Below are 72,089 nucleotides of genomic sequence, written 5' to 3' on the forward strand. Positions count from 1 at the left end.
AAGAAGACTCCTTTAATTACACAGCCAACAAAGATGGTGCTGTTGAGCTGTGCTGCATAGGGAGTGGAATGGAAACAGAGGGAGGGATGGGAGCAAAGAGAATCATCCTACATGTAACTGGGACAGGACTGAAGAAGAGAACAGACGGTGGGAGAATACACAGGAGCAGGAGGGAGGAAGAAAAAAGAGGCCACAGACACTTTGTGAAGATAGAGACTGTACAAAGATGTTTAGAAACATGTTTTGGGGCAGACTTCATGGCTCAGTGGATAAAAGCACTAGTTGTCAAACCTGTCAACCTGGGTTCGAGCCTCTGGACTCACGTGGCGAGAGAAGCAACTTCCATTTGATGCCCTCTGCCCCCCCCCCCCACACACACAGACACACAAGCGCATGTCAAATAAATAAATAAATGAACGAACAAACAAAAGTAACAAAATCTCTTATAAAAAAAATTCTGTGGCCTACCTTGGTGATATAATTCTAGCTTCCCCACCCCCTCAGAAGTTATTTTGTGAAAGCCATTGTTAATTGTTCAAGTTCTTTGGAGTTGTGTCTATTTATTTTAGCTGTGTTGACTCTCTAGGCTGAACTTTGAAGCGGAATAGCCGTTCCCATTACGTGGATTGAATGTGCTGTTTAAGTAGGACAGGGAGACACAGCTGTTGGTCACCCTGGCATCTGAAGCTCACCTAGCCTCTACATGGGTGCAGCTCAGAATTACTGGGGCTGGAAACGATCTGATACAAAGGGGTCTGTAGATTTTTTTCTCATTCGGAAACATGATTACAATGGTGTAGCTCAAACGTATTCCAGCTTCTAGTTTTCCCCCTCTGTTGTATTTCCCCAGGAAATGGGGTAAATGCTTGAATTTTATTAACCTTGTTATGCCTTACCATTAAAACCCACCACTATTAAAGTTATCCATTCAGGGAACTAAAATGGAGTAAATATTTGAGAAGACAGAGGCGTTTGGCCTGATTTAAATGTGACACAATGTTCATATGCATCCCAGACATCACATGGCATCTCCTAAAATGTACACATTTGTGGTTTTATGTGCCCATTAAAAACTAATTTGGCTGAACATGATGGTGTACTCTTCTAATCCCAGCACTCAAGGCAAAGGCCAGTGGATCTCTGTGAGTTTGAGACCAAGACATGTTAAACTAAAATAACCCAGGATATAATGCCATGAAATAAAATAAGCCGAGCTTGTTTTGAACTTTTGAGTCAGGGTCTCAGGTACCCAAGTCTGCCTCCAACTTGCTACATAACCTCAAAGATGACCTTAAATTCCTGATCCTCTGGCCTCCTCCTTAGGAGTGTTAAGGTTACATGCATGTGCCACCACGCCCAGCTTTATGCAGTTCTGAGTATTTAACCCAGGGACCCGGGTGTGCTGGGTGAGCACTCTCCCAACACAGCTACATCCTCCATCCAAAGTCAAGCTTTTAAATGGAACATGATCAATATTCAGGCAAATGTGGAGAACATGGGCAGTAGCCATGGATAGCCATGCAGCTTTGTCAGACTTCAGCACGTTGTAACAAACCCTGTCTCTCCCTTCAAGCCCACAGGGAACTGCATTGCTGAATTTACTGCTTGTTATGAACTGTTCTGTTCAGATTCAGGCGTTAAGGCCAAAATCCCCACAAGGAGAAGGTGATTAAAGATGGTGCTTGGTGGGTAATGGAGGCAGGAGGATGGAGCTCTGATCAATGTGGTTAATGAATTACAAGATGGTGAATGGCCAGAGCAGACTCCCACTATAACGTACATCTATATTGAAAAGATGTTCTCTGAGGACCAAGAACAGTCTTCACACGTCTCCAGATCTGCCAGCACCTTCATCTTGGACTCGTGAGAAATCCCCACTGATGAAGCCACCCAGTCAGTGATCGATTTGTTAAACTCACCCAAACAGTTAAGACAACAGTTATCATTCTTGTCCACACATTTTTTAAATAATTTCACTACATATGTATTCATGTATTAATATCAAGAATTACTTTTTTGATTTTAAAACGTATTTAAACCGTTAAATCCTATTTCACTCATACACACATCATAAGCCTTTATACCGTCGTGCAACCCAAGGATATATCAATATCAAAAATGAGGATGTTTCTCTGTCCTAAGGGCTGTTTCCCAGTGTATGGCCATATCACACTTATTAACTTATCCTTCTGTAGATGAATATTTACTTTTTAATTTTACTTCTTTGCTAGGATAAGCCAGACAACATAAAAACATTTTCTTTCCAGTGAAACATTTGCAGCCTTTTAAAAAATCCCTTTTGGCTTTGACCTATAGCTATCTGATTACGATAACTGTACTAGTTTTATTCTGTTATTGTGATTTTTTTTTTTTTTTTTTACCAAAAGCAACTTAAGGGTGAAAAGGACGATTTGGCTTACACTTGCAGGTCGCACAGTATATAACTGAGAAATTCAGGGTAGGAATTCCAGGCAGGAACCTGGGGCACAGACTCTGGAGAAGCAGTGCTTGCTGTCTTGCTGTCTAATTCACGTTTAGGAGAACTAACGATCAGAGATTACCTCTCACTTGTTTATACAGCCCAGTGCCACCTGCCTAGGGAATGGTGCCGCCCACAGTGGGCTGAGCCTTTTTACATCAATTAACAACGAAGACAATTCCTCACACACATGGCCACAGGCCAACCTTATAAAGACGATTTCTCAACTGAAACTCTTTTCAAGTGATTCTGGGCTCTGTCAAGTTGACAACACTAACTGGGAAAATGACCAATAAAGTTGACTTCATTCTTTAAATGTGTGTCTGTTGTTTTTAAACATGTGAATTTCTATGACTATCAGGATATAGAGCAGTTCCATCACCCAGTTACCTAACACCAATCCTTTACAGTCCAACCTTTGTCACCCGGTTGCCTGGCAACCAATGATATACTCTAATAATGACGATGCCATAGTTTTTGTTTGTTTGTTTGTTTGTTTGTTTCATTTCTTTGATGTCATGTAACTGTAGCCTAAAACAGCATACACCCTTTTGAGACTGGACTCTCTAACTCAGCACAATGCCTTTCAGACCTACCCTGCCACTGTGTGTCTCAATGTGATGTCCCTTCATTTTACTAAGTTATATTCTATCACATGGGTTCTCCTTGTAGATTCCACGCTGCCCTCCTGCCTTTGCCTTTAGAGTGCTGGGATTGTAGGCACATATGCCATGCACAGAAATACTGATTCTTGGGGTTGTGTGTTGGTGTTTGTTTGAGTATTCATGTATACAGGCAGGCATGCATATGCATGCATGTACACATGTGGAAACCAGAGGACAGCCTCCCATGTCACCTCTAGGAATGTAGACCATCTGTCTCCTTTGAGACAGGTTATCTCATTGGCCTGGAGTCACGTGCCAGCAGATTTCAAAGACTGTTCTTCCTGCCTCTGTCCCCGACACTAGATTACAAGAGACACTGACACCTGACCTTGTTTTTAGATTTATTTTAATTAATTTACTTACTTAAGCAATCCCCCCACAGACATACCCACAATCCAAGCCAGTATAGACAACCCCTCATGAAGACCCTCCTCCCAGATGATTCCTGGTTGTATCAAGTTGGCAATTAAAGCCAACCACTGTGCCACGGGTCTTAAAAGAGCATAAGGAAAGAATTACCTATCGGCTTCAACCAGATATTTGCCATTTCTCTGCTCGTCCTCCATCCCTGATGATCCAGGCTTCCTTCTGGAAACATTTATCTTCTGAAAATTTCCTTTAACATTTGCAAGAGCTAAATTCTCTTCACTGTTTTTTTTTTTCAACTGAGAATGGTCTCATTTCATCTTCAGTCCTGAAAAAAATTAATACTGGAGGGGAACTTGGAGATTGTCTAGCTCAAAATGCTCATTTGCATGGGAAGCAGAACCCAGAGGCATTAAATATCGAAACCCATGCCATCATGAGAGTTAACGGCTGAGCCAGGACCACAGGCTAACTCCCTCACTCCCAAGCCTGTACTCTTCCCCTCTGCATAATGTCCTGACTTGTTATTTCAATTATTTGGCTAGTACTGGGAATAAACTTATGCAAAATCGACTCTTACTTATTTATTAGGAAAAATGTAAAATTATTATTATTATTATTTTTAGAACTGAAGAGGGCTTTAGAGATCATGAGCTTCGACGCCCCGTGATTTTAAATGTGGAAAATGGAACCCAGAGAAGGTAGTGCAGTTCCCCTAAAGAAATTGTACTAATGAGAGCCATGACTTTCTATAGCAAAATCACACTACTTGCCCGGCCATTTGCAAAAGAGCAGGCTAAAGCTGTTTTGTCATTTGCGTTCCCAAGCAGTAGTAATGGCTTGTGCTGAGCCAACACACTTTCTTAGGACCCTTAGGACGTCCTAATTACAATTGCAATGAGCGGTATTAGACTGTGCAGCCTAGCTGGACATCTGGGATCCAACCTATGCCTCTGCTGCCGTTAGCACTGTCCTCCTAGCCAGTGATTCCCAGACCACATTGTGTGTCTGATTCTTACAAGCTGTTATAGGCTGGGCCTAAGGGCTGGAGAGACGGCACAGTGTTTAAAAGCACCGGCTGTTCTTCCAAAGGACTCAAGGTTGATTCTCAGTGCTCACAGCATGGCTCATAACTCCAGTTCCAGGGGATGTAACTTCTTCTTCTGGTCTCTGAGAGCACATGGTCCACAGACAGACATGCAGACAAAACACCCATACACATACCAATAAATAAATCTTTAAAAGTGAAAATAGACTCATTGACAATACACATTCCCAGTCCCAGCTCCTCCTTCTTCCAAACATTCTGTACATGTGTGTGCCCACCCTCTTTCTCACTGTCTCTTCTCTCTCTCTCTCTCTCTCTCTCTCTCTCTCTCTCTCTCTCTCTCTCTCTCTGTGTGTGTGTGTGTGTGTGTGTGTATGTGTGTGCTCACGCGCATGCATGCACATGTTTGTGGGATGCAGGCATGCATGTGGCAGGCATGCATGTTCCATGACATGCATGTGGAGTTCAAAGGGTAGCCTCAGATGTCGGTCCTCACCTCGCACCTTGAGACGGAGTTCCGCATTGCTCCTGATGCATAACCCGGTCTAGCTGGGGTGTGAGCTTCTAGAGAGCCTCTAGTCTCCATTTCCCTCAAGTGCTTTCTCCACTCAGCCCGTCCCACCCACTTCCAAACATTCTAAACCACTCAATCCAGGACACAGCCTGGAATTCTCATTTTTATAAACATACCAGGTAATTCTGACACAGTCTGCACTGAAGACAGACATTTGTTCTATATTGAGGTACTATGCTTCAGTTCTGGGTAGAAAATTCTAGAGTTTCAAACCCAAAATAAAAAAGATTGGCCAGGTGGTGCAAGTTTATAGTCCTAAGTACTACGCAGACTGAGGTAAGAGGTTACCGGGCCACAGAATGAGTTCTGGTCCAGCCTGGGCAACTTAGAGGGTACTTGTCTGATAATAAAAAAATTAAAATGTTGCTAGTAACATAAGTCAAGTTTATCATGCTTGCTTAGCACATGTGAGGACCTACGTTCACTCCTGGACAGCACACAAAAAAGACAGAGAAGGGAATTCTAGGCTATCTGGATCTGGTAAACACCAGATCAGACTCACTTCAATCTGGATCTACCATTCAAGGCCATTTCAAATGCCCATCTTCTCTTGCTGATGGCTGAGAGGGCTGGCCAGGTAACACCACACTGCCCTTACATGCATCCATTCCTCAATAAAGCCTCGGGGACAGGAATGCTTGCTTCCCTATTACACCTTAGGTACCTCCAGTCAGATTATACTAGGTCTCTATTTCAATATAGTGTTTTAAATCTGGGACTGGGTTTTATAGCTACATGTTGCTTGTTTATGATGAACAATATTAGCATATTTATTGGGTTTTGTTTACCATATTAACAAATAATCGTCATCTTCTACTCTTACAGAAAAACCCATTCTTGAATAATTTTAAAACCCTATGACCAATTTAGTATGTCTTCCAAATTTATTTCTGAATCTTAGAGTTTAAGATCTATTTATTTTTTGTTAAGTGTTTTGCCTGCATGTATGTATTTGTACTGCATGAATGAATACCCAGGGACACCAGAAGAGGGCGCCAGATTTCCTGGCATTGGAGTTACAGGCACTGTGTCACTGATATGGGTGCTGGAAACCAAACACCCAGGTCCTCTAAAGAGCAACCACTACTCTTAGCTGCTCAGCCATCTCTCCAGACCCCCAAGTTTTTACTTTAAATAAAATTCCAAGTCACTCCCTACCCACGTCCACATGTTAGTACACATAGACACATAGACAGTCACACTCTCACACACACTCACACACACACACACACACACACACACCATTTATGCTACAAAATCAGTCTTAGTTTCCATTCATAGGCCTTACTAGAGATGATATTCTGTGAAGGCCTGAAAGGGGTGGCGGAAAACACATGTCCTCATGAAATTGTGGCTTAGCGTAAAAAACCAACTACAACTACACAAATAAATAGCAAGTTAACGTTTTAAGCACTATGTGAATCGCGTGTGTGGTAAAAAATAGAATACAAGCTTCACAGATGAAGAGCTCTGTGGCCTTCATGAGTGAACTCCTGGAAAGAGCGAGCTTGTTATTTCACAAGACTGACGGGGGAGAAGAGGTGCCCTTCGCACTTGCCATCGGCAAGGTATTCAGGGGCACAGATTCCCTAATCAGCTTCATGGCTCACCTCCTTCATTTTCTTAATTGGCTTGCAGGCACAGATAGATCCGTCTCTCTAATGATCATAAAAGATGCTTGAAGTAACTGTGTCAGATATTTCTTCTGTGTCTCCTACAGGTTTCCAAATTATGTCATTTTGTCACCACCAATAGTTAAGCTCCCACTGAGTACTGGGCCCTGTAATGGCAGAGATTTCCAGTGTGCCTGTACCTCACTCAGCAAGCGTTCCCTCAAATGGAAGGCTGTTAGGGACCTGCGTCTGTTAATAAGTAGTGTGCTTTCTCTGTGCTCAGAGGGAGTGCTCCGCGAGGGGGAACATGCATACCGTATTAGCCTGCAAGAGTGGCTATAACAGGGTATTACAAAGCAGGTAGCTCAAACAACAGAAATGTATTAGCTCACAGTTCTAGGGGCTGAACCTCTAAGCTCCAGAGGCGAGCAGGGTTGTTCTCGTCTGAGGTTTTTGCTCTATGCCTCTTGCCTAGTTTTTGAGGTTTGCGGGCATTGTTCATCATGTTTTGTCTTGTATTCGAGTTGTCCCGATTTCCGTCTTCACCTACCTAGTGCTGCCAAGATGTGCACGACTCTGCATCCAAACTTCCCCTCAAGGACCCTCTCTCCTCCAGGTTGTCCCCGTTGTACCTGCAACGACCTCGTTTCCAAATGTGTTCACACTCTGCGATGTTGGAAGAAGCTAAGGTTTTGGCATGCAAGTTTGAGAAGGGGGGCACATTTCAACACTGAACGCACACAAACTATGAATGCTGAAGCATGGAGCTACATGAGAAGCGGGGGAATGGGGTGGCATGTGAAAGCTAATAGCACTGAGTTAAATGGGCCTGAGGACATGCATCAAGTTGGGGGGGGCGGAGGAAACATGACCAATGCTTCAGAAGAAAACGGATAGAAGGAAGTGGGTAAAAGAGCAAGAAAGAGTATTTGGATGAAGAGAGTCTCTAGAAACATGAAGCACTTAAAGAACTGCAGAAGCCATCGTGGAGTAAAGACTGGGGAGGAGAGAGATCTAGAAATGAGGCTGGAAAGGAAGTTAGAAGCCAGACTATGAAGAGCTGTGGCACAGCAAGTGGCCTAATCTCCGTGCATGAAAAGCTAAGGTGCGAGATGTCCTGGTTGTATCTGCATGCTAGAATCCCATTCCGGTGAGCGTGAGTGAGCTCTGAGATGGAGCTGTTGTAATGAAAGCCAAGAGGCAAGTCCGGAGCGTGTCAGCAAGTCTACAGATGTATGAAGCTCTGGGTGCATCCAAGAGGAGAGGAGATACACAGGGGGAGCTGGGTTTCCAGTGAAAAGCTGAAGCCAATGGCAGGTCATGGGAAACCACTTGGAATAGCTTCAGCATTCATTGAAAATATATAGCTAAGGCTAGTTAAGGAAACCTGCAGTCCCAGACATAGATACGCAGGGAAGGAGAGCTCGTGTCTGAAACAGAAAGAGAATACCTTGAAAACAGCAGCTGAGTGGCCAGCTGTTCTCTCTTCCCCTGACTTTGCATTCACTTCATATCTGACATCCGTACCCTTGACCTTTACAGGGTGTGTATGTTTAGATAACCTTCAAGCAAGTTAGGAAGAGCATTTGTTACACTGGAGCCAGTTGAAAATGTCTGCCGAGGTGACATGAGCCCATTGGCTGGAGATAATCAGAGTCAGAAGGCTTACGGCATCTTTTATCAGTCTAGAAACATGCAAAAGGCTTCTTATCGTAGATACAGCACCATCGTTCATTACCTGGCTTTTTTTTTTTTTAGTCTAGTGGCCATGATGCCTAATTAGACAAAGGAAAAGTTGCAAAGTCTCTCAGAAACTGACCACCTGATAAAATGTAATTCTGGATTAAAAAAAAAAAAATGTCAAAGTCCCGCAGGTCTCTTAAAGGCTATGACCACATCCAGCTCCCGTGAATTGGCTGAGAATGTCAGGTCTTGAGGTTTCTGAGTTGGACTTGGTCTTAAGGATCTAGTCCTTTTTTCTGGTGGTTTGTATTTCCAGTTTTTTCTGTGGTTTGTTGTTGTTTGTTTGTTTGCTTGTTTCAAATCATAAAGAGTCTCCAACCTAACCTAGCGCTTTACAAGAAACCAGAAGTAATCATTATAGCCAAAACATGTCTCATAGTTATCTGGCAGGGGTTAGGGATATTCTGAGCAATATGTGTATATTTTAACTCATTTTAAGCCTCAGGATGAGCTCATGGAGTAAATTTCTATTACAGGATGCTTAGGCAATAACTCAATTAGTAAACTCCTTGCTGTGCAAACACAAGACTAATCTCCAGCACCCACATAAAAACCCAAGCTAGTGTGGTAGTAGACGTTTATCATCCCAGCCGCGGGGAAGCAGAGACTGGACGGTCTCTAGGCTTCACTGACCAGCTAATCTGGTCCCAGAGGAAGCACCCTGCCTTAAAAGCATCAGAGTGGATCAGTGGTTCCTGAAGAATAACACTCAGGGTTGATCTCTGGCCTCCCTATGCACACGCGCGCGCGCGCGCAAATACACACACACACACACTTTTATCTAAAGATGAGAGGACGGCAGATGCCACAAGAAATGTTTGACCAACCACAGGGGAAACTCCAATGTTAACCCACAAGCTACAGTGTCTCGAATGGAGACTCTAGCAAGAGCCTGGAGATCCTTAGGCAATAAAATTAGCATACATAGGCACTTAGCTGCCCAAGCACGCAACAGCTGGGAAAAAAAAAAGAAAAGAAAAGAAAAGAAAAAAAAAGTCTTTTCCTGAACATTCTCCAGGGTGGGGCCACCTCTCCAGGCAGATTATAAAACAGAGAAAGCCAAGATTCCAGGGCTGCCCTCCCCTGCTCCTCAGAAGGAAGGAACACGGGGTGGAGAAGTGTAAATGACCTCACAGGATATCGGGAGAAAGTCTAAGTAAGCAAGCGGGTCCTCCAGTGATTCATTTGGGTGGACTACTTTCACACCAAGCTACATCCAAGAGTTCGGAGTGGGGTCACTGGGGGCCCCTCCCTGCTATTTCCTCTTTTCAAAGTATTGGCAGATTTGGAGTCAAACTCCATCCAAACAGGAAATCACCCAGGTTCTAGGTTGGGGGAGGGGGGTGGTCCTTATTTTGAAAGGGCAAGCTATTTTTGCGCACCTCGTGGGTGTCTTTCGAGCAAATGCCTACTACGTGCTGGGAGCATGGTTGTTATGAATCCAGTTTATGCCCTGCAGGGAGTATGCAGAGAACAGAAACCCAAACCCCCATACGTACATCTGGCAAAGCTTGCAGAAGAAAGGCTTTTAAGGGTTTGCATTGTCTTTTTTTTTTCCTAAAAAGTAAAAATGGAAATAAAAGCCTCGAGCCCACCTTGCTTGGGCTTACCAGGATGAGTATGAAGAGCCCTGAGCAGGGAAAGTAAGAGGCCCCGGGCAAGGAGGAGGGGACGGGAGGAGAGGATTGATGACAAGGTGGAAGGGCAGAGCCGGCAGCAGAGGGATTGGGAGTTTGGCTGGCAAGCTACGCCAGAGGCAGGTGCCAGCTCAGAGTGGGCGGAGGTGCAGGCGCCAGGCCAATCGAGGCAGCGGGGAGGCTCGGCGTTACCTCTGCCTCTAGGAGTCTAGGCGCAAAGACAAGCTCGCCCGAGGAGCCCCTGCTTTGTCAACTCTCCATTCCCTCCGCTCCTGCCAGCCCCGGGCACAGGAGTCCCTGCCGCCTGCAGGAGGAGCCGCTGGAGCTGTCTCAGCAGCTGCGGAGGGACAGCATCCTTGGAAAAGACGCCCGGGGCTACGCAGTCTCTCCAGCCTCCTCCTAGGGGGCGAGAGCTCCTTTGCGCTCCTTCCAGTGATCGCCCCTACCAGGCCACCAGAGCCAACACTCGTGCCACGGGGACCTCTCCATCTGAGCGGTCCCTGGCGGAGGAGTCACGAGGCAAAGAGACTCAAATAACAACCGGGTAGCCAGGGAACCCCAACCCCGCATCTCTACTGGGCGAGAAAAGACGACGCTGTCAACACTGTGTGAGCTTCCTGCACGAGGTCCCCAAGTTCAGAGAAGACACCCTTCCAGGAGGAGCTAATCCCCTGTGTGAGCATTCCAGACCCATCCGGACTCCAGGAGCTTCTTCTGTCTGCACCCCAAGTGTTTCCCGGGTGTCCGCTTGGGCCATGCCCGGGCTGCGCAGGGACCGCCTGCTGGCCCTGCTGCTCCTGGGTGCGCTCTTCTCCGCCGACCTCTACTTCCACCTCTGGCCCCAAGTGCAGCGCCAGCTCCTGCCCGGCGAGCGCCCCGCCGGCTGCCCGTGCTCTGGCCGCGCCCCCTCCGCGTCTCTACACTCAACCGCAGCCTCCCGAGACCCTGGCACCGCCGCGCACAACTTTTCGGGAGCCCTGCCCCGGATTGAGCATCCCAGCCGCGGCCACCCTGCCCCGCGGTCTAAGCTGAAGGCCCTCTTCGCCCACTCGCTCTACCAAGTCCTGGAGGATCCGCCTCTCCTGGGACCCGAAGACTGGCTCCTGGCCAGTCAGGAGGCGCTGCGGTATTACCGGAGGAAGGTGGCCCGCTGGAACAGGTGAGGACCCTGCCAAGGGACCCCAGGTGCCGGGACTCCCTAGCATGACCCTCCAGGCCCTGGCTGGCTACCCAAGTCCACTCCCACCCTGGGCTGTGGGAACTTCACTCTGCAGTCACAGCCTGGCACTAGGCTTCCATCCCCATCTGGACCCCCACCAGCTGTAGCTGACCTCAGACCTTAGAAAGAGAAACAATTTCTGAGCAACAGCAAAGAAATGCTCCCAGCCACTCCCCTTGAGTTCCCGGGCTCTCTAGCCAGTCACTTTCCCGGTCTCAATGCTTTCCTAGACCCCTTTCTCTCTGTCCTGTTGTGGGCAGCTGCTGTGGGACTGTTGTTTTCCAGAATGATCTTTGCAAACAGAGAGCAGGACTGGCTGGAATTCACCACTGACCTCTGCTCTTTGGTCAGACCTCACTGCCATATCCCCAAAGACCCAGTTTTTTGTCCCTGTCCTTGTCCCTCTGTTCAGGGTTGGAGACCAAAGAGGTCAAGTGGAGCAACAGTTAAACTCTCGGCCCTCTGATATGGCCAATCCCTGTTGCTCATTAAACAGGGCCTGTCAGGTTTTTGGCCAATGTTCTGAACTGAAGGCAGTTTATTATCTTTTATTATGGTGATGCTTTGGGCTGAGGCTTCTGGAGGGAGTTGGGGGTGAGGATAGAGGCCTAGGAATTTGGTAAACTGAAAGCAAAATTTGGAGATAAATATTAAAGTATTTAGGGTAAATCTAAGGAGTGTTTTTTTTTTTTTTTTACAAGAGTATGTTGGATAAAGTATCTAGGATAAATTTAAGTGGTTTTTACAAGGGTGTGTTGGAGACAGCCTGGTTGCTGGAAGGTCCCCCAGCTGAAAGCAGGCAGAAAGCCTTCACATAAGTTAAGGAGTCTTTCAAAGTCCAGAGCTTGTCTGTCACTTGAATCCAGGGGTTCCCTGTTCATGCCACAGCCATCTGTTAACAAAGAGATTTCAGAAGGAGGTGTCAAGGGTGGTTTTATAGTCCCTCAGGAAGATGAGAAAGCCATAAATCTCAGTTGAAACTCTGTTGCTAGCCCAATTTAACTGTTTTCTCATTAACTGGTGGGACTAAAACTGGGGGGGGGGGGGCGGGAATGACTTCCGAAAATGAAGAGAAAGAAGTTGAAACTTATTGGCTGAAATCTACAGTGAATTTCATTTGCAACCTCTATGGCTGGTGATTTTATATTAGAAAGTGGTCCTCAATTCTCCTGCTAATTGCATGCAATAAAAAGGCAGCTTAAGATTGCTTCTCAAGTGCTGTCACTTTCAATATTACCTTAATTTCATCAATAATGGACCATTATGGATCAGTGAGCTAGGAAATTTGCCCTTAGAAAAATTATCCACAGAATTACAGGCTATGGGCAAAGTTGCTTGCTCTTGTAAATGTAGACGTGTGTCTGCCTAGTCCCATTTCTGTCTCCTTAAATTCCCCTATGTTACTTGGGCCCTGGAGGAAATTCCAGGGAAATATTTGGGGAGAAAAGCAAAAATCTTTCTCATCAAGCTGAGTAGCTGACTTTAAGTTTGCTTCTAACAATGTATAGGCACACACACCCACACACGCAGAGTTTACTGCCCAGAAATTTTGGTCTTTTAACAGGGGATCAGTGGGGGCTGGGGACCTTTCTATTTGTCATTAGGAGATCACTAAAAGTAGCAGTTTCCCAGGCAAAGTCTGTGGGTGACATGAAAGTTGAAACTGTATATAATAGCGCCAAACCTTGACCTTTGAGACAGAAAACACATTCCTTCCACCTGAAGAGTCCCGGAAACATCAACAGAGAAAGAAAATGGGTTACAGTTAACACCAATGTTTTAAAAATGCAGCCCCTGGACGTATAGCTCAGTTGGTAGAGTGCTTGCCTGACATTCATGAAGCCCTGGTTCAGTTGGCAGAATCCCATAAACCAGATGCACATCCGTAATCCTGACCTTCAGGAGGTAGAAGGTGACCTTCAGGAGGTAGAAGGAGGACGAGCAGAAACCCAAGATCATCCTCATCTACTTGCTGAGTTTTCGAGCAGGGCTACGTGAAAGCCTGTCTCCAAAGATAGGGAACCCAAAAGACTTACTGTCTGGCATGGATGGACTCTTATGAAAATTTCTACTGTAATCACACCATCCCTTACTGAAGCGCGTATCCGGTGACTATGAGAATGTATGGATGTGTTCATGGACTCTGAGACTCTTGGCACATACAGGAGCACGGAAGCATTCAAATCCCCCAAGCAGATATTTAGAATGGGCAGCAAGGGGAGAAATAATGAATGGCCTAGGCCGTTGTTTGTGTCTTGCACAGACAAGTCCTTGCTCATAGCCACGACCCTGTTAGAATTTAAAAGCTAGTGATATTTAAGTGGTGCTTCCCTGCCAATAATTACCTAACATTAATTGCTATCCAAAAACAAACCTATCAGCAAACCCTCCACCACATTAGGAGAGACAGAGGTAATAACATAGCCGAAACGGCACTCTTCATCCCTTGCCTGGAAGGGAACGTTATTATAAGTCCGAGTGATTTTGATTTTTTTTTCCTACCACACTAAGAAATGACTACTGGAGCTAACTTCCAATAGGGGGGCATGTAGTGGCTCCTTCCACTCCCCACCCCTGAACATTCCTTTGGCATTTCACACAGTACCAGATGGAGTCTATGCCCTGTCCTGAATGTTTCTATTCTCATCAGACATCAGTTCTTTGGATGTCAGTATTTTAGTTAGGGTGAAATGTGGAACTGATACTGTGTGTCAAGTGGGCTGGCTGTGTCCTCTGATCCCGACTGAGCAAACCTCCTTATCCGGAAGTCCTTCCTTGACTTACTGCTTCTCTCTCTCTCTCTCTCTCTGTCTCTGTCTCTCTCTCTCTCTCTCTCTCTCTCTCTCTCTCTCTCTCTCTCTCTCTCTCATTCGAAATGCAACCAAGTGTAGTGCAGTCCAAGTTTAACATGTAATCAGGGAAAATGTCACTGTCAGACTGTCAGCTGCTGATCACAGCGAGCAAGCCAGTGCCAGGCTCCATCAACCTTGATGACACCTCTGGCACCTGTCTGGAATATCAAAAAGGCAGGGGGACAGGGAAATGTCAACATCACTCTTTCAGGCCATAAACTAACAAGGCAGAACTGTGCAGCTTTTGTTGTCAGTCCTTAACCAGCATTGGTGGCACTGAGGCTTACCTGGGTCCTACTTAACCATTCACATTTGTAGCTATGCTGGCACTCTGATCTTGGAAATTCTGTGGTCCACAGCTGTCCCAGCCAGACATCTGTTCTTGGACAGACATGTCAAAACTGGAAAGCTTGTCCTGGCTTTTTGCCCACATATCTTTGGTCAGTTCTTCTATAATCCTCTGGTCTTGGTGGTCAAGGTCAAATAGGGTCATGCCTCTTTTGTGTAAGAACTCAGCAGCAGGGATGCAAGCATGAGTTCTCTGCTCTCTGCTTTTCTTCCTGCCTTCCTCCCATGTCAGGACCGTGGTACGGGCCAGCAATCACAGATTCAGCGTCTCTCAGAAATGTGTGCAGATGTGTGTCATCTCTGCATCTTGAGCTTTCTACCATCCTCCTCTCCTACCTCCTTGTTGTCACGGAAAGGAGCCCTAGCCCAAAGTCTCTCTTTAGAAGTCATAGCAAAGAGACCGGGCAGCTTTTCAAAAATGACAGTTGTTCAAGAGGAGTAAGTTGGCTGAAGTTTTTCTGGGGGAAGCTCTGAGAAGATCCAGAAACAAGGCAGATAAGAGGGAAATAGGGAGAAAAGGCCAGGAGAGGAGAGAAAGAGTTCTGCTGGCAATAAGAACTGTCTAGCCTAGGAATCTCAAGAGATTAGCTCTCTCCTCCCACGATGCTGTGCGATGAGTGAGCAATGACCCCTTTGTTCTGCTTTCCTCCTCAGTGTCTTTGTAGGTCTTTCTGTCTTACCTCGTGACTACTCCAGACCATTTGCAACATCCATTTCTCAAGAGCAGTTCAGCCTTCAGAGTGGACAGAAGTCCAGACACACAGTCACAGACAGTCACAGACAGTGGCCTTCCTCCCAGAGTGAGCAGGACCTTAGCGTTTGTCTGAGTATTCTTCCAACAATGCTAGGCTGAAGGAGAAATGGCTGCCCAGAATGTGGGGATGCTCCCCCAGCCACAGCCTATGCATGGTGAGCAACCAGAGTTGGGATTCATTTCCATCCGGCTTAATTAGAGCCTGGCTGGGCTGGTTTGGGAAAAGCTATTATCTTGGTGGTTTCTGAGACCTGGGGCTGCTCTATTCTGCTCAGGATCAGAAGCCACAAGCAGATGATTTTTGGGTGAGTTAGTCCAGGAAGCCAGTTCAGGCTCCTCTCTCGTTGTACCCTGACTCACTGCCTCAACAAAGAGCTAAATCAGGAGAAGTATCCGTGGTGGTCATCCAAGGAGGGTGGCACATCCTGCTTCTAAACAGATCGAAATGAAGACCCTTGGTCAAGAGCAAGAAGTCAAACCATTGTTTCCAGTCCCCAGCTGTTTTCTATCACCTCAACCATTTTCTCAACCATCCTGGAAACTCAAGTAGCTGTTTTTTCATGTGTAAATCCTCCTACCCGAAACATGCTGGCTTTAAGCCAGATACTTCACAGACACTTGATTACTCCGGCCCCAAGGTTCTGTAGAAGTAGGTACATGTGGTCAGTAGAATTCCCAGATGGCTTCTCAAGATTTCCAGCACACACACACACACACACACACACGCACACACGCACACACGCATACACACAGATATGCACACACACATACATGCACATACATGCACATACATGCACACACATACATACATGCATGCACACAAATATGCACGCACGCACACACCTATTCCAGTAACTCAGTCCAATTCCCTTGTGTATCTGCTGTAAACATATTTTGCAGATGTCCCAGGACAGGGGAACTCTCTGGCGGGGCTGATCTGAGCACATACATCCCTAACTCAAGATCCCTTGAGTTTATGGACAAGGAGGAAACCAAAGAGTTTGACTAATACTACTGACTTGAAGAGGACGAGGGATCATTTGGCAGGGAATATAAATAACCTTTAAGAGTCCAGGTTGGCTCCTGCTGACACACGGCAAGAAGATAGAAATTTAGGTGCTACAGCACCAGGAAATGAATTCTGCTCTCAATTGGAATGGGCCTGGCAACAGAGGTTATACCCCACTCCACACTCCCCAGAGCCTCCCCTAGCTGGAAGACGAAGTAGGGAGGGGAGGTGTTTAAGCTATTGGGTTTGTGATGGTGCCTCAGACAGTAATATGAAGTAAGCACGGTGCTACTGTTTGGTCTAGTGAGTGGAGGAAACAGGATGAGAGTATTATACAAAGCTGCCCAGAGTCAGGCACATAGCTAACCATACCAGGCTTTGTCCTCAGAGTTGGCTCCGAATCATGTCTGTAATTACCAGTTCCCTGGCCCCACCCCTGTCTGGTGCTCTTGGATGTCCAGAGGCCATTGCCTGGACTCTTCGGGAATGTCTTCTCTGACAACACACCCACCGATTCTTCAGTGGCTGTGTCCCTTCTGCCCATGCATGCCACAAGGTTCTGCATGATCGTCTGCTATGCCCAACTGTCACTTCATGGAGCTTGGAGTGAGACGTGAAGATGAATGGCCATGTGCCCTAGGCATTGAAAGCCGGAGCAATCACACACACCCCCACCCCCATACATCTGTTTCAAGGTTTGCTATGGGGTAGATCCCAAGTAAACATCTGTGGAATGTGTAATTGTGAACAGATGACACCAGGACTTAAGGCTATCAGTAGCTAATCATCCCCTACAGAAAAGGCCTTGGATTAAATAGATCCCAACTGTGAAGTCACCCCGGCCTATGACTTGCTGACTCCTATAAAAGTTTAAAGAAAAACCACCCCGATGAGCCAATGTGAGGTTTGAATCTGGGTTCACTTCCTATGGTTGGAGCCTGAGGAAAATCAAGTTCAGACCTGAGACGGAGGCAAGAAGGAAAGTTGAGAAGGTGTCATTTGCTAAGATGAAGGAATTTCTTTAGCATCTTATGCTTTCTTAGGAAGAGCAGCCAAGAAGCCTTGCATGAAATAAAAATGGGAAACACAGGGACTTTGACTTTGCCAAAGCGGTCCCTGCCCTGCCCTGCCCTTTGGCAGGTGCCCACCTATATTTTTCTTGTGATTATTCATTAAGCTGGAAGCTGATGAGAAGCTGTGAATTCTGCTGAAGTATGCTTGTGTATGGCTTAAAGCCCAGTGGGGATACCATTCTAAACAGCTGCGGCTTCAGTGGGGCAGAAGTTACTGGGCACAAATTACTACCTGTAATTGTGGGCAGGCACTCATGTATGTGCCTAATGAAAACCACAGTATGGAAAAAACACTTCGCTCTGTTTGTGCCGTTGCTTGGCACAATGTCCCATGGCTGAAAGTGGGAAATCGGGCCAGAACTGAGTTTGAGGGCTTCGGGGCGAGGCCAGTGTCCAAGACTTTCCACCCGTAGAGCCTGGCTTTAGGGGCCAGGCCCTGGGGGCAGCCAGGAGAATTTGGCTGGAGCAACAAGAGACCAAGCGGAGTCCCAGCAAGGGGCTGTTTTATTGGATTCACTAGTAATAAGCCAGATTATAAATGTGTGGAGCCACGGGAAACAGAGCAGTGAGGAACTGTGGCTCCCAAGAAGCCCTGTACCTGTAACAAACCCAGCAAAATACAGAAATGATGGCAAAGGGTCTGGGGAGATGCCTAGGTGGGGAAAGAGTCTTCTGCACAAGCTCCGTCGTCGGGCTCAGTGGTGCACGCCTGTAATTTTAACTCTGGGGAGGAAGAGACTGCCCTGTTCCAGGGGGTTCTCAGTTTCAGCAGTTGAGATGGGCATAGGTAGCTTTCTGGTCCTTTTTTCTTTAACACCAGAAAAGTCCCAGGTCCTGTCGGTTCTCACAACTCAGATCGTGCTCTTTCTTACCCTGAGAGGAATTATTCATCGCCAGTGATGCTTATTTCTCCATCCTGTGCTCCCCTGAGCACTCAGGAAAGAGTCAGACTGAGTGACCCCAATTCTGTAATCAAATCTAGCCTCTTATATTAACCGAAGTTTCATTGCAGGGGATTTTTTTAACGGAGGTCACTGTATCCCGCCGAGTTCAGGTAGGATCCACATTTCCCTTAAATTATGCAAATTTGCATTCTGAGCATATGCTCGCCCTCTTAGGAAATAGTTCATTAGACTTGCAAAGTACTCCTTGCATTCCTCAGGATACATTGGCTTCAGGAGAGTCGGAAATACAATTCAAGGTAGCTCAAGCAGGACTAAGAAACAAAAGTAGAGACTCAAGAAGCCAAACCTCTGAGGAGAGAGTTAGCTACTCTCTGAGGAGAGAGTTAGCAACCTCTGGCCTGACTCTGTTCTTGCTCACCACAGCACCCCTGCCTGTCTCTGTTCTTACTCTCCAGAGCTTGCCTGCATTCATCCTTTCCACAGACCAATAAGAACCAGAGGTCTCTTGCTTCTCTTCTTAGAACCTCCTCAGCCTCCCTGCCTCCTAAATGAGATAGCCTCAATCCTTCCATGAGGTAAAAATAGCTCCTCTCCCCTTACTCCCTTAATCTGTTTATGTGGGTAGACTGAAAGTCTTGCTTCCTCTAGACGCCACTCCTTTGACGTCAGAAGCTCAATGGCTCTTTGTGTTTCTCTTATTTTAATCCTAATCCTCGGGGTTGGAGCTCTGGCTCAGTATTTAAGCACACTGGTTGCTTTCCCAGAGGACCAGGATTCAACTCCCAGCACCTACTTGGTGGTTTACAACCATCTGTAACCCCAGTTCCAGGGAATCCCCCCAAGGATACCAGACACTCACCTGGTGCACATACATACACATAGGAAAACGTTCATACACATAAAAAATAAATCTAAAATAATAACAATGCCCAAGCCTAACAGACGCTGTAGTTGAATGGGTTATACATGCTACTTCCTCTCTTAATAACAAATGTAATATTTAGAAACAATGGGGAGAGGGGGGACAGGGAGGAAAGGGGAGGAAGATGCAATTGGGATGTAAAGTAAATAAAAACAAACTATTAATTTGGAAAAAAGGAAACAATAACAAAGATGTTTCTCCTTGTGAGGTTTATTAAGAGTTTGTGTTCTATAACAGAATTTCCAAAATCCATTGTCTTCCCATCTCTCTACTGGACATTGGTGACTTGGGCTGAGAATGCCTAACTAATTCCAAATGCTCAAGGCTGAAACATTTTGGGTTTCAGACATTTGAGGAGAGGGGAATTTCATATACACGTAATGGGAAATGTAGGGGGTGGGTACATGTCTATACACAATAGGTGGCTTTGTCACACCTGTGTCCTGTACACACAGCACGAAGGTAATTATACACCATATGATTAGAGCTCCTGGTTTGACCTTGCCCTGCTATGTGACATCAGCTACAGAAGAAGTCTTTGCCCTACTGTCATAGCAACACTCCTAAAATTTCCAGATTTGGGGAGCATTTTGAGTTTCAGGTCTTTCAGTTCGAGATATCCAACCTATAATAATTGTCAGCATTAAAACCATGAACATGTAAAGCCATGTATGTAATCAGTTCCCTACAGAACAGACTGTTTCTGAAGCTGAACATGGGACACATGCATGTAGCCTATGTACTCAGGAGTCTGAGGCAGGAGGATCACAAGTTCAAGGACAACCTGAGCTATATAGCAGAGAGACAGAGAGAGACAGAGAGAGAGAGAGAGAGAGAGAGAGAGAGAGAGAGAGAGAGAGAGAAAGGAAGGTCTGTCTTAAACAAGCAAACAAAGCATTAGTTTATACAGCCAGTAAGACTGGCCTGAACAGCCCTTCTAAAACGATCAGCCAATTCACAGGTTCTTATGGGTAGTTGTGCCACTGACCTAGGTTGCCCCTACAGCTTCTGTTGTCCCTGCATAGGGCCTGTGGTGGTTAGAATAAAAATGGCCCCTGTAGGTCCATAGGGAGTGGCACTATTAGGATGTGTGGCCTTGTTAGAGTAGGTTTGGTCTTGCTAGGGGCATCACTAGCAGGTGAGCTGTGAGGTCTCAGAGGCTCCAACCAGACCCCATGACTCACATTCTCTCCCTGTTGCCCGCCAATCCGGAAGTAGAAGTCTTGGCTCCTTCTCTTACATTATTCCCCTGGAACCCCCCAGCCCACGGAATGCTGTCACCCACATTGAAGTTGTGTCTTCCCACCTCAGACTAACTTAATCTAAAAACCAACTCACTGACTTGCCCAGAGGTTCTTTTCTTGGGTGAGTCTAGGTCCTATTTTTATTAACCACTGTACCATTAAATAAATAAATAAATAAATAAATAGCCTCAGTGCACCTCCAAGACAACAAAGCAAATTCTATGATTGCAATTATAATCACAATGTTACTTTAATGTATAATAATGTTTAAGGCTGTAGTGAGAAACAATGAATGGGTCTCCTAGTGCAGTTTGCTATCAGAAAACAAAAATATCTGAGGTGGATTTCCTACTACAAACGGTTCTGCCTCCCTAGCCTGGAGCCCTCTATGGAGAATCTTCATGACCTACCCAGTCCCAGCTGGATGCCTGAGATGTCACACTTCTAGCCAGTTGGAAGTCATGGGATCACCCTGCAATTCCCAAGCACAGGGAAATCAGGCATTGTATTTGTTACAGAGGCTGCCATAACATGCTACATCATCTGTGCCATCAATGGTGCCTTTAAACAGCACCCCTTTGCCACCCTGCAGCTCTGGATCAATGCAGCCTGGGAACCAGCCAGAAGCCTCCCTCCAGTGGCTCCAGAGAGGCTTGAATCTTGCCTCTTCCAACTTCTAGGAGCCAATGGTATCACATGCACTCTGGCCATCACCTTATAATGGGCTTCATGGCCACATCTCTTCTATCCCTATGTGTACCTGTCTCCTCTCCTGTCTCCTGTGTGGACATGTCTCTTCTATCTTTCTCTTTCAAGACACTTGTCATTAAATTCATGACTCATCTATATAATCTAAGATTATCTCTTCTCGAGAACCTTAATTTATTTTCCTCCACAAAGAATCTTTTTCCAAATGAAGACTTGTTTACAAGTTCAGGGCGAGTAGGCCAGAAATGTATTTGAGAAACCACCACTCAGCCTGGGACATGTTTCATTACAAATACAAACTCTATGTAGTTGCCAATTTAAATGGTTTTCGAAACCTTTTAGATAAAACAGAATCAAATATTATCCATTAGATAAGCTTTCAGATCTGTCATAAAATAATCATGATTGTTGCAATATAAAATATAAAAAAGAGTTGGGAATTAGGTCAAAGAGAAAATGAGATTCAAGATCAGTGAATCTGGGTATAAAGAGTTTCTATTAGTCTTTGCCAAAAACAAACCTGACCAAGTCAGCTCTGCTTGGAAACCACCAGCCATGTCTATAAGACAGAGGCTCATGAAAGCACAGATTCCTCGAGGTGACTCAGCAAAAGGATGTCATCCCCAAGCCCTCCTGTCTTCACCCAACCCCATCACTATCATCACCACTGCCACCACAAGTCATAGTGTTGCATAAGGACTGGCATCCTCCTCCACATCCTTAGGGGATCCTCCCCCAAGATGGTCCTTGGCATAAGTCTTGTGGAATTATGTTCACCCAGACCCACAGCTGGATCCTGGTACTCAGGCCTTTGTCTTACGGATGGAAAGAAGGCAAAGTCTTGAGGCTCTGAGGCAGTGGGCACCAGACATCCTTTGGTCTGTCCTCTGAAAGCCTTATCTTTTCAATAGAGCTGCTGATCGACAGTTGAGTGACAGCTGAATTAAAGATAAATCTCCAACAGCGCCTGGACTTCAGCTTCTCAAGGTTGTTGTTCAGTGCAAAGAAACAGAATTGGTAATCAGCTGAAGTGGGACGGAGGAACAGACCGTTCTGTGTCTGGGTAGTGGAGTTAAACAGGCAAGAAAGGGAACTCAAAGCCTCTGTCCAAAGAGAAACCGAAGGTCCCCAGGCCAGCTAGATTCTTCCCAGACCATACTTTCATGTCTGCTGTAATGAGCCAATGGGTAATTAATCAATCAATATACCATGGAGGTGGCTGCAAATTTATGGTCTGGGAAAAATTTAAATCGATTATAATCAAATGAAAACCATCAATAACACAATCATTGACTGCCTAATGTATCAGTGGCCTCTCCAGGTTAAACTCATTACAAAGCGAAACAATCAGATACCCCCATCGGGTAACATTCTGTACTGTTATTAGCTATAAACCCATTAAACAATAAGAGGACCAGCCAAAAACTACAAGCTTGGATTTATGCATTTATGTACTATATCTACATGAGCCACAACCCCCTTTCTTTGGCAGCCATAGTGTCCATGATCTATTAAGACAATCTAAACTTTGTGATAGTAAAGCCACTTCATCTACATACATAAGAAGTATGTCTTCCCCAATCTCCTGGTAAGGAGCACTGTGCTCTCTCACTGAAAGTATTACCTACTGACAAGGTTATAATTTAATGAGCAGGTACACCAGAAAGGCTCAACTCTGCTGGAGACAGCCAGCTGGCTCTTCCTCTTCTCTAGGCCATCTTTTCAAAGGGAAATGTTCTCCACTGCCAACCAAAGGGGACCCTGGCTGCTTCTTTTCCCCAAGGCCCATTTTACTTTCCAACACAACTTGTTACAGACTTGTTTATTGATTTTGTTTAGTAATAACCTCACCAGATCCTAAGTTTCTTAAAGATTGCTTGGGTTGAGTAAGGGCTCCACATTGTAATCCCTGGGTCCTGGAACTAGCATCTCTCTCTGGGGTGGGGGGTAGTCATTTAAGTAATTAAGTCAAGAATAACTTTTGATTGATTTGGTTAAGTTGAACTGAAATCTCCTTGTAGACTATCAAGATGGCCCCTAAATCTAGTGCCATGCATCCTTGTAAGAGGAAGATTAGACACAAACAGAGGAGGTGTCTGTGCAGACAGAGACTAAAATGAGGCATCCAAGATGACAATCGTAGTCACCAGAAGCTAGAGAAACAAAAACTGGACACTCACCCAGAACCCCAAAAGGAGTTTAGCATTAAAGACATGTCTTTCAGATGCTTAGATTCAAGCTGTGAAAGAATGTTATTTTAAGCTACCAAATCTATGATGACTAGATGCAGCAGCCCGAGGACATTCATAGAAGAGTGAAGGGGTGTTTGTTCAAAATCTAAAATACCTCTTGTACAGTATATGTGTTCATAAACTATCAGGTACATGGATGGGTGGATGGATGGATGGATGATGGATGGATGGATAAATGGATGGATGATGGATGGATGGATAGATAAGTGAGTAAACAATACAGTTTAAGGAGTTCAATAGGCGACTCTTGAGTTCCTTCATGGCTGCCTCATATGTTCTGTGAAACCTGAGGCTTATTTCCTGGAGCCTGAGTTTCCTGGTCTGTGGAGAGAGATGTAATATGAATCCAAAAAGGGGATCTGGGAGGCTGCCTGGTTCCTTCAACACTGAGTCACCAGTAGTGAAAGGCCACTAGTTGGTTTTCCACTAGTATTCCATGAGAGTTATTTGGTTCCCAACAATATCCAGCCCTCTCCATTTGTGTCTGGTGGCTGGGTTAATAGCGAAGAAACAATGTCTGTGGTCTCCCATGCCGGGCAAAAATCACCCACACTTGCAGGCTGGTGATTGCCCTTTTTTGACTTAGCCAGAGCTGATTCTTCTACAAAGAAAACACGGAATGATCTCTCCCTCAGCATTGTGATGTCAAATACCTGGAGCTTGGAAGTGAATAGAGAAGATAGAGTAATCTCTAACTGCAGTTTCAGAAACATTTCCTCCATCCATCCATTCATCCATCTATATCTACCTATCTAGATCTATCTATACCTGTCTGTCATTTATCATCTATCTGTCTATCTCTATCTCCCTCTCTTTCTGTAGACTTTAGAAACCTCCCTCTCTTTGCTTGACAAAGCTTGAATCAAACAAGCTGACCTGGGCTTCTGGGAGACCTTCTCCCTTAAGTCATACCTCTAAGGACCTTGCCACACAGTCAGCTGACATATGCCAGCACTTTGTGCTTAGGACAGTGTTAAAATATTGTATCACTTAACCCTTAGAACTCCGTGTTCGGGTACACTTGTTATCTACATATTCAGACCAAGGATGGGCTCCTTCAGGCTAAGTTACCCAAAATAGCTAGATTTCCATGTCTGGAAGATGCTTCTAGACTTTCATGTCTGAGAGTTGTTTCAGGCACAGGGACCCAGGTCCTTGTATTGTTGTTGACAAGAACCTGAGTTCATCCCCAGAATCTGCATAAAATGAAAGTGGGGATTGGGTGGAATATACTGATCTTGGCACTGGGGAGGTGGGAACAGGCAGATTCCTGGGCTTTTAGAACCCAGGCTCAGGTCAGTGAGGGACCCTGTCTCAAGAGCAAACAAGGTGGATAATGCCTGAGGAACCATAGGTTGTCCTCTGGCTTCATGCACACACACATGCTCCTGCACACACACACACATACACACACACACACACAGAGAGAGAGAGAGAGAGAGAGAGAGAGAGAGAGAGACAGAGACAGAGACAGAGAGACAGAGAGACAGAGAGACAGAGAGACAGAGAGACAGAGAGACAGAGACAGAGAGAAAGAGATAGAGAAGAAGAGTCAGACAGAGAGAGACAGACACATAGAAAGACAGACACAGAGAGCAGAGAACCAGCCAGAGAGAGAGAGACAGAGACAGAGACACAGAAAAACAGAGACAGAGAAAGACAGGGAGACAGTCATACATGCAGAGAGAGAGAGGGGGGAGTGAGAGAGAAAGAAAGAGAGAGAGAGACTGGGTTTCAGGTCAGGCATTTTTAACTATAGAACTTTAGTTTAACACTGAGTTTAACTCCATCTCATGCTTTCAGCCAGGTCTTAGAACCAAGGATGACATGAACACAGGTTCAGAGTGTGCTGCCCAGTGGTCTTGGGGCATCAATTCCTCATCAAAGCTCAGATAGTAGAGAGGCAGATTTACTTCCATGGAAGTGTGAACTGTGGTAGTCCGTGTTGATAGTGGGTCAGTACTGGTGGGCTCTCTGGGCCAAATTCTGTTGTCTTGCTTGGAGTTTGTCATAAAGCCAGTTGCTGGCAGTACCACAGCCATTGGCACCAGTTCCTGGCTCCCACATCTTTACAATGGAGAGAATAATAACCATGCAGCTACCATAGTAAGCTCCTGTGAGGTTTGAATGGGTTAAAATGCAATGTGATTTAATCTGTGTGAGAAATAAAATCAGGGCTGTGTCAAGATTAACCATCAACCCATTTGGGGTCCCTGGTTGCTCTGAAATATGATTTGTCTATTAGAGAAGTCTCTGTGGTCTCCAGGCCAAGGGTAATCTACGATATGCACATTCTCATGTGGGTCTCTCTCCAGAAGCCACACCACCCTCTGGATAGATATTACACAATGGCTGAGCCAGGGCTGTGGACATACAGGGTCAGAGCAAGGTCAGCACCAGGCAGTGAAGAGGCCCTGTTGCAACACATCAGATTCCAGCTCTTGGAGAGAGGAAGCAACGTGTCCTTATCACCGAGGGAGGAGTATGTGTCAGGGAACAGGGACTTTTGGTAAACGTCTTACTGAATGTTGGTACCATCCTTGCTTTTTGAACAGCAAACAGATGACAAACTCCTATGTTTTCCCAACACCACAGTCACAGTTTGTAGGGAAGTGGCATCAAAAAGTCAAATTAGCTTCCTTATTAATGTTTTAGAGTACAAAAATATTGGGTTTCATTATGTTCTTTTCATACGGGTTTATCATTGCATGATGCTCAGAATCACCATTAACTTCTTCTGTCCCTTCCACATGTAATATATAATCCTTAATTCCACATAGGAGAGGGAACATACAATGTGTCCTTTTCCCCTTCTGTCACTCTTCCTCATTTCCTCCTCCACCAACAGTTCGGACGCCTTCTACTTTCATGTCACTTTCTGAATCTAGACTCTACACATGAAGGTATGGTTTATTTATCATAGCATGATGCAGTCCACTTCCAGCCAATATTCTTGCAAATGACCTAAGTTAATTTTTCTTTAAACCCATTGTAGGTGCTTGTGTATATCTGCACCCCATTTTCTTCACCCATCTGTTGATAAGCATCAGGACTGGTTTCCTATCTTGGGACTAAACAGAGCAGTGTGCAAGTGTCTCTGTTCTGAGTTGGATATATGCCCAAGTGGTATAGCTGGGTCGAGTGGTAGATCTATTTTTAGTTTCCTGAGAAATCGCCGTACTGACTTCCGTGGTGGCTGTGCTAATTTGCATCCCCATCAAATTAAATTCCTAACAAGGCATCAGTTTCTCTCAAGCTACCGGGGAAGAACAGAAAGGCTGCTTCAAACTCTGTTCCACTTAACTGTTATTCTACTTGAGACCTTACTCCTCTTCACTTTCAGGGATGAAGGGTATTAGAGTAAGGTGATATATCCAAATGACCCAAAGTCCTGCCTTCAATTAATGCTACACGAATGTGCAATATTGGTGGTGTTGAGTTAAAAGAAATCCTACTGTACAGACATTATTACACACAGCAGTAATGTGTGTGTGCCAGATCCCTGGCCATTAGGTGGGTCATGTGACCGCTCTAGCTAATGGCATGGAGTCACCTCAGTTGCCAATGACACTACTTGACAAAGTCCTGGGAAGCCAGTGCTGAACCCCATGGTTCCAACTCCTTGCCTCGAGGACCCTGAAGTCCATGTCCTCACGATCCTTTGTGGCCATCAAACTGGCTGCAAGTCATTCTACGGAGCAGAATCCCTAATGACTTTGGTTAGTCATGCAGCGTCACTGAGAAATGTCTTGGTGGTAGTAAGTCACTGAGGCTTGAAGACTAAAGTGTTGCTGTATCAGAACCAAACGGAGTCTGACTAACACGGGAGATAAAGGAGTAGGTGGATCGTGCTCCACCAACTCAATTGTAAAAGAAGTAAAGCACTGGCTTATTTTTCAGAGAATCAAGTCAAAGCCCCCTTTCTATTAAGATGAATGCACTCTGCATCTCAGTCATCCCAGAGATCCTTGCAGCAGACCCCCTTATGGTCAGTGTCCGTAGGGTCCACGAATTGTGACATCCGCAGAGAGTACATCCCTGCTCATGCATATGGTCAGGACTGTCGCCTCTTGGTTGGGCTCCAACACAAGACTATGGTTTGAGACTGGATTCCTGGTGCCTAAAATGAGTGTCCCTTGGTACCAGCCAGGTACTCTTCAACAGACCCCACAGCCAATTTCCCTCCCCTCACATGAGGAAAGCTTCGTGCCTCTCCCGACTTCCATCCACTTTCTCCTCACTGTCAATCTGCACTGCATAGTCCTTCACCCAATCTAGACTTTCAAAAAAATAAAACAGGAAGGAATAAAGAAAGCCAGTCCACTGTTTTAGCTTCCAGCTGGTTCTGAATCATAATTGCCCTTTAGACAAGGAAATATGAAGGCCCAGTTACCTTCTTATAACAGAAGTGTAGAAAATTCCAGAAGACAAAAAAAAAAGCATTGCATTTCTCAGTAAATTTTCCAACCACATGGTTGACCGCTCATGTCAAGGAGGGAAAGAGGCCAAATCCACAATTACTATCCATTTGTAAATCAAATGGAAAATAATACCATGCAAATTAGCACTGGTTCATAGGCCAACGACTGGAAAAAAATTTAATCTGGGTGGATCACAAGGAAATTTGCCTATTCACCACAAAAAAACAAAACATAAAAGCACGCCTGCCTGTGGCAAGCCCCTCCATTCAGATACCATGATCTATCAATATGCATGTGAAACAGGCAGCAAGGCACAGTTCTTTGTTGAAAACAGATATATCATTAACTCTTGATTGTTGGGGATTCCAGGGTGTATATATTTAAACTGCCTGAGTCTTCTTGGCCTGCTCAGAGTATTGTCTTTAAAGCATGTTTCTGCTTTCTGTGCCCAGAAAAATTGCAGAGGAAAGAGAGGACTCACATCCATCCACATCAATGTTATTTACTAAAAATGGTGTGTGTGTTTATATGTTGTGTGTATATATGTATTAGGTGTATGTATTAAATGTGTGTATGTGTATATGTACGCATATATGTGTGTATGTGTATGTTTACATGTCATGTGTATATGTATGTATATGTGAATGCATGTATATGTATGCATGTGTATATGTGTATGTTTACATGTCATGAGTATATGTATGTATATGTATATGTGAATGTGTGTATATGTATGCATGTGTATATGTGTATGTTTACATGTCATGTGTATATGCATATGTATGTATATGTGAATGTGTGTATATGTATGCATGTGTATATGTGTATGTTTACATGTCATGTGTATATGCATATGTATATATATGCATATGTGACTGTGTATATTTGTATGCATATGTGTGTTTATGTGCATATGCATGCTTGCGTGCATATGTGTATGAATATATGCATGTGTATATGAGTGTGTGTCTGTGTGTATATCTAAGTGTATGTGTGCATGGGTGTGCAACATATAGTTACTTATTTTGGGATGGCACAGTTAAAGGGTAAAATACAAGTTGCCATTTAGAGACATCAACACTGCATCCAGTGAGTTTCAGTGTCTTGTCAATGTTTCTGTTAGGCTGGGGTAAGTCTGACAACTAAATGTTCTCTGACACAGATTTACATTTAAAAAGCAATTAAGTACCATTTCAAATTTCTGCTGTACAGAAGATATACGAGGAAGACGTTCATGCTGTCTATGGAAAATATTAAATTAAATATAAAATCCATCACAGCAGCTCTCGGGCTGTCATCAGAGGATTAAGTGCTTTATTTCCTCATGATGCCGTGGCTCTAGTCCAGGGTTTCTAACCCCAGTATTACTGACCTCTGGGGCCAGATAATCTCCTGTGGTGGGACTTTGTTAATTGCATCATGGGGCTGCTCCCACTGTCTCTCAGCACTCTGCCCAGTGGTTATGACCATCACTGGGGCCTCCAGACATTGCCAACTGTTCCTTGAGGGGTGAAATAACTCCTTGCTGAGAACCCAAGGTCTGGTCAGAGGAAGCAACCGTTGTGTGAAAAGCAGCAGTCTGCGGCTGTGAAGCCCTGCTCTGTGAAACACCACATCACAGGGAAGCTGAGAAGCTCGCTGGGCTGGTATTCACAGTTCACATTTCTGGATGTACATTGTATACAGCCATTCCTGGGACTCTGGAAAGAAGTGTTCTCGAAGCAGGAGACCTAGTTTCAGGACTTCTCTGAACTTTGACTTGTCTTCTGTGTACTAAAACTCACCCACAAGGTCAAAGTTCAGCTTTTCTTTGCATAAGCATTTGCCTCGGACCAGTGATGTTTATTAACCATTTCAGTCCTTAGCTCCACACCCAGGACTAGAATCTAGGAAACCAGGCTGGCTAGAAAGGATCTGCAGTCCCCTTTTGTGACTCTGGAAATCCCGTAGACCAGTGGGTCCTTTCTATGTTTTCCTCCAGGGTGTATAGATACCCACATCTCTGGTGATCAGTCTAAATGCTGCAGTAGAGGAAAATCTTGAACAGCAGCTACTGAGATGTTTCTTCTAGCTTGCTGTGGTCATCTCCTTCAATCTAGGAGTCATCTAGACTCAAATCTACGAGGCCATCCAAAAGCAGCAGTCAGTGTCTGGGCAAAATTAGTGAGTCCTGCCACACTGATAAACCATGAGAAAAAGTCACACCCGGACTCCCAGGGACCTAGCATTTCTGACTGTCTCTAAGATTTCTGTTTCATCAGTTAAGTCCCTTTGTTCTTGGTTCCTGACTGGCATCTTCTCTGATAATCTCAAACAGATGCAAGGTTTAATTGAAGGCTAAGTGCTGTACTCGCTGCAATGCATGTATGGTTTTCCTTATAGCAGAATGCATTTGGAAATTCAACACATGTCTAAGCGAAGCCTTGGGATCTCTTTACAGAAATGGAATCCCATTCCTCACGAGATTCTTTTCCCCGCAGTTTGGAACTGAGTAGAAACTCATCTGCACAGCTAATGACTAGTAACTTGTAAGGAAATTTGCTGTGTGCGTAGCAAGTTACCGAGTGCTGAAGAGGACACAAGGCAGAGTCAGTCACGTCCTCAAGAACTTTAGAACTTAGATGAGAAGGTGACACATGGCACTGTTTTTTCTTTCTGATGCTATTGCCTTGTGACTGATAACACTGAGCTTAGAACAAAAAGAATTTTGCCTGGGTGGCTCACTTCCTGTTTAGGACCCAATGACTAAGGTTCTTCCACAAATCTTAGCCCTGATGATAGGAAACGGGGGTGCCCATTTAATCCCTCCACCAGCCAATGGCACCTCTTGGAATTGCTCAAGGATACATGCATGTCTCTAGGACATGAGCTGTGGTCCAAATAATTAGAACATAATTAAGGTATTTCACCCAATCCTCCCCAGGGAATCTCAGGGTAAGTCTGCTGTACTAACAGTTTGGTAAACAGTGACTTTAGCAAAGCATTGCAGTCCTGGCATGCAATTTAAAGAGTTACGCTTGAGCAGATTTTGCATCGTTGCTCCTGGAAGTGAGATTGTGGCAAGATGCCAGCTGGAGAGTAGTGATCTCAGCAGAAATGACAGAAGACCTTCCCGTGATCAGTTTAGTTCTTCCTGACTCAGGAGGGCTAGAAAGGTTTAAGAGACGACACCATGGAAAGAAGGAAGAATGAAAGGGAAGATTTCTGGACATTTTAAACACAGAACTTAGATAAGAAAGGAAAACGTTTAAATATGTTTATATACATATATACACACATACATATATGCACACATATGTGTATGTATGTGAGTCTACTTGGGATATGTTAGAGTAACAGTTTTAAATCAGAGAAGGCATGGAAAGATTCTGTAAGAGGCTTGAAGACACATTACACATAGTTGATTTGGGTGGGACCCAGAGTATAAAGGAAAAAAATTAAAAGATTGACATTATAAAGTTCAGTTAAGAGGCTATTCTGGGTGCCGGGGAGGGATGCAGCTCAGTTGGCACAGTGCTTGTCAGGAATGCACGAGGCCCTGAGTTCCATGCCCAGTGCCACATAAACCTGGACACAGTTGCACACACCTTGGCTCAATGGCAAGTTTGAAGCCAGCGTGAGGTACATTTGACTCTGTCTCAAGCAAACAAAGTTATTAAACTTGGGGGCTACAATCTGTGCCCTTAGTTAGGTTGAGCCACTGTCCTCAATAAGCCAATTAAAAGAGGCAAAGTAAAAATGAATAGCAGAGAAAAGGACATGTATTCGATGCAGCCATATTTCAAAGAAGGACAGGGAAAGCCAGTGAGTCCCTTTCGACCATCTTCAATGTCCTGAAATGAGATTAAAGTTTAATTTTTTTCAGATTTATTTATTTTTTATTTTATATTTAGGGGTGTCTACCTATATGTATGTCTGTGCAGTGTGTGGATACAGTGCCCATGGGGAACAGAAGGAGGTGCTGGAAGTCTCAGAACTAGAGTTCAAGATGGTAGAAAACCAACATGTGGGTGCTGAGAATCAAGTCCGGGTTCTCAGAGTGAGTAACCAATGCTCTTAACCACTGAGCCACTTCTCCAGCCCTAAGTTCAAATTTTAAGTCGAGGGCCAAGGATGTGTGCAAGTAAGCAGTCCTGGCAAAGGTATGGCCCCACCCTTTGACCCGTCATTATCTGGGTTTCCATCTCATCCTGTAAGGTAACCACCTTAGAATTGTTTGAAATCTCTTTTAGGGAAACAAAGTTTCCTCATCTAGCTTGTGTCTTTTTCTTCTCCCAGGATGAGATACCTGGAGGAAATCCACATGTCTTTGGGGTCCTTGTTTCAATATTCTGGTAGTCAGGTTGAGAGACACACACACATCACTTTAGAATAGAGTCGTTTCTGCCAGGCCAGTTCCAGGGTTATTCCATTATCCAGACAAGAGAATTGAGTTACAACACAGGCTCCCGGAAGACATGCAAAAAGAAGCTGTGGACACATAAATACAGAGTGTGGAAGGGAAGGAAGTCAGAGATGCCTGTGCTTGTGTTGTGCAGCCAGGACTAGGGAACAGAACTAATTCTGCACTGTCAGAAGAGCACGCATGCACACGTGCATGTGCGCATGCACACACGTACGCACGCGCGCGCGTGCGCGCGCGCACACACACACACACACACACAAACACACACAGAGGTGTTCTACTTTCCTTTCCAGTTCTGTCCCCATATCTCTTCTATGACCACCACCAGAAAATACTATGTATTCTTATCTGTCTGGTCTGGTGCCAAAATTATCCAAAAGTTCCTGATCCCAGCATAGAAGGAACAATACATATAATAAAAACAACACGCATGCCCTAAAATCAAGTGTGGATTGAGAGTGTCAATCCTGGCCTTTCTATTGCCTCAAGACCAAGAAATGCAGGAGATGTTTCTAGAACTGGAGCTGTGTGGCCTGTGGCTAGATGTGTAAGTAGCTTGCCCCAGCTTGTGCAAACCTTCTAGATCCTCCTGGAACCCTCTGAGTCACTGCCATCTTCCCTCAGAGTCTCAGAGCACCTGCCTGGCTAGCACCACACCCCAGTGACTCTTCCCTCCAGATTCTGGAAGGAAGTGGAATGCAAGTTTGTGCCCTCAGCTCCTTGAATCCCATAAAACTAATGAAAGTCCAGGTCCTGTGTACTCCACCTAAATCTCACCTCCAGGCTGCCCACCTGTGTTTCTCTCACAGACATCTCCACCTATGTACCAAGCACAGACGTGCCTGGATTTCCCTGTCCTAGCTTGACTAAAACTTAACCCGCACACTGACGCACCATGGACAAGCTACAGCAAGACTCTGAGGTCAGCTGGATGACCTTCTTTGACCTTGAAGGCATGCCAAAGCTTGCAGTGATGGTGGAAGTCCCTTCGGCATAGATGCAGCCCCCTTGACTGTGGGATGCCCCAGGGATTTTGCTCTAGCTTGCAAAGCAAGTTTCTTCTAGTTACCCGGTAGAATTGTGGTTCTGAAATTCCTCCTCCTGGTTTCTAGTCTTTACAACTGGTAAATATAATAATTAAAAATAGCAACCAAAGGTTGGAGGTGTAGTTCAGATGGTACAGGGCTTGCCTAACATAGAGGAAGCTTAGGTTGTGTATCCAGCGCTGCATAAATCACGCATGTTGTTGCATGCCTGCAATCCCAGAGCTTGGGGAGTAGACACAGGAATATCATCATCATTCTCGGGTACAACTGAGTTCATGGCCAGCCTGGGCTACAAGAGACCCATGTCAAACAAAGCAAAAAAGTCTACAGTGAACTCACTTTTTGGTTGGATTTTAATCCTTGCGGTGGTGTACATGGATGTAGCATTCAGGACTTCCATTTTCCTCAGTAGGTAAACTGAAGCTCTGGAACAGTGAACTGTCACTAAGACTGTGTCTTGTTCTCAGTTTTTTTTCATTTGCAAACTGTGGGCAGGAGTGAGCATCTTGTCCAGGGGTTGGAGGATCATCTGAGATATTGTTCAGCAATGGTGCGGGAGGGGGGAAGGCGGGGCATGTACTTGCATATGCTTGTGCAGACGTATAATCAGGCCAGAAGAGGAAGTGGGACTCCTGTTGGATTCTGTCTCTGCCTTACTTCCTTGAGACACAGTATCTCAGTGTACCTGGTGCTAGGCTGGCAAACCAGCAACCCCCAGCAATTCTCCTGTCTCTGTCTCAACACTGGGGTAACAGACATGGATGCAACCACACTCAGTTTTTGGCACTGGTGCTAGGGATTTGTATCCAGGTCCTCTGGCTTACATAACAAACACTGTCTCCCACTGTGCCATCTCTTCAGGCCCCAGAGTCAGCACTGTTTGACACAGGGATGTGTCCTTGTCTGTGATAGCACCCCCAATTAGCTCTTGCTTGGCTTGCTATGTAAGATGTCACACTGTGTAAATATACCACACTGCACCACACTATATAGACACCACACAGTGTAGATACTACGCTGTGCAGATACACCACACTGTACAGATACACCACACTGTGCAGATCCACAAAACTGTACAGATACACCACACTGTGCAGATCCACGACACTGTACAGAAACATCACACTGTGTACACACATCATGCTGTGTAGATGCCACACTCTGCAGATACACCTCACTATAGATTCTACACTGTGTAGATACCACCACACTGTAGGCATATACCATACTGTGTAGATTTCATACTGTGTAGATGCCACACTGTGTACACACACCACACTGTGTGGATGCCACACTATGTACACACACCACACTGTGTGCACACACCACACTGTGTGCACACACACATATACACACACCACACTTTCCTCATCCGAGCAGGAGTCTAGACTGACCCTTGTCATCATTGTTGATAAAACTCAGACCTTGCCCTTTGCTTTGCCCTGTTTATTCCTCTTCCCGAGTGTCAACGGTAGGATGATAATGGACATGGAGGTATTTGAAATGGTCCTTGGAGGAGCTGTCAGGGTAAAGACTAATGTGAAGATAGACTGGAGTCTTAGGTCCTTCCCCAAGGAAAGGACTGTCAGGGGAAGAAAAGAGAAATGATTATAATTTAGTCTAGAGTGAAACAAGGATTAATTATACATCGGTGCTGTGACTGATGGGAGTGGCACCTCCCACGATCACTTGCACATCAGAGAAGAATACGGAAGTGCTTTTGATTAAAGAAAAAAAAAAAAAAAGCCAAAGGTGGGCTTGGTGGCTCGTACCTGTGATACCAGCACTCAGCAGAAGAATCGGAAGTTTGAGGCCAGACTAGGTTATGTGGCAAGACCCTGTCTTGACAGTAAAAGAGGAAACAAGCAGGGGAGGGGCCTGTAATAACTGTGGATGTGGAGAATGAGTTTCAGACCCCTGCTTGGACAGTGTAAGGCAGAAGACATGGCCAGCTCTGCCCTACCATGTATAGGCAATGTAAAATAGGATGTGACATTGTCTCTGATTCTATTCAGAGGAAGATCTGAGTGTTTCAAAGGGCAGCAGACAGAAATCCCACCCAAGCCTGTGGGAGGAAGGTGTTTCATTGAAAGAGTTCAAGAGTCTATGAAGTCCAAGCATGCCAGCTATATTAAGATAGAACAAAAGATGTCACTGGTCCATCTGGCAACATCTTGCTCTTTGATTACCTTTCTCCCAATGGTGACAACTACAGGGAGGGTTTTCTGGCCACCAGCATCTTCTCACTTATAGTCTCTTCCTCCTTCCTCCCATGATAGGGTATCGTACAGCCTGGGCTATATTATTTATAAATCATAGAAATAGTCGTTTTAATCATATAAAAACAATGGGGAAAAGATTCCCAACCCAATACAAAACAGTCAAAGAAACACTAAAGTCTCTTGAGAAGATGTAAAACAGCAGCCTCACTTATAACGATACAGACATGCAAATTCAGAACGCACCAAGGTACCACTGTTCACTTATTAAGTTGACAAAGATCAAAAAGGCGTAATAACACTTCTGTTGAAAACAATCCCGTACCAGGAGCAGCAGGGATGAGGAACTTGAGGATCTCTAACATTAAAGACCTACTTGCCTTTATCCAACATTATGTCACCTCTCTAGGAATTTATCACACGGGCGCACTCTCACACATGGGAACACTGCTTGTCAAACAACTCAGAATTTTAGGGAGTTATATTATGCAGTTATAATAAAACCCTATAGGATGGATGGCTTATACACAACAGAGTTTATTTCTCACAGTTCTGAATGTTTGGGAAATCCAGGGTCAAGTGGGTCATAAAAAAAACATCTCACTGTGTCTTCCCATGATGGTGGGGCCAGACTAGCTCTCTGGTATCTTTTTTCATAAGAGTATTATTCTCAGTCCTGAGAGCTCTACCCCCCAAACCAATTACCTTGTAAGACCCCACCCTTGAAGAACTGGTTTCAACATAGGCATCTGGAGGGGCACAAACACCCACACAGAATGTGTCAGTTTCCTTTCTGTTGCTCTTATAAAACACCCTGAACAAAAACGTCTGAGGGGAGAAAAGGGCTTGTGAGGCTCAGAATTCCAGGTTACAGTCCATGATTGCAGGGAAGACACAGCGGCAGGTGCTTGAGACAGATGGTCACAGCTCATCCACAGGCAAGAGCAGCCAAGAGCAAGCGCCATGGTCACAGTAAGTCCTCAGCTAAGAGCAAGCACCACGCTGCCTGCTCCGGTCCTTAGCTCTTATCCCCCTTTCTCCTTTCTTAGACAATGCAGGGGCCAACCCAATGAAACGGTCACGCCCACAGCGAGGGTGGGTCCTCACACCTCGATTAACAACCAAGACAAACCCCCGTAGACACGCCCACAGGCCAACCTGATCCAGATCGTTCCTCCATAGTGTCTCTCTTCCCGGATAATTCTAGGCTGTGGCGAGTTGACATTTAACACTAACCGTCACACCGCTGCAGGTTAATTACAAGATTCGCACACACTAGGCTATAACCTAGTCTTAAAGAAATATTCTAAATAGAGAAGTCAGGCACCATGGTGCATGCCTGTAATTATAGAACTCGGGAGGTCTAGGCAGAAGACTGTAAGTTCCAGCCCTACCTTGACTATTATAGCAGAACCCTATCTCAAAAAAAGAAAAAAAAAAAAAAAAAAGAAAAAAAAGAAAGAAAAAAAGATTGACTTCTGCATATGGAATTGAAACACTGCCAAGATCTTTCGGCGAGAAGAAAGAACGGTTTATGTAGATCTTACAGCACGACATATTTAGAAATAAAGGTGAAGAGCAGTGGGCAACTAGCAACATCATTTGCCTCCAGGGAACAGGAATGTGAAGAAATATCTGAGATTTGAAGTTCTGAATTATGTCAACATGTTTTCTATTCAAAACTAAGTAAGTAAAAAAAAGAAAAAAAATCCAACATTTTACAGTGCTTTTTACCCAAAAGAAATGCTGTGCTTTTTAACTTCGTCTCTCCCTAGAGAAAGGAGCACAGAGTGGTTTTGCCAGCTCGAGGTCATGTGACTTGTAACAAAGGTATTTTATTGATGTGAGCAGCGACCTCATACAGAGTGTTTAGTGCTTGGTGCTTCGATTCCATGCTGAGTACTTTTTCCCTTGGAACTAAAGTTAGCTTCGAAACCAGGGTACTCTTGTGATCTTACACCCTGCTTCACACAGGTCTCCATCCTATATGAATAGGTTGTTATATATCCGTTTAAAATCGATGATATTCTTTTTGATGCTAACTCTAAGTCTGCTTCCTCTGGTACTTGGAGCTTCCTTAAACCCTCCTTCCAAAGCCCCCTCCCCCAATGGGCTGCTTCTCTGCCATGTTGTGTCTGACATCATGTCTGTTTGAATGGCATGGCTTCTTTTCCAAATCATGGTGGACCAGATCTCTTTCGTAGGGTTATTTCTTCCTGTGGTTGACACGAAAGAACTGCTGTGCAAAACCACAAAGCGAGGGGTGTTACCTTGTCTCCTTGTCCTCTGAGGATGCAGCTCTCATTAATACACAGGTATGGGGGAATGCCCTGACGCCTTAGTTTCTGATGTAGTGGGAACAAGCTAACTGCAGCTTCAAGGATGTTTAGCCATAAAAGGGTATTGTGATTATGGGGAGACACAGTGGTCTCCCAATGCAAGGTGGTGTGGGGTAGTTCCTTCCTGGAATAGATAGAGGCTCTTTTTAGAAGCTATACTTATGCACAATTTAATCTGTTGCAATTAAACATCTTAGATGCACGAATAAGTAAGAGGGTCACTGTGCTTTTTATGTATTCCTCAAGAAGGTCTTCCTGGTGACCATCGGAATCTGACAAGGCCAGCTTTGTCACTTTCCCCAAGCCCCGTCATTTCTCTTATCTGGTCAGCTTAGCTATCTCACACCTAGCTACAAGTCCCCTTATTCACCTCTGCTCTACTGAGAGACTCTGTTAGAACTTTCCTCCCTCCCCCCTGCCCCCAAGCCTGATAAGCAGTACTGGAGAAGCAAATAGATTTCTGCATATTTACCATTTTTATTTTATAAGCACACAACCGCCCTCAGACAGACTAGATCTGGGCAGCTGGCTTCTCTGAGGGTGAAAATGCTCTAACTTGTAACATTTGCCAATTGCTATGGTGTCAATACTCCGACCATGGTTGATTTCGTAGCCAACTCCACGTGACCTGTTCTAAGCCATCTCTCGAGCACCTCCCCACTGTCTGGCTACTCAGAAGCAGAGAGCACTCAAGCTAAGCTTCTGCAAGAAATAGATTCCTCTTTGCAGTTTTACCTTGATCACTTAAAAAAATTCACAGAGGAGGACATCACAGCAGCGCCCTGTCTTCCTCCTGAACAGCAGCAACCCCAAGAAAAGTAGGGCTCCATCTCTGGCAAGCATAGCCAGCCAGAGAAGCCTGGCTCCCTCACCTGACAGTAAACCGTTTAGACAAAGTGTGTGATATGACTGAAGGTGCACTCACTTTGCCATTCACAGGTGTTCCAGTCTGGATGCTGTGTCCCCCAACTGTGACCCCAACTTTGGCTGTAGCTAAAATTCTATTTGCCATCACTTAAGAAAACGCCACCTCATCCCCAAGCCCAGCTGGGCCAGGGAAACTGTTATTCCTCCTCCTACTCAGTCCTGTTCTGTGTTGCTCTAGTTCAGGGTGACTGACTTGGCTGGCCACTTCCCACTTGTTCCAGCGAACTCCCAAGAGAGTCTAGTAATCACACAGCTGTAGCGTCCAAAGAGTCCTGGGAACTAAGAGCCTGCCAGACTTGGGGTTTTATTTTCTTCTTCTTTTTTTTTTTTTTTTTCCTCCTAAAAATAAAATGTTAATAAAGGAAGAGTTGGCTAGAGACCCGGTCAACAATTTGCCCTCTCCCTTGATTTCTATAAAATGCTATGTCTAGAAAATTTTAATATGGATTGCCTTTAGTAATTATAAAACTAGTACATGTTGATCTTTTGTTGGGGAAGGAAAGAGGAGGCATTCACTGGCCTGCGGCTGAGCTTCAGAGACCTCACCAGCCTGGGTTCCCTCCCTTTTATCTGGGGAATCTCCTCTCTAATTTGACAGACTCCTCACCTCATCATCGCTCTGCAATGCCTTCAGCCCCCATTCTTTGCTAATTTCTGCTGCCTGCCCAGCTTGAGAGTGCTTTGCTTCTGAGTACTTCTCAAGGCTAACCGAGGGCTTGATCTTGGGGGGGTGGGAGGGGAGGATTCAGCCACCATTTTTTTCTTCTGCTCTTAGAATCAATGCCTTAAATAATAAGAATGCTTCATTGTCTTGTCTCCTTATTTGTAGACTTCCCACCAACATGTCAAATCATCGTGGTGGACGGTGGGCTTTTAATATTGTTTCACATTAATAACGCTTGCTCTCCAATACGGCAGCAAACTCAAAATGACTGTGAACTTGTTTGGCCTTGCATGAGATGGTATTTAATCCAGACCAATGTTTTTTGTGTTCTGTTTTGCTTTTTAAAAGGAAATGCTTAATTGAGATAACAATCTGGATCTCCAGCTTCCTTTGGAAAAATTCAGAATAAATTACTTGCCTGAAAGATACTCCATGAGAAAAAAAGAAAAGCACTTTATTTTGTGCACCACTCTAGTTCCAAAATATAGATCAATATCTAGCTCTCAACAAACATTTGACAGATGAATGGTGTCAGTTCAAAACAACACTGAGCTAAAAGTAAGAGCAGCTGCTCCTTTTTATCTGGGGAGTCTCCTCTCTAATTTGACAGACTCCTCATAGCTCCTTGCTGCCTTCAGCGTCCCGCCCCCCCTTCTCTGCTCATCTCTGCTGCCTGCCCAGCTTGAGAACGCTTTGCTTCTGAGGACACATTTGCCTCGGGCATTTGAATCAGTCTGTCCTCTCTGTGATTGTTATAAAGTTTACATGTCTCCTGCCCTGTGGCCCCAGAGAATTCAAATAAAAAGTCTATCCAAAAGTTAGTTAACTAACTTTTAGGGACAAAAAGGAATATTCTGAAAAAAAAATTAAGTCGTCTACATTTTAAGAAAAAAAAATTTTAGATCAAGTATGGTGGTTACATGCCTACAATATTATATTCTCAGCATTAGGGAAGCTGAAGAAGGAGAACGTCAAATGCAGGGATCTTGATATGATAGATAGATAGATAGATAGATAGATAGATAGATAGATGGATGGATGATAGATGATAGATAGGTAGGTAGATAGACAGACAGACAAACAGATATACAAACTGAAAAGAAAGAAAGAAAGAGAAGAAGGGAAAGAAATTTAGGGTATATTTTTGTTTTGTTTTGTTTTGTTTTGTTTTGTTTTGTTTTGAGACAGGATCTCTATCTGTAGCCCTAGGTGCCTTGTAATTCACTACATAGACCAGGCTGGCCCTGAACTTACTACTGGAATTTGCTTTCTTCTGCCTCCTAGGTACTAGGATTATAGGATATATTTTTAAAATAAATAAAATATGCTTAAATTAATAGTGTGTAGCTTTTCAGCCTCTTTGTGAACAGAATATGTATCATTTTTACTACTTTATATAAACTACCTTAAGTTTAGAGACCTAAGCAGCACCCATTAAGTTCTGAGGTCAGAGGTCTAGGGGGACATAACTTGATCTCTCACAAGATTAAAATCAAGACAGACTATCTATCTGGAGCTAAGGGGTCCCCTTTGGAGCACCTTCCTATTGCTGGTAGATTCAGTTCCTTCGTCGGCCATCAGCCAGGAAGCAGTCTCGGCCTTTGTGGTAGGTTGGTGGTCCTTGTCCTTGAGTCACTCCAACTTCAGAGCCAACCACAGTGACTCCCCTCTTCCTAATGCTTTGTTTTCTTCCTGCCTTTTCAATTTTCTACCAGAAAAAAAAAAAAAAAAAAAAAAAAAAAAAAAAAAAAAAAAAAAAAAAAAAAACCTCTGCTTTTAAGGGTCATGGCGACATAACAGAGAGAGCTTGGCAAACATGTTCCATTCAGCGGCACCACGGAACACTGCGTGATCACAATGACAAGGAAGGATCTGACAGAGATTAATAGTCTACACTGTGGAACATTAGAACGATTATGAGGATAAGGAGGGAGTCATAGAACCGCTCTGGGAATGAGGTCACAGAATAGGTGAGGCCAACCTTAGAATACTATATATGAAAACATTCACATACATACATTTTCTTAGAGTTATGACATATGTTTTTGTATTCAAAGTGCATTCTGCCTTTGGTTAAAATAATAGAAGGGACATGTCTACAAAGAGGGTAGTGACTGGTTCACTCTCCCCCTACCTGGGCAATCTAGAGCTAAGGCCTCACACTTCATTCTGGATGTCATAAATAGGAGAGGATGTGCCAACATTACTACCTCTGTCCATTTAAATCACTGTAACAAAACACCATAGACTGGCTCAGTGGCTCATCAATAAGAGAAACTGACCTTACTTCCCATAGTGCTGAAGGCTGGACCTTCCAAGACTGACATGCCAGTCACTTGATGTCTGATGTGTCCCTCTTCCTGGTTCCTAGGTAGTTAGCTTCATGCTATCACTCTGCACATCGGAAGAAGCAAAGCTTTCTCTCTGGAGTATCCACGGGCACTGATCTGATTTAGGAGGTCTCTGCTTTCTAGACCCAAGCATATCCAAAGGCTCTCCCTTCTAATAGCATCACTTGGAAGGCCAGGATTTGAACATGTGAACTGGGGGAGGGACAGGAACATTCTGTCCATCATAATAACTAAGAGAAGATCACAGATGGACTTAAACCTCTGGTCTTGGAAGAATCGGGGGGAGGGGGCAAGAACATAATATGAACATGTAATAATGCCAGAATCACATAATCATTACCTTTGAATATTGTAACATCTGTCATGTAAGAAAGGAATGTGTCCTGACTAACTTTGGGCCCTAAAATAAAACTCATTGGTGGAAGGTATGAGAAGATTTTTGGCTCCATGTTGGAAGTGCTTTCTAAGGAACGTGGATAGATTGAGCTACTCTTCCTCTGGCTTGATGCTTTCTCTGACACACTGCTCCAGAATAAAGAGGTAACAACTCAGTAAGAATGACAAAAGGAAAGGGAGTTGGGCTAAGTGAGCCTCTAAGCTCCTCCTCCTCCTCTTTCTCTTCCTCTTCTTTCCCTCTTCTCCCTCTTCCCTCTTCTCCTCCTCCTCCTCCTCTGTCTTCACATGCGATGTCAGGATTCTTTCTTGATCATTCTCCGTCTTATTGAGACGGGATCTCTCACCCAAACCTAGAGCTCACTCATATAGTCTACCAAGCCAGCTTGCTCCTCAGGGATCTTCTGTTTCTGCCTTCCAATATTGGAATTACATACCAGCCACCACATGCACCCAGTGTTTATATGGGTTCCAGGGATCTACATTCTGGCCATCTTGCTTGTTCAGCAAGTGGTTTAACCTCTGAGCCATCTCATACACCTTCGTACATACATTTCTTCCTTCCTTTAAGAACAATAAACTGACAGGGTTTCACATAAGCTCAAGCTGGCTTTGAACTTGCTATAGCTGAGTATTGACCATTAACTTCTGATCCTCCTGCATCAACCTCCTTAGTTCTGGAATTTGGGTCATCACACCCAATTTATATACCACTAGAGACCGAACCATGCATGCTAGGCAAACACTCCATGGACTGAGCTACAGCCCAGCTGTCCTTTGAGTTCTTTTCAACCCTGAGGTCATTATTTGACAATGACATCACAACGTCTTTTACAATGGCATCTTTGCTCCAAATCTTCTGCTTTTTTGTTCTCTCTCTCTCCTTTACCAGGAACACCTGTACTTGTTCTCTGCCATGGTGGTAAAATGTTACCATCTAAAATCAGCTTTGCCACATCCTCTTTGCCAGTTTCTTATTTTCACAATTAAGCTTAAATAACAGAAAATATGGAGCGCAGATGGGAAGGGAAAATGGTGGATTGTGCAAAGGCAAGAGTATAAGGCCTGTGGAGCTTTGAGGGTTGACAACTGGGAAAGAGGAGCTGAAGGCCTAGGATCAACAGAAGGATAAGGTACAGGCAGGATGGGGGTGCTACTGGGCTATGTCCAAGGACAACACAGGTCATAAACATAAATGAAAATGGAATACAAGGAACAAGGCTAATGTAACAATCCCATGGCCTGGTTTGGCCCTGGGTGGAAAAGCAACTCTCTGGAGACCAAACAGACAGTGAATTCAAGTGTCAAGAACAAAAGATGGCAGACACCCAGAGGGGTCAGAGTGAATATTCAATGCCAGGTGTAAGAACTTCCCCCAAGGACTAAGGAAACCTTCATCCAACATCAACAAATTGGGAACCCCGTCCCTCAAAGCTGACCTTTAAAAGGAACAAGTCCAGATGCTGAAAGGCTGATTCCTGGATCAGAGCATGCCCAGATGAACAACCTGATCAGGTCCTGGTTGTCCAGGGTCAACAACACTGGACAACTTGAAAGCCTGTTAGAAATTGAATTTGTCACCACCTCCTCTGGACTCCTTATACAGGTAGGGAAATCACTCCCATGGACAGAAAAGTTAATGAATGCCTTTGTTCCATGGCCTTCCTTTCCAGTTAGGGGGTTATTTGTTATAGGTAGAGGAAGTACAGATTGGTATTTTGTAACCAAATCTTGGTTTCTTGGCCAATATCACTGCCACATCCTGCATGGTTAGGTCTTAGAAACCTGGCTGAGGCAACATGGGAATGAAGAAACAATGACAGATGTGTGCACAAAAAAGCTGAGATCGGGTGGGCTGTGCTCACTCTAAGGGAGGGCACCTGCTATGCAAGCAGAAAATTCAGCGAGTTTATTATATACAGTACAAGAAAGAGGGATTGGCGAGGCTGGGTGAATTAGTTGGGGAACACTCTGAGGTTGCCGTCATCCTGGAGGAGGAAGAGGACGATGCTAGTTTTTGCACACACTGGTCAGTCATTTGTAAACACTCAAATTTGAACGGTAGGAAGGCATTCCCTTTCCTCTGAGACTTACCTGAGGAAGGGCCTGCCACTGTTGGGGGTAGGCGGGATGACATGGCGGTGCCCATGTCAACCAATGCAAATTTACTCAGCATCTATCCATTCTCCGTGTATCATTGAGCTTTGGTCTCACACTTGGCCGAAGAAGAACTCTAACGTGGATGTCAAGAAAGGACTAGAGCTCTGGGAACATCATTAAGAGCCAGAGGACCAGGGGTAAAAGTGAAAGTGTCTTCTGGACTGGACAGGGATGCAGCACCCATGAGCTCTCAACAGTACAGCTACCAGAACAAGACCTTCAGAAGATCACACCAATCAATGTACCGTTGTGGATGAAGGGAGAGCACTCAAGGCTGCACCACAATGTCAGTCGATGGCTGTAGACTGAGAGCTGGTTTTACTCAGGGACAAGCCTCCAGATGATAGGTTGCCCATGCCCACGTGTGCTGCCTGTGCCCTGGACTGCCTGCTGCCGACCCTACCTGCCCTTGGGATGGGGGGTGAGGCAGAATCAACAACGCAGACTCTGGGAGCAGGTGAGATCGCCACTGCCACCGCAGCCAGCTCATCTGAACTCTGCTGCAAGCTCCTTTAATAACCCCTACTCGCGCCCCATTGGTCCCAAGAAGGCATCGCTTCTAAACAGCAGTTCCCGGTTGGCTGGCATTGTCTGCATCAGTAATCCTTGTTCCTCAATTAGGTCCTCCTGCAGAAGATGCCTTTCTAGCTGCATCCCCACCCCAGCCTTTATGTAGAGGTGGTCGCCAAACAGGTGTACAAACTAATTGTATTCAGTAGGGTTTGTGTGTGTGTGTGTGTGTGTGTGTGTGTGTGTGTGTGTGTGTGTGTAACTATTATAGAGGAAGATGACATGAATTTGAAAGTTCAGTGCTAAGGGATACTGGAGGAGCAGAGAAGGAGAGGTGGACATGATGAAAATCCTTTGTGCTCATGTATAAAATTCTAAAATCAGTAATAAACTATTTTAAAGGGGAATGTTTTTAAGCTCACTGTCTTTTAAGTCTAAACTAACAAAAATCAGTAGCTGTTCAGTCCTTCCTTGTGAGTTAGCGTTCTCCACAAATGGGTAGAGGAGAACATGAACGTCCATGCTACCATGTACTGAATATTGCACACCCAGAATTCATACATAGCTGCATCAGCCCCCAGAGTATTAGAAGGTTGAATTTTCCTATATTTCCCTAATTTCTTCCTAGGCAGGCCATTTGTCTTCCAAGCGGGACTCTCTGAGACGGTAAAAGCAGAAACATTAAGTTTCTGCTCTCATCCTGGCAGAAAAATCTAGAAAGATCAGTCGGAGAACAGCCATTCACCCTTTTCCCTGATGCCAGGACCCACACCCTTCATTCCCTTTATCCTTACCCGTTGCCTTCTCTCCACCACCTCCCTGCTCCTTGAGATATAAAATATTGAGAAGCAGAAGAAATGCAAAGTGCAGCCAGGATCCCAAAGTTGGGACACGCCCACTTCTACTCTGAACCACCTGCCTTTGCTTTCCTGGGATCCACACAGTTTATAACTCAGTATTTATGTCTGTATGTAACCATGTAGCATGAGTTTGTAACAGCATTTATTTATGTCTGTATGTAACCATGTAACGTGAGTTTGTAACTTAGTATTTATTTATGTCTGTATGTAACTCTGTAACATGATTTTTCTCCTTAAGATTGGAGGCTCTCTGAGGGCAAGGAAGGAACAGGGGCTGTTTAATTACCTACCCGTGGTATCCTAAAAGCAGCATGAATCCTGGCCTATAATAGATGCTCATACACCCGTTGAGTGCATGAAAGCATGAATACAGTGTGTAGAAAGTGATTCCTCTTATTCAGCCAAACCCCTCTTCTGGCTCTTCCAGACGGCACAAGATATACAAAGAACAATTCAACCTCACCTCCTTGGATCCCCCGCTGCAGTTTCGACCAGAGGCCAGCTGGGTCCAGTTCCACTTGGGCATCAACAGCCACGGGCTGTACTCCAGATCCAGCCCTGCCGTCAGCAAACTCCTCCATGACATGAGACACTTCCCCACCATCAGTGCTGGTGAGGTTCATGGGGTTAACCAGGAGGGACTGACTTTCTCCCAGAGGCTCAGGCTCCAGGAGCCAGTCAAGGGTTACCACCCATACATGATCACACAAGGCTAGTAAGCACATTGCATTCCTTTTGAAGACTGTGTAGCCGTAAGCTCATCACAGAGACCTAAGGACGTGCTCTGTGCTCTTTTAGGAAGGTGATTGTCATTGTTTACTGAAAGCTCCCATTGTACCAGGAGCTGTTTTCTTCTTTATGCCCTTCTGACATAAATAGTACCACTGCCATTTACAGTTGTGGATCGGCAAGCCGGGCAAAGCCAGGGCTGGAGCCAAGATTCAAACATAGGTCTACTAACCCCAAGTTTGTGTGTCCAAGCACCTATGACAGGACATGCAACATGGAAAGGTATTAGCAGAGACAAAGCTAGACCAAGAATGACTGGAGTATATGGGTTAGAAAGCGTGGAGCCTGGGACAGAGCAGGCAGAAAAATGTAACCCCTGGACTCTAAAACATGGCCTTCTGGGTGCTCATAGCTATGATTCCCAAGATGTATCAATCCTTCCTCCTGTGGAGCTGGGTCAGAAGTGGGAGCCTGTCTTTGGCCAGCTCTCTCGGGATCAAGAAATGTTCATTACTCTTCTTCTCCTTTGCAGATTACAGTCAGGATGAAAAGGCCTTGCTAGGGGCCTGTGACTGCTCACAGAGTAAGTGACATGACTCCCCACCTCCAGCCAGCCTCCAACAGGCTCTCTCTGACCAACCTCAGAGAATATAACACTCCTCACACACCCCAGCCACCCACAGTAAAAAGCATCTTTGAATCTGTGGGGGGCATCGTACTGGCCAACATGTGGTACAGGCCTAAGTATCACCAGCATCATTAGGAAGCGTGTGAGAAGCACAGAATCTCCGTCTCTGCTCCCATTTTCCCAATCAGAATCTGAATGTTGATAGAATCTCTGATGATTGGAGTAGGACTTCAGATCCAAGAGGCAATTGTACAGGACAATGTTTCCTGATGCTGCATCTTACTCCTGAGAGCTTTAAAAAGTACTGTTGCCTGGCCTCCTCCTCCAGACATCTGGACTCAACCACAGAGATGGAGGCCCATGGCAACCTTTTTAAAATATCTCAAGTGGTTCTCACGCAACCAAGGTTGAAACTTAACTGGGGTAAATGTCAGACAGAATGGAAAAATCCAAAAAATAAAAAAAAATAAAAAAAAAAAAAAAAGGTAACAGAGCTCCCCTCTGGGTGCTGCAAACTGGTTTCAGGTAGGTCTGAACAAGTGAAGCCTGGACATTGCCCCCAGCCCTGAGTGGTCTCAGTTAGTTACCTAGATGTTCTGAACGTAATTTCTACATGTGCATGAGATGGCACACCCTGTAATCCCAGGATTTGAGAGGTCTAAGCAGGAGGATCATGAGTTCCGGGCCAAACTGGGCTACATTAAAAGGTCAAGGCCAACCTCAACTACACACCAAGACCCTAGCTCAAAGAGTGAGGGAGGTAGAGAAGGGGAGGGGAGGGGAGAGGAAGGAAAGGAGAGGGAAAGGGGAAGAGGGGAGGAGAAGGAAGGGAAAGGGGAGGGAAGCAGAAGAGGAAGGGAAGGGAGGAGGGGAAGGGAAGGGAAAGGAAAAGAAGGGAAGAGAAGGGAAGGGGAGGGGAAATGGGTACAGAAGAGAAATGAAAAGACACAATGAGCAGGGGAGAGGGGAGGAGAGGCAGTGGAAGGGAATGGAAGACAAGAGGTTAAGAAGAAGCATAAGCGTCATAATAAATCTTCAAATGCACAAATTTTCAGATCCATAAATGACATTCTCAAAACTACCGTTTTAAAACAGGAAGCAAAAAAGGTCCTGGTTTTGATTCCCAGCACCACAAAACAAAATAAGATAAAAACCAAGAATTTTTAAAGCTCTAGACCTAGCACAGGCATAGAATCTTACATAGGGAGGAGCCATTTATGGACTAAGGCTTTTATACAGTAAACAATATAGTGGGAACCTATGAGATCTCAATTGAAACCCAAGGAGGAGAGGCCCAGTCCCTTTACAAAAGTAGTCTATGGGAAGTTTTCAGTGATGTCTACTAGGGGAACCCTGTGTTTCCTGACCTCTTCCCAAACTGACAGAATAACTACTGGGTCCCTCTGAAGACATGGACCACAGTCTAACATGTGGGCTTTGCTGCTCGGGCTTTGCAAAGCCTATAGTCTTTGGTGTCTTTTTAGTAGCAGAAAAAGGCTGGGTTTCTGAATGGCGCCACAGCCCGCTGCTTAGATATCACCCTTCTACCCCTCACAGTTGTGAAACCCAGTGGGGTCCACCTGAAATTGGTTCTGAGGTTCTCGGACTTCGGTAAAGCCATGTTCAAACCCATGAGGTAAGTGAAGCCTTCCTCACCGGGATCCCTGGTGGCAATTCTGAAGCTTTGCCCAAAAGGTGGTCAAAGTAACCTAGTATCCTTATACCTGTCTGCACCACACATAGAACTATTTGGGTGACAATGATAATAATTAAAAACAGCAATAGCTAATGTTTTAGTTAGAGTTTTATTGTTTTGAACAGACGCCGTGACCATGGCAACTCTTATAAAGGAAAACATTTAACTGGGGGTTGGCTTACAGTGTCAGAGGTTTGGTCCATTATCATCCTGGTCAGAAGCATGGTGGAAGGCATGCAGACCTGGTGCAGGAGGAGCTGAGGGTTCTACATCTTGACCCGCAGGCAGCAGAAGGAGATTGTGTCCCATACCAGCCACAGCTTGAGCATAGGAGACCTCAAAGCCCGCCTCCACAATGACACACTTCCTCCAACAAGGCCACACCTCCTAATAGTGTCACTCCCTATGGGCCAAGCATTCACATGCATGAATCTGTGGCTGATTCATTTTTCATGAATCATGAAAAATATATATATATTTGAAATGATGGCAGTGTGTGTGTGTGTGTGTGTGTGTGTGTGTGTGTGTGTGTGTACTAGCCTCCAGTGGTCTGAAGACCACAAGTATGGCTTTCTTGGAATAGAGATGAAATAGAGTGCAATTCCTTGGCCCTGGAGAATGTTCCTCTTGTGGATGACATGCATAGGAAAGAATGTTCCCATAGAGGGTTCCATTGCTCTTATCACATGTTCCTCTAAAGTTTTCTGCCTTCCAGTGTTGTTTATTCATGTTAAGTTAAGATCCACACTTTCCGGCTGACCGAGAAGAAACTTCCCGAATAGCCAGGTCACTGGGTGCAGTGGAGACTAAAGACAGGAACACTATTGAGTTTCAGTCTCTGAACTAGGAACAAAAGTATCTCTTTAAGGACAAGTTTGGAGTAGACGAGCTGCAAGCTGGATTCCCTTTAGAACTTTAAGCAACTGCAATGTCTAAGTCCCATTCTCTCAGAGTCCAGTGGGCTTGTTCTAGCCCCACTTCCCATGGTTGAAAGGCCCGAGCAAACTTCAGAACCCTTTAGATAAGGAGTTTTCTCCTTATCTAAAAACCTTCTCTTTATGCAAAACCCACGTTGATTAAATATGCAACCATTGAGTGAAAGAAACATTCGAATATCGTCTATGCATATTTGTTGATTTTTTAAAAATCTCATCACCCAGCATATAAAACAATACACGAACTTAAAAATGTTGCCCATACACAGATTTCACATATCAGCTGCCAAAAGTTAGCTCTGGTCCTTGTCATCCCTGGAGCAGGCTGAGTGTCAGGGTTAAGCCAAAAGAAAGTTCCTTCCTCTCCTCTCTTGTTACCACCGCTGTTTGGATCACTCCATCAGGCCACAAGGCCAGCACAGACAAAGTCTTCCTACAGTGTTAGCTTTTACATAGCTGTAACCAAATACCCAAGGTAAGCAACTTAACAGAAGAAAGATTTCCTTTTGGCCGGAGGTGTCAAAGGGCTCAGTCGTCTGTGGCAGGGAGGTCATGTTAGAGCAGAACAGGTCTTTTTCAGACACACCAGAAGAGGGCATCAGATCCCATTACAGATAGTTGTGAGCCACTATGTGGTTGCTGGGAATTGAACTCAGGACCTCTCTGGAAGAGCAGTCAGTGCTCTTAACCGCTGAGCCATCTCTCCAGCCCTGAGCAGAGCAGTTCTTACCATAGTAGCCAGGAGGCAGAGAAAACAACATATAGGATGGGATCAAGGTTCAGTGACTAACCCTGTCTTCTTCCTTTCGCTGCCTCCACAAAATGCCCTCATAGAATGACCTAATCGGTTCTAGAAAGGCTACACACATACCCAGAAGTGTTTCCGCTATCCTCCTAGGCTTTTCGCTATCTGATTCAGTTGACAATGAAACTTACATAACTACATACAAGCCGACGAATCTGCCTCCATCAGATAAATGAATCTGTAAAAGAAATTGATGTAAAAATGTTAGTTTTCCTAAGGATGGTTTCAGAAGGGGATCTCATAGTATAGCCAAACACAGAGAGCACTAAAGTCAACAAATTGAGTGTGTGTGTGTGTGTGTGTGTGTATGTGTGTGTGTGTGTGTGTATGGTGGCGACAGGTACCTCTACATGTGTGTGTATGTGAGAGAAGGCAAGAGGCCAGCCTTGTGTATTGTTCCTTCGGTCCTGTATGTTTATTGTTTTGTTCCTTAGTTTGTTCTTTGAGATATAGTCTCTCACTGGCCTAGAACTCACCAAGTAGGTGAGTGTCTCTTTGAATGTGGATTCTGATTGAACGTCAGCCCTTCTGCTTTCAGACTGAGCTGCCTCCCCGAGGCCATGTGCCTTTGTCTTATTTTTAAGAGACCGGGTTTTTCCATGGCTGGTCTCGGACTCCTGGGCTCAGGGATCTTTCTGTCTTGGCCTCCCCAGTGGCTGTGCTTTCCAATCAGAGTGAGCACGCACAGCTATGAGCAGAGACCCCACCAGGCGTGCAACTCTTTGGCATTCTCCTCCTAGTAAGTTCCATCAGTGGGGTTCTGATGGGGTTAAAATCATGAGTCCCCATACAAGACTACCAGTTAGTCCAGCCATCTTAGGAACACTGACAAGGAAGCAAAGCAGTAAAGAACATGTATGTATACATACATACAACACAAAGTTTCATCTACAATTCTATGAAATTTAGTTTAAAAATCATAGTGTCATTTAAAATGTATTCCCTTCTTCAATATATATATATATATATATATATATATATATATATATATATATATGCCTTCCCTTTGAGTAATTTAAAGTGAAAAAGCATTTGTCCCTTTGCAGAAAGAACATAGACTTATCTTTGAAAAGTATGCATTCTAAACATGAAGGTGATACATTTACCTTTGTTTGTTGTTTGTCTATGTGTTTATTTATTTGAGACTGGTTGCAAATTCTACAGCACACACGTGGAAGTCGGAAACAGTTCTTGGGACTCGGATCTTTCCTTCCACTGTGTGGGACCCAGGGACAGAACTCGGGTCATCAGGTTAGGTGGCAAGCACTTTTATTCATTGAGCCATCTCACTGTCTCCAAGGTGATACTTTAAGATGTAATATATATGACACATTGCATATGAGAGGTACACTCCTTAGTGCTCAAAATAGATCAATGGTGTCAAGTAAAAATAGCCTTCCAATTTTATAGCTCATATGAAAATCTAAGAGTGTATGTTCTTATGGTAGAATGGGGACAGACAGGCAGCATCCAACCACACCCTCAGCCCTGGATGTGACGGCTACACTAGACCTGGCTGCATCTCTACAGTCTAAGTCTGTCCGACAGCCTCACTGCGGGTTTTCCGGATTGGCCTGTGCCCTTCTGGCAAAGTGTGTCTTACTATTTTGGTTGTGGAAGCTGGTTGTTTGTGTGGCCGTTTATGTTACTACCTCTGTTTACAATTTCCTTTGCTGATTTAGTCTTAGGAACAGGTCCACACTCTGGACTATAAAATTATTCGAAGGTCATCATCCTTCCCCATTTATTAGCATAACACTGAAGTCAGTGTGGAGGCCGCAAGTAGGCCCAGGATGCCCCAAGTAATTAGGAAACACTGTCCTAACACGGCACCACACCCCCACCCTCACATCCCCCCCACCCCCGCCGGCAGGGTGATACTCTTCAAGAATCTATTTGCATCTGAAAATGGATCTAGATCAGTACCATCTGTGTGGGCCTCCCTTAGGTTTCTGGCTGGGCCCATCCTCACGCTCCACCTGAGTTTCTAAGAGTTCTGTCACCTGTATTTCTCCCTCGAACCCATAACTTTCCAGTCCTTGTTTGCAACCGTATTAAGTTCTTTCTATTGCCATGTCTGATCATGCCTCACCTTTTCTGCATGTGTGAGCATCTAGGTCCACTCCCCCATCACTTCTGATAACCTGTTCTCTCCTGTTAACACCTGCACAGGAATGCTTGGTTTCCTTCCCTTTGGTTTATGGGGCAAATCAGCCACTCTCCTGCAGAGCTCCATACTCAGGAAACTTGGCATCGATAGTGCCTACAAAAAGCCTACTGCTTCCTTCTTTGTATGTCTACTCCCCGCTCAGGAAGGGAGAGGCCCGTTCTTAATTTGTGGGTCCACCATCTATATCCACATGAAAAGCACCACACGGGCTCACTCCTAGGGCTTACCATCGAAGGTTGAGTCCAGGGCGTGACTCCTTCCTTCCTTCCAGACAGCAGCGAGAGGAGGAGACGCCCGAAGACTTCTTCTACTTCATAGACTTTCAGAGACACAATGCTGAAATTGCAGCTTTCCACCTGGACAGGTAGGTCTGCTCCCCCCACCCCCTTGAAGATGGCACCAACTGCGAGGGCCAGTCCCCTGGTGAGAGGATGCTACCCAGACTTTTGGTGAGAACTCTGAGAGTGGCAGTATTCTCTTTCTGGCTTCTCATCTCTTCTACCTCAGTGTAGAGCCTTCAAGTCTAACATCTCCTTCCAAATCATTAGGTTAAAAACACTTAATGAAATGAACAATTTGTGTATATTTCTATTGTTTTATTAAATTGTGTTCATTGAAGAGTATTACGAAGCCCAGTTTGACCTCTAACTCATTCCATAGCTGAGGCTAGATTTGAACTCCTAATCCTCCGGTCTCTATCTGCCAAATACTGGGATTCCAGGTATACATCAGTGTGCCTGAAAAAAATGAATCAATTATAAGGAAACATTTGTTGGCCCAGACACAGGGCTTTTCCCCAGTCCCTGCCTATCCCTCACATCTGAACAAGGCTCCTTCTCTTCCAGGATTCTGGACTTCCGACGGGTTCCACCAACCGTAGGGAGACTGGTGAATGTCACCAAGGAAATCCTAGAGGTCACCAAGAATGAGATCCTGCAGAGTGTTTTCTTTGTGTCTCCAGGTAGAGTATCAGCCAGAGCCATACTCTGGGTCTTAAGTCTATGGTCAGGCATCATGTCCACGGGCAGGTTCAACAGTGGTCTGAGCTCTGCCATTGACACGTGAGTCACTGGGGTAGGAGGGTGATTTGCATCCAGCCTGTCAAAGAGCGCTCATCATATGACAGGATGCTCTGAGACATTTGTAACTTGGTACCCAAAATGGATCCCTAGGTCCAACAGCCTTTTCCCAAGGTGGGAGTTTGAAGTCCTCATCCTATTCCTAGAGGGTTTCTCAGGGCAGATGACCCATCAACCCCCCTCCACTACCACCACCACCACTTTACTTCTCTCTCTTCCCTCACCTTCCAGCTAACAACGTGTGCTTCTTCGCCAAGTGTCCGTACATGTGCAAGACCGAGTATGCTGTCTGCGGCAACCCACACCTGCTGGAAGGTTCCCTCTCCGCCTTCCTGCCATCCCTCAACCTGGCCCCCAGACTGTCTGTGCCCAATCCCTGGATCCGTTCCTACTCCCTGTCAGGAAAAGAGGAGTGAGTCGGCTTCCTGACCACACCCCCATGCCCAGGGCCCTGCAGTCCAGCTCTTCAGGGTAGTCGCACTAAACCCTCACACTGCCTCAGTCCTCTTATTGACCCTAAGGTCAACAGATTGGATGTTCATCCCTGTTAGCTCATATACTGGGTTGTAAGGCACTTATTCTATAACAAAGAACCACAGAGAGACGGGTTGGGGAAATGCTCAGTGGGTAGTGCTTGCCATGTCAGCCTGAAGACCAAAGTTCAGATAGCCAAAACCCACTGACAGCCAGCCAGGCATGGCAGCCACCTATAATCTAAGCGTACAAGAGACAGGGACACTGGGTCCCCTATTCGAGGTGCCTAGAACAGATAAGACTAGTGGGAATTGGCAAACCCTGGGTTCAGAAAAGACACTGCTTCAGTAAATAGTCGGGGAGGGATGGAGGAAGACAGTGGACATCAACTTCAGGCCCTGCATACATGCGCACCTACACACACATGTGCACCTCACACACATGAACATGTATGCATATATACATGCATACCACAGATAATTAAAAAAAAAGCACACAGGAACTGAGGGAGTAAAACCTGGAGCAAGAGCCATTGGCTATATGCCTGTTATAAATATACTATACACAGCATATGTAGTATAGTAGACACACCAAATGAGTGGACTCCATGAACAGGTCCATTGGCACATCACCACCGTTCTGACGGGAAGAAAAAGTCAACAGAAGAATCTCAGGAGGGCATGACTTTGTGAGACTGTGTGAAGGCAGGACATGTGTGGCAGACGCCAGCCTGTGGGAGGTCATGGGTGCTGTGGGAATATTGGAGGAGCAAGGACCAAGAGAGAGCAGGTGTGGTGCAAGCCTTCCCACCACTTGCTCTGTGGTGGTACCCCAGCCTCCGACTTGGCGTTCAGCAAAGTCAGAGTACTCTAAACCTTCCCATCCTCTGGAATCTGCAACCTCTCTTTGCAGATGCCCTTACCCAGGGTCCTTCTGGAGGGAGCCAGCTAACCACCCGGCATCCTGAGATCACTAGGCCAGGGCAAACTTGGAGAAGCAGGGATTTGTGAGAGCAGGGATAGTATGGAGAGGGCCCCCAACACCCTGGCATCTTGGCTTTTCCAGCCCCAGGACTTCTTCTCCCCCTCAGGTGGGAGCTCAACCCCCTTTACTGTGACACAGTAAAGCAGGTCTACCCGTACAACAGCAGCAACCGGCTTCTCAGCATCATCGACATGGCCATCTTTGACTTCTTGATTGGTAGGTACCCAACTCAGGGCACCTGGCAGAATTGTACTCTGCTCTTTGCCCAGGACTCCGGGAGACCATTGCCAAAATTACAACCTGGATCGGGAGGATTAGACAGTCCTGCATCTCCCATATGCTCACAGGAGTCCAAGGGAACGAACAACCAACATGCCCTGGTTTCTTAGAAGGGGATGGGGTGGCATGGGTTTCAGGTAGGGGTTGCCACTGTCAAGGCAAATGTATCATCCTGCCCTCAGACCCAAATGGGTGTCAACATTTGAGGCTGGATGTTCCCTTCACTTGGTGAGAAGCAGCAGTATGGAGGTGGGAAGCGTCTTGCACTGGGAAGGCCAAAGTAAGGCTGCAGTCCCACAAACCAGTACTTCTATCCCCTACTCCCACTGGGACCAGGAAAGGATGCTGCATGTTTGAGGATGTGTACAGGAAGCTCAACAGCACAGTTCTGCTCCATGGGCTGCTGGGCTGAGGGTGGGGGCCAAGTAACAAGCCTAGAAATGCTGTGATCCAAGCTCAGGTTCCTGTCTAAGTGTTGACTGGCCTTCGTTCCCAGGACCCAGGTCAGGCTCTTCCGTAGCTGTGGCCTTCAGACCCTTGCTCTGATCTCTCCCCTCCGTTGCAGGAAACATGGACCGACACCATTATGAGATGTTCACCAAGTTTGGGGATGATGGGTACCTTATTCATCTTGACAATGCCAGAGGGTAAGCACTAACTGCCCACATCCCACTGGAGACCTCAGGAGGGCATGCACTGCCTGGACCTATCTCCATCTGACCCTATTTCCCACTAACCTTTGGGTTTTTTTGTTTGTTTGTTTGTTTGTTTGTTTTTTCCTGCCCTTTGCTAAGTAGCATAGATTCTCCAGCGTGAGAGCACTCTCGTGTCCACCAGTGAGCCTGGCTAAGACTCTTTGTATCTTTTCAGTAGACTTTCCTGGAAGCAGAGCACGGTTCAGCCTCCACAGTGGGCCTGCGGAGGCCCGGGGGGGGGGGGGGGTCTTGGCTGTAACTTGAGGCTTCTGTGACCTGGCTGAGGGGGGCGCTGTTGTTGAGATGGCTGTCATGGTGTCTAGCGCCTTATCCCACCGAATTCACAGAAGGGTTACCGCAGCGAGCATCCAGAGCGAAGGGCCCTGTCTCCTCTCCTAGGTTCGGACGGCATTCCCAGGATGAACTCTCTATCCTCGCTCCTCTCGCACAGTGTTGCATGTAAGTTTCTCCGGCGGGCAATTCACACGGCTCTGGTCTGGGATACGATGTGAGCTGCCTAGCTTCCCACGCTGCAGCTACCGGCTTTCCCTAAGTGATGATTTCCTCGTCCTTTACCAGAAAACGAGTTAAGATCTGATCCTTTAAAGTCACCAACTGTAATCTTTAACCCACTCGGATAGTCACCCACTTTTACGGACATCAGTGCTCCTTGATATTACTAATGAGCCCTCCCCTTTCCTTATGTAAGCTCTTAGGACTATTTCATCACCATCTCAGCAAAACCCCGACTGAAGTCTGGTAAAACTGGGTCAGACTGAAATTCTGGCCCCTTCTCTAAAGGACACCTACCCTACTTCTGTATCTCTGGCACTTTAAGCCAGGCTTGTGGCACTAGATCCCTCTTAGCTATTGCTAATTATAAAGATGTGATTGAGACCTAAGAGAACCATCATCCCATCTGTCCCTTTGGTACATGAATGGTCCAAAGCAAGTCCTTGGGTTCATTCAAGTCTCTCTCTGGACTGGATGAGCAGCAGCTGCTTGTGTCAAAAAAAAAAAAAAAAAAAAAAAAAAAATCAGACAGTTAGGCTGCTTGCGTGAGTTTTTAAAGAAATCCAAATCTTAAAGTCAAAATGGACCCAGTCACTTGCCATGCCTGTGCTTCTAGTGTCTGACACAGGAGACGCATTACGACGTTGGCATGTGGAGGTTGGATTTTTAGACAACAGACAGCTTCATTCACCTACTGGAAATTTCTTCTGTCAGCTTTAAATCTTTAAAAACAAACCTTAGGTCTCTCTCTCTCTCTCTCTCTCTCTCTCTCTCTCTCTCTCTCTCTCTCTCTCTCTCTCATACACAGAGAAAGAGACAGAGAAAGACGGGGGTGTGGGGGCGGTCAACTGGACAAAGGCTGTTATCCATCATTAATTCCTTTTCCACATGGCTTTCAGGGAAATAAGTTTGCCTAGAAATAAGATCTCCGAAGAATACCAGCTGCCAAGAGCTGTTTGTGGGGAGCGGGCAATCACAGGCCCAGTTACCTCCCTCAATTTGCTGATCTGGCCCCACTGGCTTTGTCTTGACAGGATTAAAAAGAAAACACTCTTGCACCTTCGGCTGCTGGCCCAGGCTGACTACAGACTCAGCGATGTGATGCGGGAGTCACTACTAGAAGACCAGCTCACCCCTGTCCTCACAGAACCCCACCTCCTGGCCCTGGACCGCAGACTCCAGATCATCCTTAAGACAGTGGAGGACTGCATAGAGGCCCACGGTGAGCGAAGAGTCATAGCTGATGGACCAGCACAACATTCAGCTCCAGACTCTGGCCAGGCTAATCTGACAAGCTAATGGCAGCAGCGGAGGACCTCAGAACACAACTGGAGCCAGCACTGCATGCTGGTTTGTGGGCTCCTGCTGCCCCATTCCAGCCTGGGGTGCTGGAGGCCAAGTTACAAGCTCAGGGAGGAGGCAGGAATGCTTTGTGAAAGGCAAACAGGATCCACCAGACATCTTTACCCTTGGGTGGAAGTCACTGCTTTTCCAGTGCACTGGCTGGAGCTCACTCTTCCCAGCGGGCTCTAGCTCCATCAAGACTGCAGACAATCTTCTGAGCACACTGTGAAACCTGGATCTGGGCCAGGCTTGGAAGGTCTGGAAGCTCTGTTCCCAGGAACGGTTTTAACTCTACCATGTCAAATAAAGGGACATCAAGTGGGTAACTGGCTTTCTCCAAGTCCTTACTGTATATGCTGGTACAGTAAACCACCTGGTCCACATTAAAAAAAAAAAAAAAATCTTGAGACCTAAAATCTGTAAATCTCAGGTTGATATCAAAAAAAAAAAAAAAAAAAAAAGTCGATTTTTTTACTGACATTCTGGTCCCTCACACTATCTGAATACAATAATCCCGACCAGGTCACTCCTCAAAAATCCCAACTAAAGGTGAATTTGCTCAGTAAGGGGGCACTTCAATCTGAAGAGTATTTTATCAGCTTAGGAATTGGCAACCGAGTAGCTGCATGGCTCACACGACACAGTAGGTGGAGTGCTTGCCTCTCAGGTTCAACCCTCAGCCAGGCATAGCAGCAATGCCTGAAATGCCAGCACTTAAAGGCATTCTTAGCTACACAGTGAATTCAAGGCTAGCCTGGGATGCATGAAGAGGAAGCACCACCTATGCCAAAACTAAGAGCCAGACACAAGAGGGGAAGCTGGCGTCAGGTTCAGGTTGCACGGCTTCATCAGATCAGATCACTTTATCTTCTGATAAAAGCCAGAGAATCCAAAAGTATGGAGGGGAGGGAAAAAAAGGCATCAATCACTACAAGGGACAAATCAAGAACCAGAAATGTCACCCAGACTCCTGCATATGTCCAAGGGTGGACAGGATGACTGACAATGGGTGATATTGTTTCAGTCTTCTGAAATTGGTGAGCATGTACTTAACAGGCTGGCCTTGAATTCTTGCTCCTCCTGCCTCTACCTCCCAAGTGCCTGGATGAAGGCATTTGTCCATGCTGGTCTCTCAATGGATGGCTCTGATTCATCCTAGCCACTCCACATTACAGGCACTCGATCCTTGAACCCAGCTTGTGCAGTAACCTTGCTTCTGTTCACCCTAAAGCCTTGCCATGTCCCAGACGCTTTACTAACCTGTAAGTCAGCACAGGTTTGCAACCCTCGTGAACATGCCCAAGCCTCTGCCAATGTGTAAAGAAGAGAACTGCAGCTGGAGAGAGAGAAAACCGTATCTTGTGGTTTAGACTTACTCCAAAACGTATAGTATCATGCCCATTTGTGAAGTTAAATTTGTTAGCTGGAAAAAAAAAATTAGGCTGGGTGCTGTGACTTTTGCCAGCAAATCCCAGCCTTTGAGTGACTGACTATAAAGTTGAAGGCTGGGCTGGGCTATGGGAGGAGGAAAAACAAAAACAAAAACCCAGCAAAATCAACTCTTTACCAGAGAAAACTAGTTCCAAAGACTTCCCTATCAGGGAGGCCCTTTGGTAAGGCACAGCTTCTGGCAACATCAACTCTTTCTCCTCTTCTCCTCTGTCAGAGGGAAGCACTAGGAAGCCACACTGAAGAATGAGGGGAGTTGTTGGGGGGGACATTCAGATGGTCAAAGAAAGCATGGTTTGAAGCTTACAGCCAGTCTTGCTCAAGTGGGTTGCAGTCCATCTCCAATGCGGCCTCCCTCGAGCCAGACTAGTTTCTCAAGATTCTGGAATAACACATGAGCTATACTTTTCAAGACCAAAGTAACTGAATTTGATCATAGTATGTTGGGTAACTATACAGACTACTTTTAATAATCAGTTTTTTTGTTTTGTTTTTTGTTTGTTTAATAATAACAACAAAAAGGCTGAGACCGGCATTTTTCAAAAATACCAGAAAACAAAGCCATTCCACTCTCAGGCGAGTGTGGAGTTCTCACATCTTACACTCTGAACCATTGCTTAACTTCCCATGGGGGGTGGGGGGGAATAAATATTCTGAGTCTATGTGAAAACTTTCCATGCTACCAGTGGCAAGCAATAAAGTAACGAAGACTGTGTGAACTGGTGGGGACCAGTTTGGAGAGACACACCACAGCATTCTCAAAAACCAGGACAATTTTGATCTAAGGATTCTCTTACAGGCGGCAATTCTGTCCTATTAAACCCCTGGCCACTGAACTGGTAAATTATTGCTGCCCCTAGAAAAAATAAAGGGTTAGGCTTCTAAGATTCTCCAGTCTAATTTCACCAACCCATTACTACAGAATCTCATCTTGTGTGGTAAAGATCATGTCTTTACATTGCTGGTTCTTTAACACTGCATCTGCCTACTACATGTTCACAGTAAGATACAGCTTTCTCATACTCAAGAAATGTGAGCGAGTCCCTGAACACTACCCTTTGGGACCTTTTAAATACTGAGTGACCTCATCAACAATAGGCACGAAAACACACAAACAAATGTGCAGGAGGCCCCCAAGTGACATAGTCACGCTGAGATGAGGCAGACCTCACTCAGCCTTGGGTGGGAAGGCGTGCAGGGGATAATCAAGTTTTTCTTTGCACATGAAGCTCAGGCTCCCGAGTGCTTCTGGTGTGGTGGTCTCAGGGCCACACTTACATTGTACCAAGTAGGAAAAAATGCAAATCCAGAATCTGCAGACACTGAGGGACAGCTGAGACTTGGGCTGACCAAGCTGAGAATAGAGGAAAAGCTCTCCATCTAGTGGCAACTTTTTTAAAATCACAAAGCTACTTAAACTAGTTCTTACAGGGACTCACAATGATGTCCTAGTTCTAAAGTTATGTCAAGAAACAAATTTTAGCTGTATATGTACACAAAAATGATGGTTCCTACGGAAATACCCCAAATATAAGAAGGAAGAGACTTGTGTTTCTCCTTGACAGACGTGCTGGGGACAAACCAGTTAGCTAACCATGGGTTTGGTCCACCTGAAAGTACACTGTCAGGCCTTAACTAAAGTTCAGAAAGGGTCCAACTCTTTGAGGTTAGCAACAAAGTGACAGTTCTGCTACCGTGCTAATTCAACCTCGAAATGTCAACACAATAGTAAAATGCATCATGGGCCAAGTTTTAAAGAAAGGACTAGACTACACTGACGACTTCACAACTTCGGTGACATCCAGCTGCTGAGAGGGACCAGGTAGAGCTCAGGAAGCAGAGCTTGTGCCCCAGCTAACTCCCTCTGCCCTGCATGTGAAGATCCCGTTATCAACAGAGTGACTCATTAGCTCCATCCTCCAACTCCAGGAAGATACATTAGAAACAAGGCTGGATGTATGCAAGATCCCTAAGCAGCTAACGAAGGATCTTATAAACCAACCAGGAATCCTATCAAGTCTGTGAAGCCCCAAGGCACTCAGGTCTGTTCTGTGAAAAAGAAGCCATGGCTTTGGACAGATTCTTCCTTCCGGGACTTTCGAGTCTGCCCCATGCCCATGAGAAAGGTTTTGAAATCCACCCCTTAACAAACTGAATTAAAATGTATTTTTTAAAATACATACATTATTTTTTTCAAAACTCTAATCCCAAAATTCACTTTCATTCTTTCCCACTGAAATTTTGGGGAAGGACAGAGGAAGAAAAGGAGGAAAGGAAGAAAAACTGATTCATTTAAGAATTTAAATTATTTCATCTTTTTTATTCTGTGACCTACCATTGAGACAGTCTGTAACAAAAGAACAGCAGTTATTAGATTAGCACAGAGTATATCAGACTAGTGTCCAGGAAAAAGCAACTGTCCCTTTGGCCAGCTCCACTCTCTCAGCAGATTGCTTCAATCCACCCACCCATCCAGAGATAATGGTGCCTAGAGTCCACAAAGACACAGTATGCCAACGACTTCTGATATTTAAATTGCACAAAGATAAAGCTTTAAATGTGGTAATTTTTAAATTTAGACTTATCTTGAAAAGTCTAAGAGTAAAACGACAGAAGGGAGTACCTAGCAAGCTAGCGTGGAACTCTTAGAAAGCAGGGGATGTATCTTCATACAGACCAAGGGGATACATACACATGAAATGCATTTTATGGCGTTCTACATCATTCACTTTCGTACATATTTTGGCATTTAAACAAATATCAAATTAAGCTTTAAGCTAGTAACATAATTTTTATTTTTTTAAATATAAAAAGATAGCCAACCACAAAGTAAGTACAGAAAACCCTCATTTAATATAGATTATGGAAGTTTTAGATATGGCAACAAGGTAGTAGCTTTCTACCACACTAAAATCTAAATGAAACTTTTTCCCATGTTGGTAACAATCTAAAAGCTTTTCAATCTACCAAGAAAAAAAAAAATCTAACATAACCAACAATTTAAGTTAACTGGGAAAGGGAGGAAAGGGATTATTAATCAGAACCACTTGCACACACATGGAAAATGCAGTCACTCCCAAATAGAACCTGACATTGTACATAAATCACAAGATAAACGTGCCTAGTTAACGAGCTGTGATTTTTGTTTAAAAAATAATAGTAATAAAAATAAACTGTTGGGTTATCATTGGAATAATGTAACACATAAGGCTGGAAAATACTGAAATACAGTTAAGAACACAAGTTTACTTTAAAAACACACACATACAAACAAAAAACAATAAAGTTTACCAGAGAAATTCAAGGTGGGACAGGAAAAGGCAGGACTCTCAGTGGGGTGGCCTTTCAGACCACAATATGGTCACATCCCACCCACCCTCACTAACATAAACCCAGGAGAGACTAAACCCACACACAAAGCTTCCTGCTTCTGGACACCTGAACTCCATCCTCTTCAGCAACACTGCCTCCATTCCCTTCTCTCTGGAGCTTCTTCTATTTGTCTACTCTCAGTAAATCCAACGTCCTAGAATCCGTACTGAGGGCAGATCACACTAACTGACCACAGTTAACTACCCAGAGTGAAGACCTCCAATTCTCATAATTCTGTATCTCATCATCAGTATTTGGCACCAGCTGGATAAATAAAGTTATCAGAATCTGTGAGCTCAGACAGGTGGAGTTAAGTCACGACCCAGTACTTGCCATCTACAAATGATTTCAAACTTAAAAGGCAGGGACAAACAGACAGCCACACCAAAATATTTCAGGGTTGGAGAAGAAACACTAACAACAGACAAACCAAACCAGGTTGAGGGGGCTGAACTAGTTGCATGTGTCTGGTAATTAGCAAACCGTGGGCACTTCCCACACTTAAACTAGTTTAAATACAGGCAGATGTCTTCCTACTGTGCTAGGATTTTTCTATATTCATTCTTCTAATCCTTAAAGGTTAAAATCATTTATTCTATAAAGAAATACAGCAAACATGGCCACAGTCTAAATATGTCACTTGTGTCATATGGAAATGGAAATCTGTGTCACTTAAAACGCCTGCACTGTTATTACATCATTATGGTAATTCAGTGGTGCAGGGACCGCCCTCAGCAGAAAGCATGGCTGCCCAGGTTGAACACTAGCACTGCACAGAGAAGCGGTGACAGCCAAGTCCATACAACTCTCTATTTATTTGTGAGTGAGCATTCAATAATGCTCCCAATGAAAAATGGTGCAATAAAGCAACTTTAGTATGAAGAGACAAGAAGCTGTGAAGCCAGTGGCCACTTGGCGCTGCAGAAGGGAAGAGAAAGCAGTCTGCATGAGGGAAGCACGGACTGGGGAGAAGAGAGAGGCACAGGAGGCAGAGCTCAGACGGACAGTGACACGAAGCTGTTGTACTGCTGGATGTTTCGCTTGAGGATGTCTGAGCATGGGCCAAGGACGCGTTCAAACCGAGGCCGGTCCAATTTAACGCACTTCAAAGGGCCACGGGCAACCACAGTGGCAGCCCGAGGACGATTCATCAGCAGGGCAATTTCACCTGGAAAGAGACAGTTAAGACTATCACCTATGGAAACTATTTCCTTAAAGGCTCCACTTCTGAGCAAGTGAACAAAGATGCAATTTTTCTACTAACTTAGTAGAGACCACACAACATTTGTACCAGCTAATAGACAATAAAGTCCCTATAGTCATGCTACAACCCAACACTTAAGGGGCAGAGGCAGGAAGGTGATCGGTTAGAACAAGTTTCACTGTACAATCAAGTCCAGGCAGTCTAGGTTACGTAAGACACAGGTGCACATGCGGGTATGCATGTGTATGTGCACACATGCATTCGTGTGTCTGTGTCCATCTATGAACTGAATAAAGTCAAGTCTTACAGTAGTTCTCTGAGAACCAAGAAAGAGTACAGGTTAAGAAATCTAACAGGTGTGACTATAATCCCAACACTTAGGAGGCTAAGGCAGATCTGGAGAGGACCAGCCTGCACTGTTACCATAGCCGCCTCAAAAACAGAAATAAAGGCAGGCTGTGGTGGTGCCTACATGTAACCCCATCACTCTAGAAATAACAGGTGGGTCTCTGAGTTTGGGGGGCAGCCTGGTCTACAAAGTGAGTTCCAGGTCACACTCTGCCCCAAAACTAAGTAAAGGAATGAAAACAAAACTAATTATGGAAAACTACACTGTCCCACAGATACTCAAACCATGTAATTTTTATGAAGAAATTTAACATACCAAAATAATCCGAAGGCCCCAGTCGTCCCACTTCAACAAATTCTTCATTTTCTGACCGACGCTGCAGCACGGCAGCTGTGCCCTGTAATCACACCAGCAAGAGGCTAAACACACGCTCCTAACCCAGAGGGATTTCACACTGAGCAGTCACTGCTTCCTGGGTGAACTGAGCAGTTATTTCAAACTGTGTATGCGCTGAAGGTCAAATGTGAATGAGAAGTGAGGTCACCCCCACCCCCACTTGCCCTATGCTTTCTGCTGAGCCAGCATCCCACTCGATATCAAGACTCTTCCCAAGCTCAAGCGCTTACAAAGGAGTGAGACAAGCTCAAGCTTGTGGATTCTTTTGAAAGTAAGTTCTTTATAGACTATCACACTCAGGGCTCACACCTCAGTTGGCTGCATTTGCAGTGTGACAAGAGTTCTGACTCCGAAGCTGCTCTCTGGCCCTGCTTCGCAAGCAGGAGGACAGGTGAATGTCTCAGGTGACAGCAACTTGTAGAACTGTAAATCTTTACTAAATAGCCTAAGCAGTTTACATTTTTAAACAATGGCTCAGACTCACCATATCTGTTGTGCTGAGGGGCTTTTTAGTATAGTAAAGAGGAATTTCTCCAATCATGTCTAGGGCCCTTGCAGGATTCTGACTCTAATTTTTAAAAACTGTAGCAGCCTATACACACAAAGTTGTATTTTGAAGTAAAAGGTAACTTTTAAATAAACCTGTCAGGGAGCCCTAAAAACTAAAGCTACAAATCAGAACTGGCTGAACCTCCTGTAGGTGATCCACTCTAAGAAATCAAATGCAGAACTCTATACCTCTAAAATAATAAAGAACTCATCTCCGGGTTCTCCTTGCACCACGATCTTCTGTCCATCTTCAAACTGGACAGGCTCCAGCGCGTCAGCTACTGTGAGACGCTCCCACTTGTCCAGAGACTCTGAAAAAGAAGAATCAAAGGAAATTCTCTACAGATCTGGTACTGCTAAAATAAATAAATAAGTAAATAAATAAATAAAATGCAACCAACTAGCATCCCCACTGGACATCCCAAGAGAACTCCTCCAGGTGAAGGCCGGCCACAGCACCCAGCTTCAGTTGCTCCAAGCCTCAGCAGGACTCGCCTGCAGTTGGCCTTCAGAGCCTTCCTGTAACTCTTAGCTCTTATCAAAGTGCTAAGAAAATGCAATTCTGAACATTACCATCAAGCAAAGCAAACCTTCAAGTAACTAAAGAAATAGCTTCTCTATGTACACCCTTGCAAAGGTTCAAAGTAATTTACCCATTTAACCACTCAGCTGAGTTACCTTGTGAATAACAAGGAGCCAGAAAATAACTTTTGTTTCCAAAGACCCAACTCATATTCAGAATACTAAAACAAATGACAAGTGAGGTGAGAAAAGTCTGAAGCAAAGCAAAGGCAGCCTGTCACCTACCCACAGCCCACACAGGACAGGGCTTAACCTCTCCAGTTCATGTAAGGAAATCTAGAGATATGGTCAATTGACTAGCTCACTTTTACATTTCAACAGGTGTGCATCTTTTCAAAAGAAGCCAACAAAGATATATAACCCATCCCAGACAAAGCCCATCAAACCCATTTCTAGGAGCAGCAGCAGAGGCTGCAGCAGCAGGGATAACTGACTGTCCAGAGCATAAACACACTCCTGTAAAGGAAAGAAAGGGCAACATCTATGCCATCACAAAGCTCCTCCAAGTCTGATGATGGGCTTGCCATATCTTGGCAAACTAAACACACGTAAAAATTACCATTTACTTTGCCAAACTTTTAACACTGTCAAAATGCCATATGATCATGATTAGCAAAAGCAAAACAATAAAAATTTTAAAAATGAAAGCACATGGACTCTAAGACGCTAAAGAAAAGCTGTGCAAGCGCCACACATGCTCCAGGTTATCCGTTCTCCATATGACTACCCGACTCACCTAAAATGGACACTTTACTAAGGAACTCTTCATACATCTTCCTCTTTCGCAGAGTGCTTCCCTATAAATAAAAAAATGTTATGTCCCAAAGAGATGTGATTATCACGTTTCAGAATAATTTATGTTTACATTTTAAACAAACTAAAAGAAAAGTAAATACAAAGCTGGCTGCTACTGCTTCTTCACTCTAACCAATTTTCTCTGTACTGAAGTGTGAGCTCCTGTACAGCTTTGTACAAGCAGCACAGGTATGCAGGCCAAGGGAGGACACAGTTCTAACAAGCACTGAAATGCCAAGCAGTTCTCTAAAGGTAACCAGATGGCTGATGCATGACTGTGCATGAGACCTTCACACTGGGGCTAGCCATCCTCTCAGACCAGGACTCCTCCCACAGGCTGCAGACAGGGAACAGACTCCTACCACTTACAGGTGAGAGAGAAAACAGGCCCACAGTCCTAAGCATAACTAGGCTTGTGCAGCCATACCATCCCAAACACTCTGAATCTCATCTAAGACAAAGTTTACTGGGTATACTTGAAAGAAAACAGGAATATTTTATGTTTTATGACAAACTTTGCTCAAAAGGTAAATAACCTCAGCACTACTACATACATATACTTAAGTGCATATGTACATATGTGCATGTTACACACAACACAGCCACGGGTTCCACATCTGCAGTCAAAATTGCACACCAAAATCCTGGGGGGTAGGGGGGGCGCCCTTGGAGAACAGTCATGGGGTTTGGTGCACAAGATAGAAAACGAGAAAAAAAAAAAAGCCTGAAGCTAAGGAGCTAATGAACATTGACAGTATATTTACACAGACACACACACACACACCAGAGTGCACAAAAGTGTGGAAGGGACATGATGCCCTCTCCCTCAGGCCCAGTGGTATGAAACTGACAAAGAAAAAAAAAAAAAAAAAACATTATTTTAAACAAACAAACAAAACCCGAAGATTTCAAAGCACGCAAGATAGCATATTTTTAAAACTTATGCGTAAATCTGCGTACAGGTTTGTGCACAGGAGGGCAGTGCCCACAGAGTCTAGAAGAATGTATAAGATCCCCTGAAGCTAGAGAGCTACAGCTGTGGCCTGTTTGGTGAAACCAAACTTGGGCCCATGACAAAAGCAGTGCACACTCTTAATTGCTGAGCCATCTCTCTCCAGCACCAGACTGTGTATTTTCAAATAGCTATGGGTAACACCACAAAAACTTAAGAATACAATTCAGAAGGGCTAGCACCATTCACTAAAACAGCTAAAGCTACTCTATAACATCATCACAGACTGTTCAAGCAGTCTCACTGTAAACAGAATGCCTCAGTGGTCTTCTTGCTCTAACAATCCTCTAGGAAGGCAGCGTGAGTTTATTACTGATAACCCGGTATCAGTTTGGAGAACATGATTACTTCTGAATGGCTTCAAATAACATCATGCATTTAAGACCAGTCCAATCCCCATTTGAACTTGGCGATCTTAATCAGCGTCAGTACATGCGTGGATCAGAAGTCTAAGCCACAGCCTCTCACCATGAGGATTCTCCGGTAACTGTCTCGGTCGATGCCCCACAGTTTCACGTTTGTCTTTGCTTTGACAGTGGCTGCTCTGGGTGTTCCATAAATCAAAGCCAGCTCTCCGAAGCTCCCTCCTTCCCCAACACTGGTTGCCCATTCATTATTGACATAGACCTAAAATAAAGATGACATCAGAAAGTGTTTGTCTAGGTAACAAATGTGTTAATTCTCAAACTTTTCCAAAAGGAAGAATTCTGACCATTTATACAATAGGATACACAGTACATCTGCAGACCAGAGCAGAAGCATTACCTTCTGACAGGTTAAATGATCTATAAATACATAAGGTGCCCTATCGGGATGAGGAGTTGAAATGTTCAGACAAGCATTAATATCAAATGGCATACGTTTACAAAATGCTGTGCTGGGCACCTTACGTGTATTAGGTCACTGACTTTTCTAATAATTCTATAAGACTAATGCAACTTTCATATTCTCTTTACTAGCTTAAAACAAAAAGCAGGGGGCTGGAGAGATAGTTCAGTGGTTAAGAGCACTGACTGCTCTTCCAGAGGTCCTGAGTTCAATTCCCAGCAACAACCTCCCAGCAACCACATGGTGGCTCACAACCATCTGTAATGGGATTGGATACCCTCTTCTGGTACGTCTGAAAACAGTGACAGTGTACTCATATACATAAAATAAAAATAAATCTTAAAAAAAAAAAAAAAAAAAAAGCAGACTTTTTAAAAGCTGAACTATTTCAAAGCGGTGCCCTGAGTTTTTACAGCATAGCATACATACACTTTCCAATGCTACCCCAGTGAAAGTAGTGAACGGGCATGTATATATAGGCAAGCTACCTCTAAAAACTTTGTCATAAAAATACTTGTAAGTGTTGATAGAATTGGCTTAACAAGGCTATCATCATTTGCCCTTGCAAACACTATGCTTACTGCTTAGAAATTAAGTTAAAATCAAGATTATCAACATATTTTTCCTATTATTAACTCTTACATCCATTTCTCCTTGATCAATCACGTAGAAATTATCCCCTTCATCACCTGGAAAAGAGTAAAATGTCAGGATCATTAATGAAACAATAACTTTTTAATTAACATAGAATAGTGAATTTATGGGTGGATGTCAAGTGACTAGACTTAAGGGAAAAACAAGCAACTTTAAAAAAACAACAACAACATGAAATTAACCACTCCTTTTGGTCATCTCACAATCTTTTAAAACTGCACTTTAATAAAGCAATTTATGGGACCCATGAGAAGGCTCAGAGTGTAAAGCATCTATTGCCAAGTCAGAGAAGCTGAGTTTGACCTCTGGAACCCACACAGAGGAAGGAGAAACCACAGGATGTCTTCTGAGATCACACACCAGTGCTGCAGCAGGCATAAGCGCCTGCACGTGTGCTCACACACATTCACAAAATAAAGCAACAAAATGTAATTGTGAAAGTGTTAAACCAATTATGCACACAAAGTTAAGGGCTACGGAATGTACAAATACAAACTACTCAACGGTTACTAACAAATGGCCACTCTGCCACAAAAACGGGGAAATACTTAGCTTATAGAGCTCCAAGAAAATGTGAGGAATAAGAGAAAGAGAAAATATCCAATACATAAGACTCTTGTTAGTCTACATGGGCAAAAATGGTTAATTAAGCTTCTGCAGGAGGCGCACAGCCATGTAACAGACGAGCTACACAATGCAGAGTGGGTGACTGTGCAAATGTGGCTATTAATAACAAAAGGACATGAGAATTACTACTCTGAAGTTGCACACTATCCAATGTAGCACAGGTATTCCCTTTGATGGTGACTGTAGTCAGAAATATTGATCCCATAGACTAAGTGTTCCTTTTAACTTAAGAGAGCTGCTTAGTGAAGAACTAAGATCCAATACTAATGCTAAGACCCAGCACGCTCACACCGACGCACATATACACATACACACACACACACCTTTCTTGTAGTCACAGTACACGCCAGCAGCCCTTACCTTGCTGAATAACCGTTTCTCCAGCAATAAAGGAGACTGGAAACATAGCATCAAAAATGTCACTGCAGGACAAAAGAGGCCTGGGGTTAGACTTGAACCCTTAGCATCAAAGCTCTCAGGTTCTCAGTCCTATCAGGTGGCAAACAGCCAAATGCCTAGAACCTTCAACAATAGCACAAATGTGGCACCAGCACCCCTGGGAAACTGTGCGAACAGAACCTGCACCTACCTTCTCTCATTATCGTCAAGGTGTGAAAATAACACATTCTTTTCGATGGCCTTGGCCAAAGCAGCCATTGTCTTATAATCTTTTGGTATAACCTAGAAAAATATTAAAGATTGAATGACAACCTAGAAACCAAAGACACTTCATAACTGCAACTTGCATTTCAATTAAATGCCATGCCACAGAATGGTATTTAAACAATACCAAACAGGGTACTTTAAGTTAATATTTTCACTATAAGATACCTGTATGACTCACAAAGTACTGTACAAATACTGATTAATCCCCTTGCCTAGAGCCAGGCTTATATTTAAGGATCTGTACTTGATTCCAAGTTAACAAATAAATAGAAAACACCTAGACCAAGATCATTTTTCTGAGGCGTGACTAAGATATTTTATAACAATTGGTCATTTTGTAAACTGTGATACAGTATTATTAGTTTCACAAGCATCAAGTACCTGGAACCAATTTCCCCTAAATGGTAAAGCCTAACTCAAATGACTAGCAGGCTCTGAGAAGAGCTGACCAGGACAAATATAACTTGTAGGATAACAGGTTAGAGCCAAACCTGAATTACAGAGTATCAAGAGACGAATAGCATGAGCTAAGAGAAGGGGAGGACTACCTGCTTCTGCTACAAAAGACCAGTGAATTGCTCACTGGTTTATAGTCACTACTTGCCCTCTCTTGTGGAGCTATTACAGAAGTCTGTTCTCAGCACTAACAAGTGCATCCTTGTCTGTCTTTGCAACAGAGTATACCTGCATCACAGGAACACAGCTACCTGAAGGCCTCAGCGACAGCCCACCGTTTAGAGAGCCAAGCTACCTTTCTAACATAGGACGCAGCATCCTCCTCAGTGTAAACTTCAGCACTGATAGCACCTCGGCGCCGGCGGCCCTTCACCACTGGATTGGGGGGTGGAGGAGAGATCTCATCCTCCCTTGAGTCAGTACGGATGCCGCTTTTCTGTAGACTCTGAATCTGTCTTGCCTCCTCCTGAAAGAAGGTTGTACTTTAGAATCTGAAAGCTGGCCCCTCTAATCCCAGCCATAGCCCAGCTCACATCAAACCCCTTCCAGTGTCCATGTAATTAAGAACAAGTCGGTTCCAAGTTGGTGGGAAGAGGGGTGAAAGGGCAACAGAGTAAAATCTGAGAAAAATCACTCTGGCATGGTGCCAGGGTCGCCCAGCACAGGCCATTAGTGGCAAGGAGTCAAGTCACATGAAGACTGAAACCTGATATCCTTTTTCTTTAATCATCCTCACACTAACAGTCAGTCACCTTCATTCATTTCACCCATTCTCTGACCCCTCCAAAACATCTTTTAAATTCAAATTAACTTAGCAGTAAGCAAATTATTTAGAATAAAAGTGATTTTTAAAAACTTAAACTATTTGTCTCCTACACAAATACTCTTGTGTAGCTTTTGTCCTACTTCTGGCAAGCAGACCAATCTGTGGAGTGTATATATCTCGGAAAAGGTGAGGACTGACTACCAAGAGGCTACGAGAGCTCCCTTTCACTAGTGTAGTCTACTAGTGCAAAGCTCTATGTCTTCAGAGGAAAGCTACCAACCCAGAAAACAAGGCAAACTGAGAAAAACAAAAATCACTGTATGCATCTAACCCTGAGCACATTCACT

General features: G+C 44.7%; 2 protein-coding genes across 4 annotated transcripts in view; one reads left to right on the forward strand and one right to left on the reverse strand.

The window, feature by feature from the left end:
• The first annotated feature begins 10,460 nt into the window (after positions 1-10,460).
• Positions 10,461-58,363, forward strand: Fam20a (FAM20A golgi associated secretory pathway pseudokinase). The gene is made up of 11 exons (XM_034504284.2): positions 10,461-11,284; positions 46,134-46,318; positions 46,968-47,018; positions 48,621-48,699; positions 52,941-53,033; positions 53,515-53,630; positions 53,980-54,160; positions 55,313-55,422; positions 56,051-56,132; positions 56,580-56,639; positions 57,728-58,363. The coding sequence occupies exons 1-11, from the start codon at positions 10,881-10,883 to the stop codon at positions 57,990-57,992; spliced, it is 1,626 nt and encodes a 541-aa protein (XP_034360175.1). The 5' UTR covers positions 10,461-10,880; the 3' UTR covers positions 57,993-58,363.
• A 3,422-nt stretch (positions 58,364-61,785) lies between these two features.
• Prkar1a (protein kinase cAMP-dependent type I regulatory subunit alpha) overlaps positions 61,786-72,089 on the reverse strand; it is a 17,896-nt gene continuing 7,592 nt past the window's right edge. For all 3 annotated transcript variants that reach the window (XM_034505189.2, XM_034505188.2, XM_034505190.2), the window contains exons 3-11: positions 71,272-71,442; positions 70,444-70,535; positions 70,215-70,276; positions 69,216-69,262; positions 68,214-68,372; positions 66,675-66,735; positions 65,546-65,667; positions 64,727-64,808; positions 61,786-64,026 (exon numbers count right to left, since the gene is read on the reverse strand). In XM_034505189.2, coding sequence (XP_034361080.1) covers positions 63,854-64,026; positions 64,727-64,808; positions 65,546-65,667; positions 66,675-66,735; positions 68,214-68,372; positions 69,216-69,262; positions 70,215-70,276; positions 70,444-70,535; positions 71,272-71,442 — 969 coding nt within the window. In that variant the 3' untranslated portion in view covers positions 61,786-63,853. The remainder of the gene's footprint in view (positions 64,027-64,726; positions 64,809-65,545; positions 65,668-66,674; positions 66,736-68,213; positions 68,373-69,215; positions 69,263-70,214; positions 70,277-70,443; positions 70,536-71,271; positions 71,443-72,089) is intronic.

The sequence above is a fragment of the Arvicanthis niloticus genome, chromosome 6 (assembly GCF_011762505.2).
Source record: "Arvicanthis niloticus isolate mArvNil1 chromosome 6, mArvNil1.pat.X, whole genome shotgun sequence".
NCBI classification, from domain to species: domain Eukaryota; kingdom Metazoa; phylum Chordata; class Mammalia; order Rodentia; family Muridae; genus Arvicanthis; species Arvicanthis niloticus.

Excerpts from the sequence above, each read along its gene's own strand:
- Fam20a (XM_034504284.2), top strand. The coding sequence starts at position 10,881 with ATGCCCGGGCTGCGCAGGGACCGCCTGCTGGCCCTGCTGCTCCTGGGT. Across the intron at positions 47,019-48,620 it reads GGCCTGTGACTGCTCACAGA|TTGTGAAACCCAGTGGGGTC; the intron begins GTAAGTGACATG and ends TACCCCTCACAG. Across the intron at positions 56,640-57,727 it reads CCTCTCGCACAGTGTTGCAT|GATTAAAAAGAAAACACTCT; the intron begins GTAAGTTTCTCC and ends TTGTCTTGACAG.